Below are 64,938 nucleotides of genomic sequence, written 5' to 3' on the forward strand. Positions count from 1 at the left end.
TACATTTGATATATGTGCCAGGTACTATTGAAAAATAGCTGAAATAGGCTTGAAATGATCCACTTTCTCAGTTATTTGAATGATTGCAAAATGGAAATTGAAATCAATCGTACTGAAGCAAAAACCATTTTATGTTGAGAATATTGACAATAACAAATTTCAATTTTATTCAGCAGTAACCATCTTACTTCCATGATAGTATCGTTTCATTGGTTTATCCTTTCTTTAAAAATCTATTTAGCACAGTCCTTTCATCATCTGAAAGAACTTGGCAGTATCCAACAATGAACTTGCAACAGGGTTTTCGGCAAATTCATCCATGTTTCGTTGATTATTGTTGCAACTATCATAAATGATTCTCGAATTTAGCCAAAAGAGATTTACTAGTGCTATACTGAAATGAATAAAAAATACTTAACTAAAAGTGCTTTACCAAATTATTTGTTACTGAAATAACGATCTTAGTTCGAGATAAGACTGAACGATTACAAATTTGACAAAAAAACTCTAAGTTAACATCATATTATTTGTTGTATTGTCAAGAAATGTTGCTGGTGATTGTACTGTTAAGAAATATTTTTATGAACAAAGGAATTGGGTGTTCAATTAATGAAAGCGTAAAATTTTTGTACTCATTTTTAGTAATTTAACTTTAAATGCATTGCAAATTATTAACTTATGATTGCTATTTTATTGTGTCTCTTTTGAAGCTGTCATTCAGTAATTTGAGAAATTTTTGTGCTTGTTGATTACATTTACTTGATTTGTGTTGTGGTCAAAAATTTTCCTATTTTATTAGTTGGCTGAAATTTACTTGATTTTCATTTAATTCAGATGACCAACGACAATTAAATTCTTGAAATCTTTGTTCAGAACTCCAATTTAAATCAGCAAAAATAGCATACTTTAATAGAAGTTAGCTGAAACAGGTGTTTTTTCGAACTTTTATAAGGGAAGAATTTAGGTTACTACATAATTTTATAAGATACCACATGGGGCATTTTATGGCCTTTTTGACGTGGACAATAAAGTCTAACGAATCATTACTTTGTAGTTTTTAGCTTCAAATTATTTGTAATTATAAGTGAAGGTGGCAGAATTTCATTATAATTCTCAGTTTTTTGAGTAATACAAGACTGAAACTGGTTGCACTGTGACAAAAATGATTTAATGTCGAGAGTGAGCAAGTACTAATTTCAGTTTTATTCAACAACAAACATTATCGAATTTTATGGAATCAATTTTCGCTCATAAACGGATAAAATTATACGACTTGAACGCCGATAATTCTACCAGCATTTTGTCCCGTAGTCGTCCGATTAAGTCTAAGTACAAGTGGTCTGCCAGTGCTGGAACAGAAGAACTGATAAGCGATGCAAAGAAAACAACACTAGCAATATATTTATGAGAAGATCGAAGGTAAACTTACTTCCAAGGTAGCACTGCATCAGTTATGTGACCATCTCGCATTAATTGTGTGAGGATATTCATGGCAAGAGGGGAAGTGGTATGCTGAGATGTGCTTAGAAAGATAAAAGTGGTATAGTTGAAAGTAATATCAGTGAAGAAAAGATTGTCAAAATCGTTGTCATCAATATCGTCAGGCTCACCGTATGAGTAATAATCCTCAATTTTGTCGTTATCAACCTCAAAAAATTCCTTGAGAATCCGCACTTTTGATTTTTTAGTTTCTTTCAGTGTCATATCATATTTGTATAACTTCTCAAAAATTACCGGAGCGGATCGCTGCGACGCTACTAATAATATGCTTGTGCCGAAAATGCAAAAAAATAATGTAAAAAGTGCAAATCGTGGGTTTCTCATAATTGTAGAGCGTTTCCAGAATTAGTGCCTTAATGAAGGAAAGCTATGTGAATTTAATACAAACACATATTACAGTGAGTTAAATTTTAATTTGATGAGCCTTGAGGTTGCGACTTTTCAGTCTAACGGAAAAGGACGGGCAATTTCGATTTTCAGAAACTTCAATATCATTTTTTCAAGCATTGTAACTTACCAATCGTTTTTTGAAAGTAAAAATGAAGACCGGATGAATTTGAGGGACAAAATGCAAATATACAATGAATTTCATGTCAATTTCGTTTTTCTTTTAAACTGAATAATCTTTGCTCATTGCATGAATTTAACAACAAGTTTATTATAAATTTTGATCAATTTACCTCATATTTTTTGCAAAATAAAGTGGAAAATGACTTTTGTCCCATGCAAAATCGCATACTTTCGAAGAATTGGAAACACTCTCTTCAAAAGAAACAGATGTTAACACATGATAAACTTTAGTGGTAGTTAAAAATAACAGTAATTAAAAGTAGAAATAATCAGACAGTGTATTTTTCATTTTCCATCTTCCGGAAATATAATTTGTATATGATAACGAAAGTCAGTATTAATAGTAGAGTTTTTTTTTTTTCCATTTCAAAATGTGAAATAAAATGAAAAAATAATTCAGTATGAGTATTCGTTAATGAAGTTCCGCATATCTGTTTTGCATGCTATCATAAAAGTAAAATTTCTGTCTTTAACATGGAACGTAATCTTTATTAAATTATAGCTTAAAATCATATTACAAACAAATAAGAAAAATTAATTATCTACGATATTATTTCTTTCATTTTTGACAGAACTTTTGTTGGTAGTGTAAATATTAATACATTATCATCTTTTTCGATATTTGTTTGCTTGCTGTAATTGGAGACAAACGTTTATAACAAATTATATTGAACATAGCATAACAGTAATCACTGTGATATTTGTTAAATTCTTTTTAAACAATCAAAAAGTCGTAAATTACTTACAATCTAATCAATATTTATAAGTTATTTAAAGTAAACAAAATTGAAATAAGTATTTGTGTGCGTGTGTGTGTGTGTGAAAATTATCCCTTAAATTTTAATTAGCTTATTGCTATACTCTTATTTATTGGTAATTTCAGCCACCAAAAAACACTCCCAAATAAAGTATCCCAATTGATTTCAATCCGCTGATCTTTCTTCTTTTTTCATTATCATTCCATACACAGGGAAAAGTCTCATTTCGTTGTATTAAAATTCTCTTCTTTAGTTAGGGATTGTTTAGTATTTTACAGAGACAGCGCAAACGATTCTTTAGACACTAATATACTTTTTAAAGAAGTTTCTCGAATATAGAGCATAGCTCTGTATGCCTTTATCAATCAATCTTCTTTAGTTCATTGATGTTAGCTTTGATGAAATTTATGGTGAAAATGAAAAAGGATGATAGTCTATCGATTGAAAAATTGAATTATAATATATCAAAATAAAATTATATTAAATTGTTAAAGACTAAAGATTGTCTCAATTGAATGTCTCTTAGAGAAACATAAAATTGTTTCAAAGTTGCATTTTATGTAAGCAATGATTTATCTAACATATATCTTCCAGTTATAGCTGAGCTTATCTGCATTGTCTGAAATGTTACTTTTGTGAATAAAGAATATATATTCATTGTTTCATATTCTGAAAATTGTTTCTTTATTCTAAACCAAATCTACATGCAATGTTAAAATATATGTCAAAATATTTCTAATATAGCAGTCATTTTTATGAGCAAATGAATGTTAAAGTAGCAGTAAACAATAAATATTTTATACTATGTAAATAAACATAACGATTGCTCACACTATAATTTGCATTATACAAAGAAAAAAAGACCCGTGTCATATAAAAGATATATGAAGAGTAAAGATAATCTGATAAACAACTCTATATTAGAATATTGACATATATATTTGACACTTGTTATAAGCCAATGTCCACTTATGTAAACATTTAAACCTTTTATCTGGTCAATTTTTTAAGGAATCGTCTCCAAAAGATAATTTTGGGTGAGCTTTCAATCGTCCAAAGTTGCATAAACTCTCGTTGAGTGTAAATAATTCCTTTTTTCTCAAGAAAGTTGAACGGAGACAAAGTCATTGATTTTTGATTGCGCTAGTAGTCATTGTGCAATTTTTGCAAATTTGAAAAACTTAGAAATACATTCCAGTTATTTCAACATTTTCTATTAGCATTTTGTGTTTACACAGTAATATGTGGTGAACAAAGTGTCACATAAATTTTCTAAATTTTCTTTTAAACTATTTAGTGCAAAATAATGAAGTGGAAATGATAAATCATTGATTGTGATTTATTATCACTTCTTCTATCATTCTCTTTCATATCTTTCTTCTTCCCTTCCTTATTGCTCTTTTGGCATTTTTCTGAACGAGCAAATGCTTCGAAGGGTATATTTTATGAAATATGATTTCAATAACTACTCTAACTATAGAAAAATTTGTCAGTATGATGATGGAAATTATGACAAATCCATTTTCTTTTTAACTTTTGAAATATAATACTACTGTATCATATTGTAATTTTTCTTTTAAATTCATATTTCAAAATTTTATGGATTTTATTGTCAGAATTGAAACAACAAACTCATGATGTTCATTTATTTAGTTGTTTAAAAATGAACTGAAAAAATATCATCAACATTAAATTTTGGAGAAAATTCAATCGAAATCCGAGCTTTTTTGATTATTTCCTGGTGGTATAATTGCTAATCGATTTTAGTCAAATTAGCAAGATGATACAATGAATTCCTGCTTTAACATTAATGAGTATATAATAATTATTTTTGCAGTTTTTTTTTTCTTTTTGAAAAAAACATTAGCAAATAAAATATACTTATATCTGATGATTTAGCCATATTTTTTAAACAAATTCTTGCATCTTGGCATCTTGACTTTTTTCTGCTTCAATTTTACAATTGAGAATATTAGTTTATAGTTGTTCTCAACAAATTTTTTTCTTACAAAATTTGAAACAATATTACCTGTTAGAGAAATTCAATATCAAATAATTAAATTTTGTTTCAGTTGGAAAATTTTTTATAACCGGTAAGTTTTACAAGCACATTTGGTAATTATGTATTTAAGTTTTTTTTTTTCTTTCATTCCATTCGTATGCAAAGATTAAAAAAATTTTGCTGTGCATAATTTTGGAAATGGCTAACTTAAATTTCATTTAATTCAAGCTTCTATGAAAAGCTTTTTTTTTGAGTGTCCAATAAACATTACGAAAACATTGATTTCGAAGAATTTACAAATGTTTATTGAAATAACCTTCATATTTAATAAAAAAACAATTATTATTACTGCTATTAGATTGTACTATCTGTTGTGCAAAAAATATTTGTACTTTTTTTTTTTTTTTATTTCGTTACCTTAGAAAGAAAAAGAAATGTGAAATTAATTGATTCGATATGATTGTGTTCATCTTTATTTAATTCATTTATAACATAATTAAACAAGAAAAGAGAAACACATTGAAATTCGAGAAGAAAAACAAAAAAAAAAGTGGGAGGAAGGAAAATAAAATGAATCAAAAATTCTTTTTTTCAACAATAAAAAATTTTTTCGATTTCATTATATTTTAATGCTTTGATTTGCCTGACATTGTTGCTCTTTCTATTCTTTCATTTTATTCTCTTTTTTATTTTATTCTTTTTCTTTTCTTTTCTTTTTTTTTTTTTTTTTTTTTTTTTTTTTTTTTGCTTTTGATGATTCAAATTTGTTTAAAAATTTTCGTCTGTTTACAGTTTTTTTTTTTTTATAATTTCTTATAAGAACTGATGATTTTATTATGAATAAAATTAAAAGTGAACAGAAAATATTTTCATTTATCGCATTATTTTATTTTTTAGATAAATTGAATCGAAACACTATAATTTGTTACTTTTAATTTGTTACTGTTGTTTTAGTTTAATATCGGAAAACGTTAATAGGATGCTAGTGCTTTTAAAATTAATTCAAATTCAAAATTTCCTCCAATTTCATCAAAGTTATATATTAGGAATCAAAATCACTAACTCATGGATGTGCGGAATATTTTCCTTTGAAAATAAAAGAAGAATATTATTTAAATGGTCATAATTAAAATAGTATAGGAAATGAAATATACTACTAATGAAAAAAAACGATACTAATACTTTTTTTTTTCTCTCTTATTTCATTAGAATTTGATTTATTATTTTGACTGTATTTCTGATATAATTTGATTCGAAAGTAGTATTAATAATGCTAATGAAATTTATTTTCAGTTCGCTATTTGACTTTAATTTAAATTCAAAACCTTAATTTACACTCTGTTCTAAGACCAGTATAGTCTATGTTTACATATATTTTCTATATTACATATATTATAGTAAAGTATATATTTACTATTTTAGTGAGAGCAAAAAAATAAATAAATAGCTCATTTTTTACTAAAATATTATTTTTACTAAATTTCAACAAATTTTTTTTTCGAAATCAATAAATTTTGTTTTCAGTGATATTATATTCATTTACATTTGATTGTTGAAATGTTGAAATTATAGGTATAATCTTATTTCACTTTTTAATTTTTTTTCCATTAAAACATACTCGTATAATTTTAATAGTATCATCATTATTTATTATGCTCGAATCATATATCATTGGTTAAAATATTTGTTATTCATCTAAAGATATTTATAGTTTGCAAAATAAATCGTTAATATAAAAATTTTGAAATTCTAATTAAAATTTTATAAATCTTTTTATTAATACTAACATATATTTGACTAATTGAAATTATAAAAGAAAATAGGTATAATAGTAGGATATGAATAATTTCATTTATTCAACTTATTAAAAATAGATTATTATTTCTATATCAACTTTTTTTTTTTCTATATCGACTCTGTCAAATAAATTATGTCAACAAAACTAATATTATATTAGAAAAATTTCTTTTCTTAATTTTTAAGCTTTTTAAATTAAATTTTTTTTTTTTTTTTTTTTACTTATTTGTTTTAATAATTCTTGTGTAATCTATCACAAACATGTTTGAGACTATGAATCAAACATTGATTTAAACATTTAGCGATTGCTCCATGTTAACAGTTTTGTCATGTTTCTTTTTGATTTTATAGAAAATTTTGTTAGTTTGATTTTTGTGTTCGAATTGTTACCGTTAAATTCAATGATTTAGCAATTCAGAAAAATAGGTAAGTAATGGAAGAGATGGAAAATAAATCAATGGATGACCTATTAGGCGCTACAAAAGAATTATTATCGTTATGGATGACAACATATTCAAATGCGGCATTAAACAATTTGTCACCTCATGAAAGTATATTTTTTAAAGTCATTTTATTAGAAATATCAGAAAAATTGAGAGAGAGAGAGAAAAAAAAAGTAATATGAATAATGTATGCTATAAGATAATTTGTGTCCCAGAATTATTTCTAGTATTCGAACATTTTTGGTAATTTTCCCAAATTATCCTAAATTAGTCAATACTCTTTTTAACTTAGATTAGGCTACTATAATAAATATTTAATTTAATATAATAAGTGATAATTTTGAATAGATATGCGATGAAATCACAGTATAAATGAATTCAGTTTATTTGCCCGTGCTAATTTATTTATCAAACTTAGAACAAAAAGAAATTTATTGAAAATAATTAATAAAACATCAAATTATTGGATTTCAGTTCGAAATATTACAGCTTCACGACGTATCGAATCGATAGGATTGAAAAATTTTGAGGTGCTTATCTTTTTTAAAATTATTTGCATTGTTATCTGTTAATCAGCTCTCATTTTTAAAAAGTTTTTTGAAGTTAGCATTTCAGATAATATTTTAGTTGTATTTTATACAAAGTATTAACATCATTCATTCAAGTGATAAATTCAATAAATCAAAAATTTCATTTAGTACGAAATTTTCATTTCATTTCAAATTTTCATTTCAAATATTCTCCTAAATATATGATTACATTATCATCTCTAAACAATTGTTTCTATTTGCAAATGCTATATTGTTCACAAATTAATTTTTAAGATTATTTTTCAATAAAATTTTTTAAAATTTAGGCATTTTTCTCAAACACACGCATTGAAGATGATCAACAAAGCAAGTCAATGAATGCTTTACAATGCAAATTTACACCATCTACATTTGATGGTAAGCTTAGTAAAATATTTTAATTTTAAAATAATTTCATCTGTCAAATTTAAGATATCTTGATAAAAAAGAAGTGAAAGAAGGAAGCATTACTAAAGATCACTGAATGAATAAAATTTTAGCATTACATTAATTTTATCAATAAAAATTATATCAAATTATTGAAATTAAAACTAAAAAATTTTTAGAAATTTTGATTTAAAAAAAAAAAAATATTTGTTAAGAAATGTTTTATTTTACTGACCTTTTTTTTTTATAAGCTATTAGATATACCTACAAACTAATTTTTAATAACATAGATTTATATTTGAAAATTTAGATAATAAAATTATGTTAAGACATATTTTTCTTTCAGTTTTCTAACATAAATAGCATACTTGCAACTAAAACACTCATAATTTTATTAAAATATAACTCTTTGTAGTTTATTTGTATTTTTTAAAATCTGACAACTCTATGTCATTAATCAATTCCATCTGAATTAATCTTATCTGAGCAATCTTTTCAATCTATTGATGTGTTATTTCTGTTGTATGGCATCTGTTAGATCTAAGTATTTTGTTTTTTCTTTTTTGCACTTAATTAGTCAGATTTGAATAGATGAATTTTAAAGTATTGTCTTAATTAGTCAGATTTGAATAGATGAATTTTAAAGTATTGTCTTAATTAGTCAGATTTGAATAGATAGATTTCAAAGTATTGTCATTGTTACTTTTATTTGAATACAACTTTTGCAGCATAGTTTTTTTTTTTTTGAATTTCTAATCAGTTTTTTGACTAATCATTATATTCGCCCTTAATTTCATGTTACAAAATCTAATCACAATTTTTATGCAAATATTCGTATCACAAAAGGAAGTGTTATTTCATTCCAGTTGCATAATGCAACTACATAATGCGATTTTCTGAACTTTCACTACTTCTGTATTAATTTACGCCGTACAGTTTTTGCCTTGCTCTATTAAAATTGATATTTTTACTAATTATATTAGTATTATTACTAATTTATATTAAGTTAATATATACTATATAATAATAGTATTATATGTTATTATAACATTATTACATATAAAAGTTATTATGACACATCAAAATTAGTATTATTAATAATTTAGTATTATATTATATCATATCAGCTATATTATGTTATATCATAGGTTAATATTAAAGTTATTATTATTAATTAGCATTAAGTTATTATATATTATGTACTACAGCATTATAATTATTATTTATCATTATTATTATTACTATTATTGTTATTTATCATTATTATTGTCATGATTATTAATATTAATTATTGTTATTATTATTTATCGTTGTCATTATTGTTATTATTATTGCTAATCATTACTACTAATTATTGCTATTATTTTAATCATTATTTATTATTATTTTATTGTTACTATTTTAATTATTAATTATTATTATTGCTGTTATCCATTATTATTATCTCTGCTATCATTTATTTATTGTTTTTGTTGTTATCTGTTATTATTATTAATTATTATTACTAATTGTTGTTATTAATTACTATTAATCATTATTAGCTATTGTTATTACTATTAATTATTATTATTACTTTTATTTGTTATTATTAATTATTAATATTCAAAGATTTTTCATTTGCATTTGGGAAGTAAGCTGGTGCATTTGGGAAGAGTGTTTAGAAATGATCTAGTATTACTAATTTTTGGCAATTAACTTATTTAGGTGGATTTCATAAAAAGATATATTTAAATGCTGTTTGAAAAAATTTTTTGATATTAATTAAATATTATTAATTAAATCAATTCAAGTGATGTTGTGAATTTTTTTTATTATCTTGCAAGGTTTTTCGAAGAGTCAGGAACAAACAGGAATATGAATTGCTTACTTTGACTGTAGAATAATAAGCAGTTCAATTGATGTAACAATAGTGTTACGTTAGCCGTGAAAGCAAAATAGTTGGCGTCGGTTGCGCTTAGTTTACGAAACTGCAATAGAATTATTGATTATTTATTTAATATAATAACGATTTTAAAATGAACAATATCAATAGACACAGAATAGCAAGGAAAAATGTGTATTTCGCATTGTTATAAGTTATTTTTTAATGGAAAAAAGGGCTTACGACTTGTTAATATTAGGTTTATATATGTGTGATGAAGAAGGATTGCAATAGATGTTAATTTACGTACACAACAGATGTTTACTGTATGAGGATTGTGACAAGGTCAGTGATTAGCATGTCATTTTGCAGTTAGATCAAGATAACAGGAATGCATGAGGAATGAATCGGAGGGATCTAAAATTGGTTAAATGATACCAATGCTTTATTTGAAGTTTCGCAGCATTCCCAAAGAGTAAGAAAAGAAAAATTTAATGTAAAACTTTGACTGAAAGGTTTACAGGTAGATAGCAGAAAAATATTAAGTTTAATAACTAGGGCTTATTCTTATTTTTGATTGGGTATGCGACGATTCGTTTTTTAGTTTTTATGGTAATGTTTGTGGTTTTAGAGATTTTTTTTAGTTTTATTTTTGCTTATAATTTTTAGGTTTTTCTTTTTGTTTTGTTATTAATTTTTTTTTAATAGTTTTTATGTATGGGGTTTTTTTTTTTATATGCAGAATATTTCTTGTTTGTTTTATTTTATTTCATTTTTTTTTTATTTTCATTTGTTTTAAGGTTAGGTGGTTTGATTGTTTTTAGAGGTAATATTTTTTAGTTTTGATTTTTTGGATGTTACTTTTTTTAGTTTTGTTTTACAATAGTGCTGTTGCTCGTAGACATGCAGCGAGTAATGATATTGGTGATTTTTGTATTTTTTGTTTTTCAATAGTTTGTTTTGTTTTCTAATATTTTATCAATTTTTTTTTTTTTGGTTCTTTGTTAGTTATTTTTGTATTTATTAAGGGTGGTCAGTATCCTTTTGGAAGTTGATTACCTAAGGCTGAATCGGCTCTTATTCTTGTTAGTTGTTTGGTGCATAATAGGTACTTTAATAACTGCTAGTGTTATGCTAATGGATTGTGATGTTTATGTTTCTCTGAATTTTCATGTTTTGACTTTTGTTTTTTTCATGTAGGATTTTTTTACTATGATTTTTTCTAGTTTTTGTATAAAAGGAATTAGGTAGATTGTTGCGTTAAGGACTGTGTCTCAAATTGGATTTTGTGTTTTTGGTTATTAGTAGTGGTTTGCAGCTAGAATCGTACTTTTTATTAATTTCGTTTCTATCCATGGTTTTAATATCACGCGTATAATATTCTTTTCATGGTTCTATAAGAAAAAGAAAAAAAAAAAAAAAAAACCAAGAAAGTTTTTCCATTCGTTTTACTTAGATCATATTCAGCTTGTTAAATTCTTGATTGTTAGAGAAAAATTCCCTTATGTTCATCAAGGTTCGTTAAAAATTTTTTCCATCATATTTATAAAGTGTTTCTTTTGTTACATTAACAGATATGGTGACATTATCCACGTACAGATTTTTTCTTATCTCCCACGCTAATTCATTACCATCATTTGCTAGATTATAGTTTAGCGTCGCTAACAAGAAAGTGATGATATCATTGATATGACTCCAAAGAGAACTCTCTTAAAGTGATAAAATTTTTTATTTTCTTCGTCTATCTATATCATTTAGCCAAAGAAATCATGTACAATTTCTTTCTTCAGCTTGTAATTTTAGTTGCAAGAATGCTTTTTCAATATCAGCAGTTATCACTACTCTCATCATCCGAAAACGTATTAGTCTGGTAAGATTATTGGACCTCTGTACAAATTTTAAATCCTTTCTGATGCGCTGAAGCATCATAAATAATTCTTAATTTAGTTGTAGTCTTGCTAGAAGTCAGCACTTCATGATGTAGCAAATAGTGAATAACAGCTACTTCATTCGTTGGATGTACTTCTTCAATTATAATCGATTGTAGTTGATCTATAATTGTTTCGTGGTATAAATGGAGAATTGATTTATGTTGTAGTCATTGATTAGATTCTTCAAATGTCCAATATATAATTGTTACTTAATTTTTGTTTGGAATCTCTCCAAGACTAGCTAGCATACTTGAAACCTCCCACTTGCTTAATAATGGTTCGTTTGAAATGCTTTAATGCTTGGTTGTTATTGTCTTCTTTGAAAGATTCTTAAATGCCAAGCACTTCTAATTTTCAGAAATTTTCTAATTCTGAATTAGTGTTTACATTAAGGTATACTATATTTGAAGAATAAATGACATTCTTCTTACAAAGTTTGCTAATCTCACCACTCCTAACAATCATAGGGCCAACTTTTGACTGAATCAGTAATGTGTCTTGAATGTAACTACCTTGAATTCTCGTAGATTAATAAATTTGAAGAAATAGTCAGTTCTAATCAGTACATCAGGTTTATTTCCAATAATTTATTAATTCTTGGAATTCAACCTCTTTTGGTGTTAATATAATTTTACTTCCCTGAAGATTAGCTAAAATTTCCTTTGTCGGTTCGATGCTTGTTATAATGTTGCTAAACATGGTTTCTAGCTCGTAACACTTGTTGTGAATTGTCTTACAAGGTTTGTCGAGGGTCAAGAACAAACTGGAATTTGAAAGGCTTACCTTGATTATAGAATAATAAGCAGTTCAACTGATGTAACAATAGTGTTACGTTGGTCGTGAAAGCAAAATAATTGACGTCGATTACGTTTAGATTACGTTTAGCAATCATCATTTGTTTCATATGTCTCATCAATTGCTTATTTGATCAGTTATGTCTTACATTTCCATTTAATTATTTCTTATCACTTTACTTTACTTTAAATTAATATTTTCTTTAAATATATTATTTTTTTAAAATAACTTTTTCTTCCTTTCCGTTCTGTCTAATTACATTTCTAAAATGGATAATATTTCCAAACATTTAGCAAACACATTTTTTTGCAAACGATAATAAATAAATGATATTTAGGAATATGGTACGATGAATTTTTACATTTTTTTGCATCTGACTCTAATTATTTTAACTAATTTCGTATATTAAAAAGTGGAATTTTGTACATACATAAAAACTGCGGCTTTCCAAATGAATTTAGAGTAATGTCAAATACTGTTATCACTTTTTGTTTCATCCATTTATTTATTTTTTTTTTTTTTCGATTTGATCAAATCAAACATCATTTCCCTCTACATTTCTATTTGTCTTATTTTCTTATCAGATATCTCAACTGAAAAAGAAAATTGAAAAAAAAAAAAAAAAACCACTTTGTTGATTTTTTCGATAAAGCAAAAAAAAAATCATATGGAAAGAATACTGCGTTACATTTCAGAATCTAACAACAAAAAGGTAGCAACAGAGGTATTTAGTAGTATTATATATATTCATTTTTATTCACACCTTATTTTGGCAATTTTTTTTTTTGAGAATGCATGCTTTAACTTAATATATATTCATTTTTTTTTTTTTTTTAATCTATTATTTTTATCCAAACAAAAATGTTTTATTGCTTGCATATACTTACAAATGTATTTGCATGTAAGTCTTTTATAAATTAATATGTTATATCGTTTTATAATTTTATACAAAAATTTTACGTGTTCTTGCAGCGTATTTAATGTTATAAGATTTCAGATTTATTAAATTTATAACATTTCACTCACTTCAGTAAATATATCGAATGTTACGACATCAAAATTCCATTCAATGACCTCTTCGTTGCATAGCCATCGTTCACCCTCATTATGTAGTACTACCACACCAAATGTTTCATTGGATATGCATGATCAGGAAATGATTACTTTTCGTAAGTGTTGTATCGTTTTCATGTTATTACAGTGTTTTTTTTTTTTTTTTTCAATGATTTCAGTAATTTCACTTTTTAAGCATTTTTAGAATTCTCAACTTAATTTAATTTTTGAAAGACAATTTAATTAATTTTTTGTCAAGATTATGCAAATTTTCAAATTTCATATTGCTGAAAATTCTGTATTTCGATTTGCCGTAATACTTTAATTTCATCATGGTCATTTTGAGATAAAAAAATTAATATAACTAGTGTCACTTGCTAAGCTGTTTTATTTTTTATCCACTGATAATGATAACAATGATACCATGCCATATAGTTTTTGTTTAAGTAGTTTTTTGAGCTCATGTTAACCTGAATGAAACGGATCGTTGGAAGATTTCTTCTGTTTTTTGCATCCATAGTGACAAGCAAAGGATTGAAGGTTAAAACTAACTTCGGACGTCAAATTATACTTCAGCGTAAATTATGATTTAATTTTGCAGCTCAGTCTGGTGAACTGAATTCGGACATAGGTATTCAGGTTGGACCGGAGTCGAAATTATCCGCCATCAGTTCATCATCGAATACAGGTTAATTTTCAAATTTTATTATTTTTATTGTGAGATATTGTTATCTTAATGTGTATGTGTTTGCTTGTATATATATGTTTTGTGAAACAGTGATTCTAAGGATTGCTTCTTATTACATTAGTTTGAAGATTTGGAATAATATAGAAATTGTAAATTTGAAAAGTAATTAAGCAGATACGTGATGTACAAATGCCTACAATATTTACATGCTATTTTATATTTACAAATGCAATTGCGGACGTAGAAAAAAAGTAGAACGGATGATTTCCAGGAAACGTTCCAAAATTTTTTGAGCCAACAGAAACATTACCACCCTCCAATACACCGATGAGTCCATTGCTGTATTCTTTACAAAAACAGTAAGTATTTAAATTTTACATAATATTTTTGATGTTGTTTCAAGTGCTTTTGATTTTTTTTTTGCTATCATCGTAATATATCTCTGTCTGGATATTGATTTTCTTTTTTTTCGTTCATCTATTCACAATTTCAGTCACCTAATATTAATGTTTTTTTTTTTCATATGTTTAGATTTTCAATTTTTGTCTAAACATTTAATTTAACTTCGTATTTCTAACTCTCAATTATCCAGCGAGAGTAAGTAAAAATTATGAATCATTTAACTATTAAATGATGATATGCCGCTTGGTAAATTGTTTCGTTAATCGATAAAATGTTTTCCAAGTAAAAAAGTAGCTTCGATGTCAAAAATAAATTTTTAGAATGGTCACACAAAAAATAGTTTTGCACATTGTAACTATCACAAAATGATTGTAATTTTATAAGATCTACTCAGAAAAAAAAAAAAAGAAAGAAAACTGCAAGTTTTTAAGCTATTTTCAAGCTTTTAAGACCGAAATTAATAAGGCATGATCAAAATTAATTAATTGAAAAAATACATTTTCTTTTTAGTGAGAAATTGTACGGTTTGGACTTAAAATCCTGCTGATATTCTGTTTTCTTTACAATTTTTTACATTAACCGTAATTTTTACAACTTTCTAGTTTTCAGTCTAAATTATACTTTTTTTAGTTTACTGAAACTTTAATTTACTCATTACTTTATTTTGCTGTAAAACGGCTATCCTAATTTGTGAAATTTAAATTACCGGTCATATTTATTTTCTCATACAATCTGGCGATAACATGTTTTTGAACTATTGAAATACTGGCTATATTTTTGCCGATTTCATGCAGATAATGTATGAAAATCTCCAATACTTTATGCTCATAAAAAAAAAGAATTTTTTTTGTGGCAGATTTTTTCGAAACTAATAATTGTTATTGCAGTTTTCGAAGAAATTAATTTTTTGTAAACAATGGAGTTCTTTTTCATACACTTAGCGCTGCGAACATCCTCAAAATTTGTAGGTTATTCAGTGCAAAATTTTTTTATGGTAAAAGGAATTATTTTTATGTTATTTTAGAAAGGCTATTTTTGTGAAAAAAATTTTTTTTTTTTTTTTTTGTGGTTTTGAATTTAAAAAGAAATAAAATTTAAGATATACTTTTGCAATTATGCCCATTACAAAATAAAAAGCTTTTCATGGAAACATTCAGAAATTTATCGGATGGGATGATTTATTGCCATTATTTCAATCGATAGCAATCATAGTATTTTTTTATTCAGTTATTCTGATCAAAAGCAAAAAAGGCAAGAGAGAATAGTGTTCTGTTGTCTCGATAAGCTTTCCTTTGCATTTTAGATCTTTATGTTTGAAACATTTTTATCATTCAAGCTGTTTTTTTTTTTTTGCTTTTTCTTTGCTAGGAAATGCTTTATGCTAAGATTATGTTCCTTTTCATTGTTGAAATATCGCTGGTTTTTTAAAATTACATCAGCAGGCTATATAACTTCAAATATATGTTTTAATTTTATTAAAGTTAAAGTCAAAAAAAGCTCTGGATTTGAGGATTGTAAATGAATTTAGTTCCATTCTATCAACGTGTCATCAAGTGTTTCCCTATCATCTTCTCAACTTTATAATTTTTATTTTTATTTTTTTTTTTTTTTTTGATTGAGACTTTTTATCAATGAAAGAATATTTTCATTTTATGGATCGGATCACCAGTAATTATGGTTTTCACCAACACAAATCAGTTAGATAGCAATGGAATTTTAAATTGCGTTGGAATGTGAAATAATTAATAAAAATTATTAGCTTTCATTTTTTACTTAATACTTTTTCTTGCAATAAAGATTAGAAGTGAAAAAAGTAGTTTGTTATATATTGATATTTTATTGACGAAAATAAGCTAAAAATTATTAACAAAAGCCAATTATATAGTCTTAGAAATATTTCAAAGTCTTAGAAATATTTCAAATAAAAAAAAGTAAGTTAAGCTTTGTTTTGAAAGTGTAATTTTCAATTTACCTGTGCATCATCACAATACATTGCAATATTTGCTCAGTAGGCGTATACAGTTCCATCAAGTTTTCATGACTCTATGTACTTTTATATTTAATATTTATCCAAATTTATAGCTCACAGCACATTTTATACACTTAGGCATTTTTTTAGATTAATTTATTCATGAAATCCTTGTATAAAATCTCCCGTTAAATTTGGTTTTTCATGCTTTTTAATTATATGAAGATCTGTTTCTTTTTTTTTTTTCTTTTTAATTTCTTGGAAAATATTACTTTTATCAAACGATAAGTTGTATGTTGTTTTTTTCTAGTAATAATCTTTATCTCTCATTATAGTCATGCAAAAAGGTCACATATCTTCGAATAGATAAAACATTTAACTTAGCATTGTGTAATAATGTTTCATTTTTTATAAAGCTATTGTTGCTAATACAGATAGGCCTTTTAAAATTTTGTAGCTTTTTCCTAATGTTTTGTTATTATGTCTTCATTACTGTCACTTATCTTTTTTTAATTTACAAGCTTTCATCTTTTCCTTCAGAAATCACTCTAAGCAAATATGTCAAATGAACAAATAGGAATGTCATTGTTTTCATCATTATTACCATTAACAACAGAAGCAAGAGCAACAGGAAAAAACTCAGAATTCCAACGAAGATCTACTTCAATTGACTTAGAATCAGGAAAAATTGATGAGTGCATCAAGATTGCATCACCATGTAATCATGATAAAAAAAGTCGCCGGTTCATTGCTTCAACATCCAACATTCCGGAAAATTCCCAATTATCAATAGTGAAAACTGATTTATCACATAATTTATTAGCAGCCGGAAATGTATCATTGGAAAATTTTGTTGGTTTACAATCATATCGTGCCATTTCAACCAATAATTCATGCATCAATATGCGAAAAAATGAGCAGTTGGATGATTTTGATATGAATATTCGGATGACTCACAAGGATAATTATTTGGCTAATAATTCGATAAACTTTTCATCATATCAACCATCAACAACAATGGATGCAAAAATTTCAAATAACTTTCCAATTCATATGTTACCTTCAACAAATCCATCATCACATAATAATTATTTGGAATATCATAGCGTACCATCGACAACAATAATAACTGCAGCAGCAACAACAGTAACAGCAACAACAACAAGTAACAATGTTATAGAAGAAACAAAAGCGGTAATGTTGGATGAAAGGTGTGTTTATTATCATCTTTTGAATTATATTTTTAAGTGACTATATTCTTTCCAGATATCGTGGTGAATTATCAATTCTGGAAAAGTATCGTTATGATCTCAGTCGAGCTCAACTTAAAGCAAGTTCACGGACATCAGCTTTACTAGCAGGTTTTGCTATGGTAAGTAAAATACAAATTAAACTTTAATATGATTTTAAATTGGAATAAGACTTCACTGTTTTCCTGTTATCAATAGTTTAATTTAAATATCTCACTGTAGTACGATAATACCTGTAGGACATATTCCCGCATAGCGCAAAATGGTAATATATCTCACAATGCCAAAAGAATTGGCATCATTGTTACGATTCATTATTTAATTGCTTCACAATTTTTTGTATTGTTATAATTAAACTGGTTGTTTTTGCCTAATTTCTTAGATCCAAAACTCAAAGTAGAACCTAAGTAAGGTAGTACGTCATCTTTTCTTTCTGTTGTTTGCAAAATTATCAGGTTTTTGAGATTGAAGTTTTGGAACTCACTATTTATGTCATTTTCAAATCTAAGATTTCTAAATGATTTTTTTTTATGCGGTATCTTCTGCGTTTTTTTCAACTTTTCGGAATGTTTTTTTCCAGATTTTTTGACAATGTATCCATCGATGTTGTTGTTATTGAATTTTAGGTCACAATTTTTTTTGCTATCTTTCATTGATTTTCTTCAAGCGAAGCTACTAATGAAATAAACCAGATAGGAAATATAATGAAAAGGACTAATAAAAAATTAGAAATATTTGGATCCTAAACAATTTGACAATTGATATTCTGCATCTTTCTTAGATATTATCTTGGCATTTCTAATTGATTTTCATTACTGGATAAATGGATAATTAATTTAGTAAACAAATTTATGTGTAATGCTATGTATTCGATCTCCTTTTAAATTGTTCCGTAAATCGCCAGTTTGTTTTTTTTTTTTCTACTTTTCATCAATGATTATTAAATATTTCCAATGCAGTCATTAATTAATCAGCACCAGTGCTTCATATTCATCCTTTATTTCTCGTGTTTTAATCGAATTTTCTTGAGATTAATACAAGTTTATAATTTTTTTTTTTTTGCTTGTATTAATGTGGTTATCCAACAATCTGCTTCGTTTTTAATTAATCTGTTTACCATTTGCTACAGCTAATAGCTCGAAAACATCATAGTATATGATTTTGTAATAATAGTTTTCTCGAACATCACAAAATAAATATTACATTAAGTTATAATATTTTGTTATGTATTACCACCATGATTTATTATCAATAAATATTAGGTATAACAGAAGACTAAGCAGTTAATTAAAGATTGAATATAACGTAAGCATTAGTTCCAGTTCGATGAGATATTTCTTTTATAGTAGAATTCAGTAGCTTTATCACAGGTAGTATTGAACTGTTATTACATTCAGCAACAGTATTCAAGAAATAAATAGCAAATTAAGTTATGAGATGAGAGTAGTATATTTCATTATATTTAGGTTGCCTTGGTGGAATTGCAATACGAGCGAACTACGCCACCTTTTTTACTGATAACACTTGGTGTAGTGACAACACTTCTTGTATCCGTTCATCTTCTTGCACTGATGATGTCAACATGTATATTACCTTACATTGAAGCGAATGGTTGTACGCAAGATTCACCTCACATTCGATTAAAGTAAGTTTGTTTTATAATAATTGATTAAAGAAATGTCATTATGGTTTGAGAAATACGGTGATGAATTTGAGAATTAGCAGTAAAAGAAAAATTAGCTTTTATGATAGCAATATTTTTAACATTAATCAGCATTGGTGATATTTTCTTCTTTTCACCTATAAATTATTTTTCATCTTTTTTCTACATTAAAACAAAATGTTTGCATTACTTACATTTCAAATCATCCTACTTCAAATGTTTACAGTAATTTCATATATTTATCGGTGGCTAATTTCAATTTTAATTCCACTTTTGGTCCATCATTTTTGCTTGAATTATTTATATTTTTTGATTTTAGCAAGCCTCGTTTTCATATTTTTTTTCCTTACTTATATCATTTGAAGTGGCATTTCATGTCTTTATAATAGATTTTTTCATCAATGTGATACCAATGATTAGTAATGATATTACAAGTTAGTTTAAGTTAGAATAGTGCGTATTGTTTAGTAACTGATGACAAGTATCATTTCTGTTGCTTTATCTTGTTATATGAAATTTAACTGTATATGTAAGTAACATATATAAGTACTCTAGTATTTATGCTATCTCGAGTACTTTTATTTCATTTCACATTTTTATTTTCAGATTCTATATCGATCTATCATGGTTATTTAGTACATGTATTGGTTTGGTGTTGTTTCTTATTGAAATTGGTATAATATTTTTTGTAAAATTTTATGCAGTCAACTATATTACTGCTGCTTATATAACCACTGCTATGCTCAGTAAGCAAACAATATTTTTTTATTTTTAAAAATTTTTTCATTTTTCAGAATAAAATATGATCAACATTTTAATGCATTACGTAATGATGCATGCTGCAGTATAAGCTATTTTGCTTCTCATTATTACCTAGCATATTTTGGAAGTTATAGGTAAATAGAATGTTCGGTAAAGAAAAAAATTTGAGAATTGAGATGGAATATTTAACAAAGAATTATAATGTAAACTACAATTCCATTTTGAATTTTGCACACTTAAATTAACTTTAAACTTTTCCATTGAAATATTTTTTAATTTATTTAAATTTCAATTTTTAATATTATTTTTTCCAGTTATTTATTTTAATATCTTTGTTTGTTTCAGTACCTGTTGTAGTGGTGTTTACAATATTCTCATGTCTTATTCATAAAAATCGATTTATTCATTCAATAAATCGTGTTGGATCAAAAGCGATTGATTTGCAAAAATTTTTGAACGAAAATAATGCAGCAATAGGAAGCAGCATTCCGAATACTGCTACTGCTACATCTATTGAACGACATCTGGTAGGTGCTGGTTTACATGGTATTCGAGTTATCCATCATTGACACAGACATTATGAAGAAATTTTTAAAAATTTAATGTTTTTTTTTTTTTTTGTTAGTTTTCATTACTCTTTTCAAGTGCACTTTAATATATGCTTTGGCTTTAATGCTATTTTTTCATAATAGCTCTCATATTTGCTGTTTTTCCTTTAACAGATAACGGTTGTTTTTCTTTTTTTCTGGTATATTATTGAACTGGAATTGTTTATAAGTAAACAAAATCAACTAGAGGAATATGATGAGAACGATTTTTTTTTTTAATGCTTTCTTATTCGCTGTTTTTTTCTTTTTTTGTGCTTTCTTATTTGCTCTTTTATGCTAAATATTTTTGAATAATTTTTGCTATTTCATTTTTATTTCTTCATATCAGTGGTAGATCAAATTATTTTGTTACAGCTTTAGATCAAAACATTCGTTACACGAAAATTTTTTTTGTCTTTATAAATATATGAAAACATCGTCTAACTGTTATTCCACTCTATTTAATTGAATTCACTATTGCTATTCTGCGATTTCATATAACATTTACACTTTCTGCTTGGAAATTGCTACCTGATTACTTCGAAGCTTACGATCGAAGGTTATTAGCTTCAGAACGAAAGACTTTAAATAGTAAATAATGTAATGTGCTATCTCTTGACCTCATCATCCTCTAGACACATTTTTTAATTTTCGATAAAATAAAGCCTTCATCCTTCAATTTCTTTTTTTTTTCTTTTTTCATTCATCTTTATATGTTTTCCTATCATTTCTCTACATTCTATTCCGTAGTATAAGTTAAGCTAATTATTTGGTCAATCTTTAGCTATAATTTGCCTCAGGTGAAGTTTTTCTACTTTTCAGTAAAGTTTTTCTCCTTTTTCAAGAATGTTATGCATCATAAGATTAATTTCTTCCACATATCTTTGCAATGATTTTCGGTGCATTTCTTCTTTTTTTTTTTCTACCTGTACTGTTTTTGTTTTTTGTTTAAAGAATCCAAAGTACTTGACACTGCTACAGTAAAGTTGTTAACTGTTCAGCGTTTGCTTTTCCATACTTTAGTAGGTAATATTGGACAATAAGTATAACGAAAATGCAGAATTTAAGACACACCTTGGACTCAAATTTTCTTTTTTAAATTAGCTATGTATTTTTGCATATCTTTCAGATGTTTTTGAGGACATTTATTATTCTCTTTCAACATTTAATAGGCATTTCCGGTGGATTAATTTTCGGTTTTGGATAAACAGTATAATTAATGATGTGTTTTTAAGATGAAATTAAGGGGACTGTAACTTTATAAATGTTGAAATTGATTACCTTAGTGACATTATTTCCTTATCACTTTCTCATAATAGCCTTCTTTCAATAATTTAGAAAAATATAGGCATCAGCAGAGCCTTAAAAAGGAAAATTTTATAAATGATTAGTTGCTTTAGGAATTAGAAGAATCTTTTTCTCATTGTATTTTTTATTAACCCAACTAATCATTCATTCTTAAAGAACTCTTTATTATAACGTTGTTAGTCTTATAATTTTTCAAATTTCTTTTTGATAGTTAGTTCATTTCTTTGTTAATTCCTTGAATTTTATTACTTAATATTTGCTCAAAATAACTTTTTTAACCTTTAAATCTTTTTAACTCTCACTGCTGACTTAAGTAAACTCAATTTGCTGTATGAAAGCACTGTTGAATTCACTTATATCTTTAGAAGTATAATTAGTAAATAGATGAAATAATTTTGCTATCTAAGCTCTAAATTTTTTTACGACGCTTCAATTTAATTCATTTTTTCAGGACCAAAAATTTACACAAACCCAGAAATATTGGCTTGATATAACAGCTTACATTGCTATGATTCGTAAATTGAATTATATCTTGATAAATAATATATATGGCGTATGCTGCTTTATCAAATTCCAAATTTTTTAGCTGCTTCGATCTCCATAATTTTTTTCATCATAAAATCATCATTTTGGTTTTTCTTATTGCTTTCATACCTCCTTTTTTCACATTTTCGCACTTAATTCATAACATTTTGTTTTCAGATAACAGAAAGAGCATTTAACCAAAATATTTATTTCTGCCATTTGCTTAATAAACTTATTCAGCGATTATTTCTTTCAGAATTAATCATTTTTTTTTTTTCTTAAGTGAAATATTCTATTCTTCTTTTTTGCCTTCGTGTGCATCTTCATACTCTTCCATAAATTAATGTTTTTCTTGAATTTGATGTTTGAATTCATTATCAGACTCTTTTAATCATTATGTTCTATTTATTATAATTTTTGCACTTTACATGACGATTAGATTATCTTCTTTCGGAATACAACGGAATGGTAATTTCACCCTTCATTTTTCTCCTACTTCGGTTTTGTAAAAATCTAGGCAGCAATTTTAAATGATTCTGGTACAGTTATTATCAAATTTATTGTCAATTACAGTTATTGCCACTTAATATACATCACTTCAACATTTCCTTGTAAGAGATCTCCATGTCTAATGTCATCGATGTGCATCTATAGGATAATCACTCTTCAGTGAATTTTAAATTATTGTTGGGATTAAGATTACATGGTATATACTGATAGTTATAGATCAGAAAATGCTGTTTTAGTAAATTTTCTTCTATACCATAATTAATTATCTTTTGATCAGTGCAGATATGATTTCAATTTCAATTACCTACTTTAAAAATGGTTGAGCAATTGTCGAAATTTATTTTGAATTGAAAGAAGTTGCTTTTAGGAATTATTTGCTCGCTTGTTATTCTTTGCTTAAAATAACTTTTGCTTAATGCTTTCTAGCAGACTATTCTTTGTATTTCTTGTTTAGCATGTTTAACAGAAATACATGAATAAAAAGAAAGAACAAATAATTTTCTTGAATTCTGTAATTATCAAGATTTTACTACTCTAATCTGACTGGGAAGTAGTTTTACAGCCTAATATTTCATGATAATTCCGTTATACCGATGACATTGCTTTTGATTACGCATTGCTTTTATCAAAATTTCCTATATTATCTTAGAAGTTTAAAAATATCAAAAAAGATTCACTGCTTATTTAGCTTATGCTTTTTTAACAGCTGAGAAGTGAATATATGGATTAATGATTTTTGAATCAAATTTCGACGCTTCCAGGTGGGAAACAACTTACGGCTTTCTGTCACATCATTTGAACCTTTCCAAATAAATTGTTTGGCATGTGCTGCTTATGGGATATTCTCTTCATTGAATATTGAATTGAAAAGTATTTCTAGTGTTCAAGTATTGATAAGTAGAATTGGTATCTCTTATAATTGCCAATTTGAATAAATTCATGTTAATTTCGAGCTGATATCTTTTTTTCTTCTTTTTTAGTAGAAAATTAATTTAAAAGCAAATTTCAGCCGAGCAGAGATGAATATACGACATGAAAGGGAAAAAACCTGAAGGTTGAGGTATAATTTTTTTTTTTTTTTTACTCTTTGCCAAAAAAGAACTTCCTTATATTAAATTTTAATATAATAGAAGATAAGATAATTGACGGAGTTAAAAAATGGTTATTATGAAGAGACAATTTCATAATGAAAAAATTTTTTCTCGGAATAAAAAAATTAGAACAAATTTGAAATCTTTTAGAATTTTACAACTGATAGTTCCATTCTCACTTCTTTTATTCCACTTACTTTTCTTCTCGTGTATCTTCTTAAATTCATTATTTTGCATTAATTATTTGCACAATAACCGCAATCATTTTTATGAAATAAGTGGCGGATATATCTTCACATAAATCAGATAGACACATTCTTGTTTAACTGATGAAAAGAATTTTCTGCTAAATTTTAATAACTAAATGATAATACTTGATCACATTCAATATGGATTGAAATTGGAAATTTATTCAATAATATTTTTTTTTAAATAATTTTTAACTATAGTAATAATACATTAAGAGTGGCAGAAGCATTTTTTGTCGTAGACAACCTGGAAAGCATTTCTGACCGATTTCCAGTATAATAAATGGAGAAGAAAAAAAATTATTCACAGTTTGAATTTAAATTTCTTCCAAGAAGTAATATTTTCTAATGTATGAAACTTACAACTTGCTGTGTACGAGATGGAAGCAGAGGATATCCAGAAATTTTCTGCCAAATAACCTGAATACAAGAATGAAGCATTTCTTAAAGTTACCAGTAACATTTATATTTTAATTAGCCAGCATTTTACAAGAGTGAAGTATTCTAAATCTTTTCACTTAAGAATTTATGCTCATAATTGCTTTCTCATAACGCTCATATTTGGATATGGATTAATATTTATGTATCATGATTTGTTTCGTATAAATAAATATTAGCTACTTCATTATATTTCTTAATTGATAATACCTCTTCCATAAACAGTGAAATCTCTGGTTGTTATAGTTGTTTCTTCCAAATATGGGAAACACTTAAATAATCTTATTTACTGAATTCTTTACACAATTATTTTTCAATTTAATCAAGGATTTTTTTTTTCTTAAATTCTTTATCTTTTTTACATGATAAATACTTTAATCAAATAGATTGTTAATATTACTATGCATTATTTTTAATAATTTATTGTAAGTTTGATATTATATATTTTTTGAACTCACATGTCGTTTGCATATGACATGCCATATATGATTTTTCAATTCTGTACATGAAATTGATTGTACTGATATGCTCACTGTTCCTAGAAATTGATTAATTTAATTATTATAAGATTTTATTCACACTTTTATAATTTTTTGCATAATTCTTTATTCATACGCTTCATTATTTATGTTTTTTATATATTATATATCAAAGTGTTTTTACATATTTTGATATCATAATCAAATTTTCGAATCATGGTACATGCAGTACTGTTTGCAATAACTGTACGCAGCATTTTATCAGATATCTTTTTTCTTTTATACTGATCATTAATAACTAAATGAACACTTCCTTATTACTAAATTATTATTATTATGATAAACTTATATTTTTATATACCGTTTGGCAGTTTTCTGTCAACAAATTTCATAGCTTTCAGTCTTCGCGTGATTTCTTTATTTCCATGAAAAATTACCAATTTAAGATGAACTAATTTTGCTTTATACAATTTAATCGATTTATTACGAATTAAAATTTCAATTTAACTTTGCTAATTTTTGTGTAAAATAAGTTTCTCAATAACTTTTGACAAATTACAGTTGTTAAAGTTGAGATAAATTTTTGAAAATTAATCAATTACATTTTAGAAGTAAGAAAATTGATAAGTTTAATGAAGGATAAAAGTAGGCATGGAAACGAACAATGCAATTACTATAATAGATGCAAACAGAGTGTTAATTCAAAAATAATTGATCACATCACCTACCACTTAATTCAAGCCAATGAGCAACTATAGCATAACGTTTGCATGGTGCATTGTTATCACGATGAATTTGATAATCTTTCAAATATTTATCATATATCAATTTTGGATTTATTTTTCCAAAACGTTCTACGCCATCCAATAATACTTTTAAACCTACGGTATTGTTAACTTTCATTTCAGCAATAAACTCAAACGAAGCTTCTGCAAATTTATTCTTTTTTTATCACCGTGTAAAAAAAAAAGAAAATAGAAATAAAAAAAGATAGCAAGTTTAAAATTTATTATATTTAATTCGATTTAAATATTATTTTAAGCAAACTATTAGTGCAGAGCAAGTATAGAACATAATTTAAGCAAAAAGAAAGAATGAAAAATAGAACATAATTTAAGCAAAAAGGAAGAATGAAAAATAGAACATAATTTAAGCAAAAAGAAAGAATGAAAAAAAGTTAGTATTCATGTGAGAAAAAAACGAAAATGTTTTACGAAATTCCAAGCATAACTGATAAGTTTGGAGATTGAAGATTATCAATTTGCAATAGATCGTTGAAAAAATTTCTCATAATGTGATTTGCTTATCAATTTTTTAAAGTCTTTATGAAAAGTAGATTGGTTAAGAATGCATTGTAAACAATCAGAATTTTGCTGGCAGTACTAAAATTTACAACTGATTTCTTTTTAAACATTTTCAATCCTAACTTTTAATCTCCATTTTTTAATTTTATGAAAGTGAGGAAAAGGACAAGATTTTAATATATTATTTAAAAAAAAAAAAAAAAAAATTGGCCATAGTGCTTTTTTCTAATAATTGATTTTTGAAAATATTTTTTAAAAAATATGAAATTTATTTAAGAAAAAGGAGTTATTGGTGTATTTTGAATAAAAAAAAAATCTTAAATTCAACATAAAATTTTATAAAAGCTTTCTTAGTAGCACAAAAATACTTGTAATAAGCTTTTTAATAAATTTCCATTCATCATTTGATTCAATGAAAAGACTATGCCGTTCATATTTTCTGCATAAATCACTATCAAATGTTTCTCGAGTACTTTCATTTACCTAAAAAAACGAAGAGAAATGCTTCATTAATTTTAATAATAAATGTATAGCACTATAGAATATTCTAATGGATTCAATTAATGCTTTATTTTATATTTAATTTAATTTGATTTAGCACTTCATGTTAAATCAATTATAGCAAAAATAAATTTTATGTTTGAATTACAATGTTTACATATAATACATACCATTACAAATGGCACCCATTTGTAACAATGATTTTCATTTTCTATTTGATCATTTGAGTAATCCGAAATCAAAAATACGAAGATTTCAATATTCGATATTAATGGTAGTAATTTTGAAGAATTAAATGGAACACAATTTTATTTCAAATTTTTAGCAAGATTTTAGAAAGAAAAATTGAAAATTATCAAGTAAGCATTCAGTTTTATGCTTTTCCATCCGAAAAAAAGCAAAACGATTGATAGAATTAAAATTTTTCTACTTCATCTTTAGCTATTTCTCCTTCAGTTGTTTGCATTGCCCAAATAATGTCAAATTTTTTGAAAAGAAACATAGCATAATTGAGAAAAATTACTATTTGTAACATTTTGAAATGAAAAAACTGTTGAAAATGACAAATTGATAAGTTTTTATTCAATTAATATTATGCAAAATTTTCAAAAATTTATACATATATATATATTTCTTTTTTGGAAAGCAGTAGTTTATTATTATTCGATTTCATAGAAAAATAGAATGCATAATTAAGAGACAAATAATTAAGTGAAAATAACAATTTATTTCATATTAGTTTCTAACACTTTAATCATATGTTTTTATTTTGTTGAACAATTAAAATAAAAAAAGTTGAAGTTTATTAGATATAAAGTCGTTTTTCTTTTTCCTCCTTTTTTTTGCATTCTTTATAATTAACTTTAAATTATAATTTAAAAATAAGTAGTAAACTCTTAATTAATTAATCATTTTAATTTTAACTGGCTTATTTTAAGAATACATAAATATGATGGAATGATATTTATGATAATAAATATCATTTCTTTAAAAAAAAAAGAAATGCAATTAAAACGAGAAAAGTTTGATTAAACATAACGAAGAAGTAATGTAACAACTTATGCATGGTTGAAGATTATGCTGTATGGATACAATTGTAACTGTTATCACAGAATGATAACATGAAATGGTATTTGTTATCATGGAATGATAACATATCATTTCATTTAAAACATTTTAATTATAGACAGCATGAGTAATAATAATAATAATATAAGCATAAATAATTATAAGAAGTATTAGTATTGCAACAACAGCGTTTTTTTTTAAAATATTTCCTTATCAGTGGACTAATTTCAGTGCTACAAATTTTACAATTTGTTACAATTTTACTATAAATTTAAAAAGAAACCTTATTAGATTGATATAGAATAAATATTAACTAATAAAAATGATTATCATTGTTTGAATCAATACATTCGAATTCTAATATACTGATCATTCGTGAGAAATGGACAATAAACGGGAAAGTTCGTTGAATAAATTGTCGTGAATTAATTATAATAAAATGATTAGGTACCAAAACATTTCGTACATATTTGTTTACAGCATAGAACTGACGAAAGAAAATTAAGAATTGCTGAAATTTAAATAAAATATTACAACATTATACCATAATAATATTAAAAATAAATATTCATATAAAATATAATTAGAAATGAATATTCTGTCAGCCTGAAATAACATACTTACATTATTAATCTAATGATAATGGCAATACCTAGCGCTACTATTGCACAGGGGAAAAACGATTAATAATATTTTTGAAAATGTTATATAATATTAGTATAATATAATTCATCTACTAATTTAATCATTAATTGGATTATCGAATTACTTAATCACATATATTGAAAATGAAAATATGTACTACAGAAATTAATCTTATTTGTAGGACAAATACCAAAATATTGTTTACAATCTCGTTTATTACTCTCAAAAATTAATTGCTAAAATAATTACAAGAAAGAAATAAAAATTCGAAATTACTAGGAAAATTGAAGGTGTAACATTTAACAGTTATAATATAATAAAATTATTGTATTCTATTTTTTTTTTTTTTGTATGACTAATATCAAAAAAAATCATTTTTTTTCTCACATTACTAGAAATAAATTCTAATAATCCGTCAATTATGCATGAATTTATTAGATGAATTAAAAATTTTAATTCCCTTTATATTTCGAAATATATATTAAATGATAATTTTAAAAATGAATTAAAATAAAAGAGTCAAACCTTCAATAATAGCAATAATAAATTGTATACTGTTGATGCCAATACCTACTTTAAGTTGAAATAAGCACTGTCTAAAATCGTAACGATTCATTTGTGTTAAAATATATCGTGCTCGAGAAGCATCATATTCACCGATCAAACAAAATGCTTCATTACGATCAATTTTTGGATGTTGATAAGTACCGATCAAAGACCAATTCCTACAATAATTTCAAAATCGAATATTCTAGGTGAAAAAATATATATATATATATATATATATATATATAAATATTTATTTATTTATGAAGTTCATACTTTTAATTCTAAAATCATTTTAGAACAATTTGAAATTTATTTAAATCTTATTTTATATTTAGTTTTTCAATCAAATAATCTTCTACAAAATATGTATAATTTTAATATTACTTATTCATTTACATTTTCATTCTTACATAACAAATATCTAAACTAATTTCTGATCTATAATAACTTGGAAATTTCTAGAATAATATATTTGACGATTAATTTATTAATTATTGACAATCTATACAATAATAATAATTCCATCGTTAGAATTTAAAATATATTTAATAAAAATATATATACGCTAAGGTTTAATTAATTAATTAATTATTATTAAAATGCATTATATATCTGTAACAGATTTCAATTCAATTTTTTTTTTTTTTGAAATGGCAGCTAATATTTGATTACCTAGCCGAGATGGTAGCGCTAATAGCACATAGCATTACGGATATTAATGAAAGCACCAAATAAGCAACAAAGAGGTTTACGGTACCACGTTTTGCAGCTACAATACCAACCAAAGCATTTACAATAAATACGATTGATGTCCAAATGGCGGAAAAGTACGGACAATATGGTGATGAATCGTATAAGCACCAAATACCGCCAGCTAGCATAAAAGCTAAAAAATTTTTTTTTCTTTTGTAGAATTTATTCAACAAATAAATTAGTTATCATATAACTGAAATTTTATTTGTTAAGTAATTTAAACACACATAAATCTTCATCAATACTATATAATTTCGCCTCTTCTTTTTCTTTTTATTTTATGCATTCCAAAAAATTTTTAGCATATCATGTATCCTAATTTCAGTTGGTGACACAAAAATGTCAACAAGATTAACAGAATCTAAAATCATTAAAATCCATCCATTATTTAATTGTTTGCACAGTAGTTTTAGTTTATATCAAATTAAAATTTCAAACATCAAAAACTGTGATAGACTTTGATTTATTAATCTAACTACTACCATTTCGATATCATACAAAGATTTACAGATTAAATTTCACGGAAGAAAAAGTTAGTATTTGAATAAAATGACAAAAGAGAAAAGTGAATACTTCTTATAATTTGCATAATATTTAAAATAATTTGTAAGCTTGAAGTCAGTATGCGAACTATTTTGTACTTTATTGGAGAATTTGTTTCACTTTTTTTTAATTGTTATTTTAAAACATACTAATTAAAGAAAATTATTTTTAAAATGACTCTACCCGCAATTATCCCACCAAATAATGCAACTTTGAACATCATATCAGTATCACATCGACGTAATTGTCGTGATTTCCCGCTTTGTTTTTGGGAAATTCCCGTCAAAAATGGTTCCGCATTCGAATGTGATAGCAATGGCGGACTGTACGGCGGTGGATCACGTAAAACAGTTACGGAATAAGGCGAATCATCACAGTTCTAATAAAGTTTTAGTAAAAGGTTCTAATACAGTTCCAATAAAAATTAATGCAAAAAAGCAAAATTCTATTATACCAAAAATTTTTATTAAATTTTTTATGCATATTTTACAATTTTTAAACGGTTAAAATTTGAAGAAAAAAACGTATGAAGTTTTTATGACGCAAAACGTGAACAAATACGTACGCAAACATCTAAAGTTTCAATATACAAAACTTATTAAAAGAAAAAAATAAGCTGAACAAAGAAATTAATTAATGAATTATTTGCTCGTATGATTGACAAAATTTTTACTGCTTCAGCAGTAACTTTTTGCTCTTTTGATTAACTGTTTTTCTATTTAATCGATAACTTAATTTCTTATTAATTAATAATTAATTAATCAACTAATCGAAATGATTAAATCAAAGTTTACTATTAAGTCTTTAAATTACTATTAAATCTTCCTAAACTTTTCAAAAGTGAAAAATTTTCTGAAATATCCTAAATATTAATTGATATGATTAAATTTAGGACTCATTAATCTGAGAAATATAAATTGTTACTTCAATTAATGGTGCTGTTGGTATCGGACATCGAATAATACTGGAATTCGTTTGTTCATTGCTATTTAGCATATTTTCGCATTCGTATGATTTAACAATTTTTTTGTCCATTAACAATTTCTCATTAAGCTTTTAACATTTTGCAAAATGGCAGAAATCCGATCTTCAATTCACGCCTAAAAATTTGAAATTTAATTTCTATTACAAAAAAAAAAAAAAAAAAGAAAGGCAAATCTTTGAGTGAATTAGCGATTACGAATTTAAGCTATCAATCATTTAAAAAAGAAATTGGAATCCAATTTGATTTACTATACTATTTTTAATATCATTTCATTTCATAATTTTTATACTGTGTTGTCATCTAATTCGAACTCATAGCAAATTTATCAGACAGCAATTCTAAACCATTTTAATGTGAATTCATATTTATAACTAAAATTTATATGAATGTAATTTTGGAATTAATAAATTACTTCAAACACTGTAAATAATTAATATTTCATGTTAGTTAAAATTGGATTAATATTATAATTTCCAGCATTTAAAATTGAAATTAAACTGTAAAAATTATTCCTTAAAAATAAAAAATTTTTTCTAATAATAACCAATGAAATTTTTTTTTAAAAATTTTTAAAATTTTTTTTTAAAATTGATTTTATTAGCAAAAATTTAACAGTAAGACAAATAAATATAAATATTATGAAAAGATAAATACTGACAAAGCCATTTTGCTCAAATAAAATCGTATGAGACATATCTATCTGTAGCACTTTAATGTCAAAAAGATTTATTGCGAAAAGCACACATACAAACAGACACATACACACACACACGCACACGTACAACACAGACACGGACACGGACATACACACATACGGGTACACATGCTTACACATACAACGCTCACATACATACACATATATACACGCATAGATATGCACATACACGTACGTACGCATGTAATACATAAACATGCACACGCATGACATACACACATACAAACACACGTAGATACACGCACATACATAGATAACACACATACACTATTGAGCATTGAAACTTTACTGCAGTGTTAGCAAAATCGATAAAATTGAAGTGTATGACATTGAAAACAAGAGTGAAAAAATTTGTTTGTAAAGTTTAAAAAAAAAATTTAGAACAAAAAAAAAAAACGAAAAGTTTTAGACAAAATAAAATGAAAAGTGCAGTAAAGCAATTGAATTTCTTTCTTTCAACAGAAAAAAATTATTTAATTAAAAAAAAAAAAGTGAAAATAATAAGTGAAATGGTGAATGGTGACATTATCGTTGACAGAGGGAGAGAGAGAGAGAGGAGAGAGAGGGAGAGAGAGAGAGGAAGAGAGAAGTAAGAAGAAGGTAAATAAAGATGGATGAAAGATGATAATGAATTACTAGAAGAGTTGTTTGTTAATTAGGAAAAAAAGTAATTGTAGAAAAGTTTTTTTTTTTTTTTTCGATCAAATAGTTTCCCAAACACATACATAGACAGACAGACAGACACACACACATACACATACACACATACAGGGTAGTACTGTTTCATAACATATGTTGACATTTGTATAATGATGGATTTAGTCGAAAATGTGTTAAGTGTCAAAGAATATATGATTTGAAATTTTCAAAAATATTGCGAATTTGAAAAAAAAAAAATGTGTAAAATAATTGTGCACACACACACACACACACACACATACATACATACATACATGCATACATACATTAGTGTGTGTGTGTGTGTGTGTGTGCCTACACATATAAAAATTAACAAAAGTTAAAACAAAAAAAATACGAAACGAAAAGCAATAATAACGATAATGAATTGCAATAAAATTTACGAAATTTTTATTGTTTTAATAAAATGTGAAATTTTCACGGATTTTTTGGATTTTTAATAAAATATAAAAATTTTCAATCAGTTAATATTTTGATTTTTGAATTATAAAATGTCTTTCAGTTTCTTTCATCGTTTTTTCTCTTTTAAAAAAAAATGGTATGTTGATGAGATTTTAATGTGATTGATACAATTACTTTAATAAAATTATTTGATTTTAATTATCAATTAATTTTGGCATATATGCTAAAACAGAAAAATTAATGATGCTAGTTAATTAATATGAGATGAGAGTAGCATACGATAAGTAAATTTAGATTTATGCTATGAAAGGATTAGGATAAAGAATACTTGCAGGACAATTCCCCTATTACTTGTAACGATGGAATGTAGTAAACATTAAGTTAAGCTTAATTATAATTTAAGCTAAAAAAAAAATTTAAGTAAAACATCCAAAAATTTTAATAAACTGAATCAATCTTTAGGAAAAATAATTTTACTATTTCAATTATTTGGGATTTATTAGTGTTGCACTATTGCAGTTTAATAATAAAAAATAATAATAATAGAAAAATGAATGATAGAAATTTTAATAATAAGAACAATAAATTTAATAAAAGAAAAGAAAATTAGCATCATTTAGTGAAAGGAATTCTACTTGTCAATTTATTTCACTTATATTTCTTTAGTAAAAAAAATGCAAATAAAGTTCGATTTATCGATTCTGCCAATACAGAATCAATTTATGATTATAAAACTATAAATAAATGGTATTTAAATTAATTTCTAGTAGAAATTTTTTTTTTATTTAAAAAAAAAAAAAAAAAGAAATTATAGTTTTATGTTTGTTTTGGTGATTTCATTTATTAATTTTTCATATTTTATCATCATTACTCCTTTCCATTTATTATCTTACTTAGTTAACAACTCTTACATTTTTTATAATTCTCCCAAAGAAAAAAAAAAATTAATAAATAAATAAAATAAACATTTGCATTAATTTTTAATAAATATTCATATACAAAAGGAAAAAAGAAAAAACTTTATTACATTTAGAAAGATCAATGATTTTTATTTATCAATATTTGAATGTACATTATTACTGTTAGCTTAATTCTTGAAGTAATCAATTTATATCATTTATTTATGTTCTTTTTTTTTTCTGAAAAAAGTTTAAAAATTTTAAATTTCATTTATATTTTGTATATGCTAATGCTATTATTATTATTTTATACATTGTAATTTTTTTTCTTTTTTTTCCAGAACGTATTCTTTACATTTAAAATGTTTGGTCAAGATTTATTTCTGCTTATAAAATTTATAAGTATCCAAAAAAAAAAAAAATTAAAATAAAATAAATAAAAATATAAATCATTTCTGGACATATTTCCTGGTTATCACTTCTTCTTTTCTTACAGGAAAACGATTGATACAAATATAAATAAATAACTGATGTAGGTCACTAATAATTAATACATTTCATTAGTACTCGTTTCTTTTTTTATTTTTTTCCATTTATCTATTTATCACTTTTCTATTATATAAAGACATTCTGTCTATGTTTTTCAATTTCTTTTCTTTTTTTTTTTTTCAATTGTTCCTTCCAAAACATTTTTTTACACAAAATTTTTTTCCTAAATGATTTTTCTCGTTTTTTTTTGCACTCTTTATAATTTCATTTCTAAAAAATTGAATTGAAAGAAAAAATATATTTTCAGTATAAGAAAAAGAATTGTTTTAGCATCGAAAATGTTATATTTTAATATTTTTTAATTTTTCAAAATTTGTAAAATTATTATTAAACAAAAAATAAAAAAAAAAATCACTGATTAATCGATTATTCATTGACTTCTTACTTCATCAATCAATTTCTTTGATCATTCTATTAGAATAAAAATATTTGATAGAAATGTGAAAAAAGTGAATGAAAGAAAAATAAATATTATCAAAATTGAATTTTTAAAAGTACACGATTAAAGCAAACAGAAACACGGTGCCAAAAAAGAAATTAAAGATAATTTAAATTGTATAATTTGTGTTTTTTTTTTTTTTTTTTTTTTTTTTTTCATATTAGGTAGATAATAATTAATAATTATCAAGGAATATTTTTATTCGCCAATTTCTAAATATTATTTTTAGCTTCATTATAAATAAGTAAATAATTTAATATTAGCATTTGTTAGAAATGAAAGTGTTAAAATTTTCATTTGTAACAATTTGTTATTTGCTGATTAATCGAAAAATTTACAATATATAAGATAAAACTTATCAGTCACATCATAATTTATCATTTTATCAAAAGATACAATAGTTTAAAACAAAAACAAAAAAATTCCAACTTCTATTTAATTAATTAAAAAGAAAGTTTTGTCAAAATAAGAAATAAATGATAGGTTGATCAATCACTGATTGACTTTTTAACTCAAGTTAATTAATTTTTTGTTATTCAATTAGAACAAATAGTACTTGAATATTAACTGTATTGCTTTTTCTTAGCTATTTAAAGTTTTGTATTTGAATATGTTTATGCTTAATAATATTAATAAATTCGATCCTATTATTTAATTTTTGTTTTTTAACTTATTTAAGCATTTCTAATTAATTATTTCCTTAAAATTTCGTTAAAATTTAAAAGTAAATTAAAACATAGCTTCGAAGTTATCCTTAGTTTGCGCAGTATGTCAAAGCATCGATCATTGATTTATATTTATTTGTTTAAAATGACGTAATAAAATCGATCTTTTTTTTTTATTATTTCACTTCTTTTTGTATTTTGCATTTTCATTTTTCATTTCTATCTTTCCTTTAATTTTATTTTAATTACTGAATGAATATGTAATTAAGAAAAAATATAAATAAAATTTATTTATTATTTTTTTACAGTAATAAAAAATTCGACGTTTATCTCAATAATTTTTTTTTTTTTTTTAATTTATGAAATTAAATTTCAAGAATAATTATCGATTAAATATATTGGAATGCTTATCTTTATCTATACTAAAATAGATAACTCATGTTTGTTCGATATTTTTTTTTTTTCTTTCTGGTTTACAATAAATAATGATTGTTAAGTAAAGATTGCTTGCATATCATTTTATCGATGTTAGTGTAACGCGTGGGTAACTTTCATACCCGCAAAATATGTAGAGTTTAACTGAGAGATAAAAAATTGTGAAAAGAAAATTTAATGAGAAAATAAATATCTTAATGAAAAATGAATTCAATAAAAATAAAATAATATTATTTCAATAAAGTTTAATTATTTCATTGTTTTTGAGTTTTAATGTTGCACACATATATATTTTCCTAAAATCATAATTTAATTATTTAGCAAAAATAAATAATTTTTAAAAAATAGAAATAAAAATTGTTGCCATATAATCGACTAATCAATCAATACGAATAAATCGAACAATCAGAATTTAATGAAAATTTTGCATAATTTTTTAATTTATTTCTTTCACAATTTGCTTTTTGAAAGATTCTAACTAGAAAAAAAAAAAAAAAGAAATGATAAACGTTTAGAATGGATTAATCATTTCCTCTATTTGTATTTCTTCAATAAAAATTTAAACTTCAAATATATAGTTTCCAAATGATTTTAATTTTACACTGTTATGGGGGGAGGGAAAAAAAAAACAAATCATTAAATAAATAAAATGGATGATATAAATTTGAAATTGTTAGCTTAACTATTTCAATAAATAATTTAATAGAATTTTTAAAAAAAAAATCTAAATGAATTAGATAAAAATAAAATCAGTAGAAAAGAATTTGTATGATTTTTAAAATCAAAATATCTTTGATTTTAAAAAGTTAATTCTATCTATTCCAATTAGAAACAAGAAAAAAAAAGAATGAAATAAAAATTTTTTTCCTTATACAATTATAAATAATTTGGGAGAAAAAAAAAAAAAAAGGCAGTAATAATTAGAAATAATTTTTTATCATTCTTTCTTAAATTGTATTAGCAATTAATCGAAATTTTGTTATTTTTACAACTATTCGTTTTTAATTTCTCTTTAATTTCTAATTTCTTTTCCTTCATTATTAATTTCATTTTTGTTTTCTATGCAATTAAATTTCATTCCAATTTTTATTATCAAAGGAAATATTTAGGTTTCAATTTAAAAAAAAAATTTAAAAAAATGAAATGAAATGTTTATTTGAGTTTGATATGATAGAAAAAAAACAAATCGAATGGATTTTTTTTCTCGTTTTTATACTTTATTTTTTATCACTTCAATTTTCTTCTTTTATTGAAATATTATTTTAACATATTTTAATACTATGAAACCAATCAATTGTCGATTGAGTTATTTAATAGAATGTAATCAATAATTGCAACTGAAGTAATGAAACTTCTCTCAACATAGGTAATGAGAAAAAAGCTTATGCAATTTAACTTTTACTAAAGGATTATAAAGTAAAAGTTGTTAGTAAAAGTTATTTTTATTGATTGAATTTCTTAAAATTTTTATAACAACCAAGTAATGTTTAATTTTACATCGAGAAGTTTTAATTTTTTATCACTTTTTTATCACTCTTTTCTGTCTTTCTCTTAGTAATTAACTGATTTGAAAAAAAAAAAAAAAAAAAACTTTGATTCGTTATTTAGGATAAAAATTTAATTTTAAATCACATTCTTTCCCTTTTCGTTCCTCCATTCCTATTCTACAAACAATTGCTAAGGTATAAGTTGTTGAAAATCTATCAAAATTAAATTTCGGTTTTGAAATTAAAATTCGAGAAAAATATTTTACTTGTCGCAAAATTCAATAAGGCGACACTAATTGATGCATCAAGCAATGAATTGTATTCCTGTGACATCCTATAATTTCATTTCAGTTGAAATAAAAGTATTGATTAAACAAAACAAACAATGGAAATATAAAAATGAAAATGGAATAAATTGATTAATGAAATTAGATCTGTCACAAATTATTCCTTTCTCAATTATAAAACTATATTTAAGTATTTTTTGAATAATTCATTATTTAGTTATGATTTTGTTATTATTTCAGTATGATTTTGAGGATTACTGGTAATGATGATAAAATCGAAAGCTAACATAGAGTAGTGCAGAAGAAAATTTAAAAAAAAAAGTTGAAATTTTAAAAGAATAAGAATTTGTATTTTATTTATCACAAAATCCGGTAATAAGAAGAAAAAAAATTCTAAAAATAATAAGCATTTCTGTTTCACTGATTGGATAAGAAGGCATTGATTGATATAAAAAGCAATGAAATTACCTTTGATAAAACGTAATTAATCAATTAATTAAAGCATTCAACTTTTACAGGTATTTTCTTACATTGCATCGTTTATTATTTAATTTAAGTGATGATTAATGCTATTAAGCAATTAATCAATGATTGAAATTTGTAATTTTGTAGTGCTTTAACTGATAAAATGAGAAATACAAAAACGGTTGTTTAATTAATTAGAAAATATTTTCACTCAAATTCATCAAATATATCCTTGTGCACTCATTCCATCGTCAACGAAAAATTATTTATACATTTATCTAAAAGTTTTAACACAGGAGGGAACAAAATTAATGTCGAGTTTTCTGTTTAAAAAAAAAAAAAAAAAAAAAAAAGAAATTTAAGCTTAAAAATCAATAGATGAAATTAATTAATACAACCAAAAAATATTACAATTAATTGAAGTTAATTAATGCATTTAAAAAATGATAGAAGTAATACCCATAAAATACTAAAATTTAATTAAATGATTAGAAAAATACAATATATATATATATATATATTATTACTTTCATGAATAGCTTCACTTATCGATAAGCAATATATTTTAATTATGCGACTTTTGTAGAATTTCTTCAAAAAATTTTTATTCATCGAATTGACTTAGTATTAATTTCAAATATATTATTAATTTGAATATATTTTTTTTTTTCTCCAAGTTTTTTCCAACAGATTTATATATTTCTGTAAAAATCTTCCAATACTATGACAATAAAATCAATTTTTATTTTATAGATAAAATTGATTTGCACTTTATACTACAATTTTTCATAGTACAATGTATTTCATATTTTTATAGTATATGTTTGTTAGGCCTTATTCTCGAACAGGGACATGTCATTACATCAAATTTCTAATGTGCAACAGGTTTTAACTTTAGAACCTTCGAGACAAACATAGCAATCATCGCTACAAAATGCTTTTCTCGTCAAAACTTATTCCTATCCCACCTTATTATTAAATGTGAAATCAATTATGCATTTCTCATTCAGTGATAGAAATACGTGAAACAAGCATAATCTTTGAAAAATTTGATGAAATTACAATTTCAAATTAATAATTATCTGAATTCGGTTTTCATTTAATAATAATTTTTTGTTAATTTCTCAATTCTCCGAGCAATTTTCTATCATTGCTAGCACGAAGTTAAGTCAAAAAATAAATGAACCATCCAGAAAAAAAGAAGTAAATACAGAATTTTGCATTAAAAGCAAATAATTTAGAAATCTCTGAATTGCCTGAAATTCTGCATTGAAAAGAGAATTTCAGAGTCTGACCCAAATTTTTGCTTTAAAGAGATATAGTCCTGAATTCTACATTAACAGTTTTTAAAATTTTAGAAATAGACCAGAAAAGAGCCAATTCAAGTATCTATTGATGGTCCAGAAATTTATATTAGGAAAAGATTGTCCGGAATTCTTTATCAAAATAGTCATAATAGCATTTATAACTATGATTACCGGAAATGAAAGAAAAACAGGAAGAGAGTATCGGAAAAAAAAAATTTTTCATATTAATTCGCTTTAAAAGAAATACAACAAATGTTAAAATTAAACTATAATTGCTTTCTATCATACAAATCGCTAAGTGTTTGCAAATTTGCCAATGGCGGAAACTTTTTTTTTTAAATATTATTGATAAAAAAAATAAATGGATGAGAGATTGCGCTAATGTTCGGTTACATCAATTTGTTTGACATGCATTTCCCGTAGGAAATCATTTCGATGAGATATAATAGTGAGAATGAATTCTTCACATATAATTTTCTTCTCATATATGATTTAAATTACATCTAATCGTTTATTGTAATAAATTTTCACTTTCTTTACTGAAACAAAAATTCAGAAAATAAAAGTGTAAAGATCAAATATACAATTTACATTTGTATTAGCTTTCAGCTTGTATCTTCCCATTCTTCTTTTATCAATATATTAACCAATTAATTTGATAGTTTCATATTTTTTTTAAAATAATTTTTAAATCTCATGATGACCTCTTCCAATTCAATCTAAAATAAAATCGATGATAGTATTTAAATATGCGATTCCAGATGCATCACCGATATTTTATACAATCATCAGAAAGTATACATTTTATTTTAAATGTCACATAACTGCATTTAAAGTTCATAGCCTAGAAATAGACAAAGTATTATTTATTATTGGTATGATAAGTTTCTTTCAATCAGTTGTTTTATTATTTTTTATCAATAAATTGCTTTCAATCGTAAATTACTTTTAGTAATTACTTTCATAAATTACTTTCGATAAGTTACTTTCAAGCAATTCGCAATGAGTCAAAATGTTTTTGCTTTACGAAGTTACTTCACGAAGATTTACGATGCACATTCATAAATAATTACATAACATTTTCATCATCAAACATTAGAATTAAACAATTACATTAAATAGTTAAAAGAAAAATGTGCGCTAAAATGTCATTTAAAAGCAAAAAGTTTTGTTAAACATTAAGCAAAAAATGATTTGACACATTTAAACCATAGAAAATTATATTTTAACTTTTTCGCTAACAATAATCAATGAATATCAAACAAAAAAATTAAGTTAAATTAGCATTAGTTTGAAAAAAAAAAAAAAAAATCAATATGAACAAATCTCGCAGAGGACAATAAATTATCACATAATATACACATTTATTCTTTTCTAATAACACATTTATCTAATTTGACATTCAAATTAAAAAAAAAAATAACAATGATTTTTTTTTTTTTTTTGGAAGAAACTTTGTAAAAATTTATATGCAGCTTTTTTAATTTCATTTTTTAATGCTTTCTGTATTAGGATAGGAATTTAACAATAATTTAAATAACTGTTATATAATTTGAGATCATATAAATTAAAGATCGTTTTTTTTTTTATTTTCAAGTAAATATGTTTCTTTATTTGAATTTAATTCAAGTGATTTTAATCCATTTTATTTCTGTTTGTTAATCATCGGCACACAACTTTGTTTGTTTATTTTTTCAGCTTAGTGATAACAGTACAATAATGATTCATCCGGAAATAGCAACAGCTCATTCCGGATATTTCCGTCGACAATATTTAAAGGAAATGAAAGCACAAAAGAAACCTGTGACATTGTTCATCGATCACCTCATCAATTATTTTCTTCTATCAGTGGTATCCTACCATGTTCATTGGCTGAAATTCCTGAACTTCTAGCCTTGTGCTGTAAACTTCAGGTCCGTTTTATCAAAAAAAAAAAAAAAAAATGTTATTGGAGTAAGAATTTATAAATATGAAAAATACTGAATGCTCATTTTAATAGGTACCATCAATGAGAGCAATAATTGAAAAATTTATCATTCAAAAAGCAGCTGATCATAACTGTTTATTGGATTGTTGGAATATAAGTTGTCATCGACAATTTGACTTATCACTTCGAGCAAAAGATTTTGTGCTCAGTTATGTGATGCGTTCTTTGGAAGAAGTATGCCAAATCCAAAAGTTATACTTATATTTTGAAAGAATTATTGATTATTTCACATGAAATGTTATTTATTTGTCCCATCTCTCTGCCTCCTTTTTCATTTGAGGCAGTTTTGGATCTACGATTTGCGCAACTGGATCAAGCAGCTGTGGAAGAGTTACTGAAACGTGACAATTTACCGGTCCGTTCGGAATGTGACGTTCTACGTATCGCTTTGATGTATTATTTTCGTCGTGAAGGACATGTGAATATGCAAAGTTTGCTGAATGTTATTCGATACAATTGTGGTAATGAAACACTCATGCGGGTATGTAATAAAATAATAAGGAATATTTTAAATTATTAATACTTACTGATAAAATTATTTACATCACTAATTTAGTAAACAATCGGAAAAAAGTTTTCGAAATACTGTCATCTTATACAGAAATAATTTAAATTTTTTGAAAAACTTTGGAGCTTTTCATAAATTATAAAAAAATCAAATTTCAGATGCATCAAGATATTCAATGTATAGATGATGAGGAGTTGCGCTTTTGTTTCGAGCAAAATTGCGCTTATGGATTGTGGCAAAGTGAACGTCGTCTATATAATCAGAATATATGGCCTATAACAGATGCGCCATCGCCACGCAGAAATCCAAATGTTGACTGCAACTGGATTAATGCGCAATTTTACACTTTGGTACGGGTTTGTTTCTTGATCAATTGTTTTAATTGATTGGATTTTTAGGATTTCGTTCTTAAACTTTTGAGCTTTACTGATTTTTAGCTCCAGCCTGCTACTGCATCTTCTCGATAGATTGGGCATTTAATTCATGCGGCGTCTCTCATTTTAATTCATGTCGCATCATTCATCAATTAAATATTTATGTATTTCAGTATTAAATAAAATTCATGGCATTATTACAGTGTTACTTTATGCAGATCATAAAGCAATCAGTGTTAAATGAATTGTGAATTACAGAAAGAAGGAGAAATGATAATCTAAAGATGAAATGATAATCGTTTAAGTTAATAGGTTAAAGGCCAATACGTGGTACTGTAGTCACAATACTTCGGCAGGATTATCAATTTTGATAACCCAAGAATTCCGAAAGAACTGGCGACAGCTTAAGATTTCAGCAATTAATTTTTTGAAAGAGATTTATTCGTAGAAAATTGAAAGAAGTTTATTTGAAAAGTTTCCAGGCATTAACAAATTAATGCAAGAAGGATAAACAGAGAAGCAAGAAAGTTCTTCGGGATAACTATCTCAATTCAAGTTTATCGAAAAGCAGCACACAATAACGGCTTGAAATGAGGAGAAAGACAACAAAACAAAATTTAAAATTCCTAAAAAACAAAGAATATCTTAGATATGTTTAAATGAGGACACTGCATGCTACGATGAAAACGCAACGATATTTGTGCAAAATTTACAATAAAAAAAAAGTGAAATTTTAGTATCGAAACTTATTGCATTCGCTTCATTAACATACAGCGCCAACCTAAATTTTATCTATTTTAAGACAACATTTCCTATTTTTTTTTTTTTTTTTTTTTTGTAAAATTGTTCATATATTCTTCAAATTTCATTTCAGTTAACACTTCCATTTTAAAATGAAACAGTACGTCAGAAAAATGACACAACTAATATAAAGCATTGTTACAAATAATGTATTGCAACACCATCAAAAAACTTCCTAAATAGTAGAAATTTTTAACTCTTAAAATTTTGCAACTAACGGTGCATAACGTTGGCAGGAAATGATGCCATAAAATTGTTTCACAATTTCACAAAAAAAAAAAAAAATGGGAAAAACAACAGAATGTTGCATCTTGGAAAGAAATTTGATAATGAGAAGCAAAACCAAATCAGAAAGACAATTGTGACAGTGCATAGAGATCACAAAACTTTTCCGAACAGGATAAAATGATCGTTGTTAGAGAACTTCATTCAATTTCCAATGTTGCTTGAAGGCCATCAAAAAATCTGGCCTTTTGATCAGAACGAATCAACACCACTTAATACATCAATTTAAAAGAAAGAACAAAATCTCTAACTTTTATCTGCATGTCATTTAGGAAACAAAGTGTCTTGGTATGGAGTAGATATAGGAGAATTAGTACGTCTCAATGAAGCTTAACAATAAAATAACGATATAAAACTTTTGCTTACTTGCAGAATCGAAAAAATCTCGTCGAGCTCCATCACGTATAAAATTTTCTACAACTTTTTGCATTGCACGTCCAATAAAACTGAAAATATTCTCAAATTTCAGTTGTTTTCAGCATTTTATACGCTTATTGTAATTAGTATTAACTTCTGCTCACAAAAAAATGATAAACATCAAACTAAGAAAATTTTTAACAGACAGAAGCTAAAAATTAGTGCCAAAATCAGAAATCAGCTTTGAATGAATGTTTCAGACCTTCCAAGTATTCCTTTTTATCTTCCAATAACAATACTACCATAATTCCGCAATAAAAAAAGTTGAAAAGCAGATGCAAACTGTCTGCTTACCTTTTCTGATTGCTGTCTTCATAATCGGTATTTGCTGGCATAGAACCAGTTATCAGAAACCAACCAGTATTTTCACCACTCATAGGTACAGCAACAAATAATGGTCGATTAGCACGATTTTTTGAATGACTCTGAAAATTTTGAAGAAAGATCAGACAAAAACCTAGTCCAATTCAGAAAAAATCGATTTAAATTTGGAAAATAATTTAAAAACGAGGAAATTGCAATTGATCAACAGCGTCTAAACCGCTTCTGATATTTCGCCAACTAAACTAACGAAAAATTTCACTCTTTTGCAGTAAAGTTTCATGATAAATGATCCTATAGTTGTTAGAATAGTGAAAAATTCCTTATATATCATCGAATATAAAACGAACAGGATATAAAAACTTAATGAGTTAAAAATAATGATTTTACTCAAACAACAGTTTATGCACCAGATACTATACAAACTATAAAAAATACTGCTGAAAATCTTACTGAAACAGTGAATGCTCGAAGAACATAATGAACAAATATATAAAGAAAATGTCTGCAATGTAAAATACGAGCTTCATCTTCCTGAAAAGCAATAGGAAAGCGCTGATTTCAGCAAAAAAATAGGAAATTTTCAAAACCAGTGATTATTAAACAAGGAATTTGACTAGCCAAATCAAACTTTATTCATCAGAAATTCGAATCCTTTTTTCCAAATTAGATGATACCTGAGGAAGGCAGAGAAGATAGAAAGATCCAACAGAAACAATAAGGCTTTGACTGATTGACATAAAAACGAGATTTACAAGACTGGTCAAACAACTTTTGTATGATTCAATTGCTTTTGACAGTGGTGTCTTATCCCCTCCTGAAAAAGCTAATGGATTCAGCAATTTCACTGAGGATTTAAAAAATAAGGAATCGCGCTATCACCTATAATTTGAAACTTTGAAGCTTAATTACAAACGAAATTCAGTTAGAAATAATAATTTGCCTTCTCTATCTCCTATAAAATCAATTCAAAATGAATATATATATATATATATAAGACAAAAAAAAAGAAAGACCGTCTATGAATTTCTGCAAGATTTCTTGTGCACCAATAAAACGATCGTAGGGCGATTCAACTTCGACAATTCCATAACTTATACGTCCCGCAATGGCCCGCGCAAAATCACATGAATTGTACCTAGAACTTCCTTATTTTCTTTCTCAAGTTTTTATACTAAAATAACAAGTCACCATAACAATCTAGACCATAAAGATTAAGAAAATCAGAAGTGAATTTTCATAGTTTAAATAAACGCGGACCTTTCAACTTATGCTGCCATCATGTACCTAGTGATAGCAAACTCATTTTAACACTATCACAAACTTCAAAATCCCGAGATATTTCCGTCTCAAGACATTTCACACTGATTCTAATGGATGTGAAACACAATACTAGCAAAAGTTTAACCTCCGATCTCTTTTAATGATGTTTGAGTGATTTTGATTAATAAAGCGTACAATATCAAGTGAACAATTTATAAGAATATGAAACGAAATGAATGAAATGAACGCAATGAAATGAAAAAATTTATAGCATTAGAACTAACTAGCTTAAATTCTTACTTTTCACTATATTCTTACCTGCTGCTATATCCGATGTGAGCTGCAAAAGATGCAAATTCATCATCCATGTGCTTATATATGTGACGAAATATGGCATCTTTCCTTTCCGATGTTAGCGCACTGTACACTTGATGACTTTCTTCCAGTGTTATCCTAAAAATGAATTTTATATTTGCTGATGTATCGGGTATACTATATAATCGACATGTACTTTCTGGAAAAAAAAAAAAACCAATTTAATGTTACTGTAATAGAAAAACTGGAGCATTCCCAAACACTGCATTCTGCAATCGTAGTGATCAATCAAACTGAATCCGATGATACTGATGGCTCAAGTTCATAAGTTACTATTAATTTTAATGTATGTTCTTTGTATACATTGATTCCTCAGAAGTTGCTTTTCCTCAGATGAACAAAATTTCGTGATATCTGAAGTCTTTACAAATGCAAATATGCAAAAGGATGCAATTTACTTACTCAAGCTCAGCCAGCAATGCCTTCATTATAAGAGCACCACTTTGTTGCCACATTTGCGTTAAACAAAAGAAAAAATCGTTATGCACCATGCTTGTATATAATGACCAATGTGCATATAACGGCAACATGATCCTGAAATTGTAATTCTTCAGATTATCTACTCAGACATAATTTTCCAAAGATAAGATTAACACTTTTCAAAATTCCATGAAATAAAGTAAATACATTCTCAAAAAAAAAAAATCAAATCAACGTCTTATTGAATTTCTTAATTAAAATTCTTCACTAAATATTACGCTTATAACTGCAAGCAAAACAAAATATCTTCCAAAGCCCAGAAACTCATGACATTTGTCCCATAATATGAAATAATCTTTGGAACTATCAAGCTTATCCTCCAAATGGTACTCATTAGCGCTTGATTGAAAAATAAGTTGCAGAAAAGTTTGTGAACCAAAGATAAAACTAATTTAATTTTCCATCTGGATAAAATTCCATCATGAATACTCTTAAAGAAAGTGAAATTATTATTTTTGCTTAATAGCTCATAGTGTTATTAGACAAAAGAGAATTAGCATACTCATCATCGAACTTCAGCCGAAGGATGTCATCACCTCGTACAATATCCGATCCATCTGGACAAAATTTCATCCTGAATGCTCTTAAACGGTCGAAGCATACGGTCGTATAGCAATCATGACTTATTAAATACTCTACAAGCTGACTACTTATTCCAACTACTGCTGCCCACATCATTTCGACTGTAGTTCGACCAACGGAATGTGCTACTTCCAACATCAGCACAGCACTCTAAAAGTAGATGATGGATTTTAGAACCAATTTAGATGGTTATGAATTAATTAACAACTATTGCACTTTTCACCAAATTTCAAATTATCAAATAGGTTCATAAATTTCAAACCTTACAACTACAGCTTTAATCAACGCATACATAAACACTAAATTAAAAAAAAAAAGAAATGATAAATGATGGTGGTAAAGCAGTGGTAAATATAAAAACTTCAACTTCCCATTTACTAAAAACAATAACTACAAAAAATTAAGCGTTAAAATATGAAAAGTCGTAAGAAGGAACTAACCGACGGACTATACCACGAATTCTCGTGGTATTTCCATAAAACATCCTCGCGATGTCTTTTAAGTTCCATCCGTCGTCGCCGCTTCGCTTCTCGTCTCCCAACAGAATCGGCAACATCACTGACCCTCCTTCTGCGCCTATTAGTAGAGTCTTCTAATTCTTCGGCATCATCAGTTTGCTCCGCATCATCATCAACATCACTTTTTTCCATTTCATCTTCCCCATCACTTGAACTTCTTGCAATTTCTAACTGCTCACTTACCGATGCTATAAAATCAAAAAATTGAGAGTCATTAAATATATATGTACATATAAACATGGTACATATACAGCAAATATTGAATTTTAACATGGAAAACTTTTAGTGGCCAGAACATCAGAAAAATGAAACTTAAATAAACTAACATAGAAAAATCAAAAATTCGGAAAGAAATTTATTACTTCGACTTTCACTAACTTCATCGTCGTCCAACTGCTCTGTCCTTTCGAAAATATCCCTCTCATTACTTCCATCCATCCCAGCTTCATCTTCATCTCCACTTTCTTCAGAAGATGAACTATCTGAGACTTCGACATCACAGATGTTTGGAATGTCTAGCTGCTCCCATTCATCCCTACTCACAATTAGACGGATATTATCCTCATAATAAACCTATAAACAATCTTGTAAGAAAATGAACTGTCTATAAATTATGTGTCATACAGATATTAAAAGCATAACTCATTTAGTTAAAAAAGGGAATTATATCAGAGCTTAAGATGATGTTAGTGGAAGAAATGTTTTTCTAGCATCTTAAGTTATAATATAATTACCCTTATGTTTTCACGAAATCCCATTAAATAAAAGTAAGTTTTTGAACAATAAAGTATCGAGAAAGTTATTATAAGCTAGATTTCATAGTATCTTTTATATATCAATTAAAAAGTGGCTTTTTTCCTACCAATCGATAAAGTTTCAATTTTTCAGCACTTCTCATCACGATTTCTAAACAACTTACATTTGATAAATCCAATGGTCGTCTGGAATCAATCACGTATAATGTCATACCAGATCGAAGATACGGAATCAATGGTTCTGTAGCACCACAGTTCAAGAGCACAACAGAATGTGCCTGTTCTCCATGTTCTATAAGTGCTGTCCGAAGACCTTCCCATCCATCTACTGGCACCAGCGTATAAGCGACATCATCTGCCGCAAATAAATCCTAGGATTTTTTTTTTTTAATTTTAAAAATATCATTCAGTAGATTTTGCATGTGAACTGAAATCAAGATGACTTGATTAAATCAATTTAATTAAATTACTCAATCTAACAGTAGTGCGCCATAATAGTTCCATAGTTAATGATCATGTCTGAGATACAAAGTGATACTTTTGCTTTAGCGATATTTGTATCAATAAAAGCAGTAGGATTGTCAAAGCTTATTAAGTTAAGACCTTTAGGCTTTCTAAGAGAATTCCACAATATAATTTAAAATATTCATTTTTCTTTCCACCTAAAGGCAAATTATAACCATATTAATTTAATTTCGACAACATGCATGAGAAATGAAATCAAGTTTAGAGCAATACCTTTGAAGTAGTATTCGACTTTTTGCATTAATAAATAAGAATCGATCAATTATTAATTACTTACCAACAATATTTGTGTAGCGCAGACAGCATCAGCATCGACATTTGCTATAATGAGCACATGCTGAAAGAAAAAAAAAAGTATTATTTAAGTAACACAACAATATTTAATTAGTCATTTCTTGATATTATTAAGACTTACATAAAACTCACAAATTTCATGTTATAAATTTTTATTGATATTTTTATATGAACTACAAAATCTCTAAAATTACACCTTAACCTTTCCATAATAAACTTTTGCAATACTGTATTCTTGTAGAAAGTACATTTATTTATATTTATTCTAGACTTCCTGAAATCTACTTTAGTTTTTAGTCCCGTCTCTCTCTCTTTCCTTCTCTCCATCTCCTACTGCTTCTTTTCATACTAAGTTTATTTGCTACTGCTCGGAAAGAATAAGAAAAGAAGAAAAAAAAAAAGGAACTAACATCTCGCTTAATTATACCATAAAAAAACTGCCTAAAATTTTCATACACAATCATATTTAAAACAATATCACTTTACGTAGCTGCGATTAAAATTTATCTGAAAGTACAAAAGAATACTGTATACAATAATTTAATCAATTGAAGTCTTAATTGCGCTGAATTAAATGATATATTCTGATTGGTTATTTGATATAAACTGACATGAATGAATTTAACAATCATACAAAGATAGAATAAAAGATACATAAAAGAGAATAGAAGGATATTTTAGAAATAATTGAGAAATACCACACTACTGAAAATTTCGAAAATTTTTAAAATCTTTTCAATTCAAAATTAAAATCAAAGATCAATCCTCCATTATATCATTTTACTCAAGCAATAACATGCTTTCCAGCATTTTTTCCTTTCTTTACCCACAAACAACTTATATTTTTTAAAGCACTCTAGATTTATTTAATTTTTTTAAGAAAAAAAATTTTTTATAATTCCAAAATAATACTGAGATAAAGAGATGATGAGACTAAAGATAAATTTTTACACATGAAATATTAAGAACCAACGCTAATCAATCCGATATTTCAAAAATTTTTCACAAATAATTGCTAATAGTAATAGTATACGATGATAATATTGAAATCTGAGAAACAGCAACGCTACGAATGAAAAGGTAAAAATCCCATATCTTCTCTAAAGCACCAAATTTTAATTTAAATCTATTAGATGTACGGGACTGAAAATCAAAATAGCGCAACGTGAGGAGAACCGTGTGGTTTTGATTCAAGTCGCGATTCGATTGAATTTCTTTGATTTTACGCTCACGTGACATTCGGCGTTTGACATTTGACCTTTGCTAGTTGCGCTAACTATGATTCTTTTGTTGATACTAAGACTCCTTTTTTTTTTTATCACAAATCAAAATTTTGCAAATAATAAGCTGACGAGAGATGTATGGAATTATTGTTAACCTAAAGAATACTTATTTGTCACTTTGGCTTCCCTTCTCGTTATTTTGGTTGGTAGGTTGACCACTGTTTCTATTTTTAAATGAGCTTTTTTAAAGTTTTTTTTTTTTCACTTCACATCACTCTTATGTGTTACATCGTGTTAATCTATAGCCTACTTATTTCTTATTTTAATTTAGCATTGTTATTTTGTTCTGTTTGACATTGTTATTGTGTTCTGACAAAATTCATTTTTAATGCTGTATTTAATTTCCTGCCTTGATTAATTGATAGTTACTTTTTAAATATGTGTTGTTTATAGTAGGATGCTTACGAAGACATATTTTTTCTTGCCGGAAATATTGTAATATAGGTTTTAAATGTAATTTATAGATAAACTTTGGAGTTAGACGTAAAGAGATGCAGTGTGATGATGTTACGTGGAATATTCTCAACAAGGGAATGTGCTCCTTTAAAACAAGGTAAATATCGTTGCTCGAATTATTTCTCTTTTTTTGTATTATTTGGAACTTATACTTGCGGTATTTTTTGGCAGGAATTAAAATTTTATCCTTCAGAAAAAAGTCGCGATTTTTTTTCTCCTTTGGCAAAAGGACTCAAAAATTACTTTCTTTAGGCGCTATTTCAATTCTTTCCTCTTTCAATTCTTTCCATTTTTTTCCATTTTGATGTGTTCACTGAAATTTGAAATGTTTTTATAACATTTTCCAGGATAAAAACGCAGAAGTTTTGTCGCAATGAGTACAATTTAACGGGTCTGTGTAATCGAGCATCATGTCCGTTAGCTAACAGTCAGTATGCTACGGTTCGGGAGGAGAAAGGTACTTTTTGTTTTATAAAAATTTATGTGTTGAATAAGGATTGATTGAGATACGATACATTTCAAAGTTGAACATGTCTGAGTGGAAAAATCTGTTGGCTTCAGCAACTCGTTATTTGAACAGAATATATGAATATTGAAAGTAGTCAGTATGGAGAATAGATAGGTTTTTTTTTTTTTTTTTTTGGTTTCAAGTTGTATAAAAAGAAAGGAAGGGAGTAACGGAAGACCACATTCAGTTTAAAAATGTAGTAACTATAATGGGAAGGATGGAAGAGTAGATATTTTTTATTATTCCAGTTAGGATATGTAACTGTTTCAGGTATATGTTATCTATATATGAAGGTAATTGAAAGAAGTCACTATCCACGAAGACTTTGGGAACGGATCAAATTATCTCGGAATATGACTCAAGCTGTTAGACAGATTGGTGATGCATTACTCCATTGGTCTCAATATGTTAGACATAAATGCAAGGCACGTCTAATTCGCATACATCAATATTTGATCAGGATGAGGAAGATGAAGCTTCGAGAAAGGTTTCTATTTTTTAATCTTTATTTTCATATTAGAAAGATTCCTACATATTTTCTTACGTAGCAAACTTGACATATATTATTTACCATTCATCTACATTTTTTCAGATTAAACTAACAAGCAAATTTATTAAAAAAAAGACTTTGATACATGTAGTTAGTCTAAAACTGTGTATAGTTAGTCTTACATATGCATTACACAGCATGCATCAGTATGCATTGCTATCAAAATAGTAAAGTACTTTAAATACTTTAAGCCAGTCTTAAAATTAATTTTTTTGTTGATCTGAACCTCAAAATACTCCAAATATTTGTTAACTTTCTAAAACTTTTTCACTGAAATTTTAATTAAATTTTTGTCTTGTAGACAACAAAAAATTATCCCAATACAGCGAAAGATTGAAAGACGCGAAGTAAGACGAGAAGAAAAGGCACTGATTGCTGCTAAATTGGACACAGCTATAGAAAAGGAATTACTGAACCGTCTGCGTGAAGGAACTTATGGCGAAATCTATAATTTCAGGTTATCAAACATCGTCTTTGTGTATACTTATTTTTTGTGTTCTTTATTTTTTGCTTGATAAGTATATGTGGTGGACTAATTGCTCTAATTTATATTTCTCAGCATTTTAAAGTATTCATTAATTTTACTCACTAAGTATAGCAGATTTTAGCAAGTAATTTTAGGCAAGATGCATTCAATCGTGTACTTGATGAAGAGGAGGAAATAGATGCAGAATTCGATCGCGAAGTTGAAATTGAAGAGGTCAATCAGGTTAGGATTTTCTACATTTCTGTAATTTTTCTCGTATTACTTTACAATAATACCTCTGATTTGTTTTCCTTTTTTTACTAATGATATTCAGGGTACTGGAGTTCGCGAATATATTGCTGATTTCGAAGAATCATCTGACGAAGATGGTGATGAAGATATAGAAGATGCAGGAGGAAATAACCATTGGGATGAGAATGAAACTAGTGGTGAAGATGATGAGATGAATGAAAGTGAGGAGGATGAGGAAAGCCCTGTGGAGGACGAAGATGAATCGAGCGGGGAAAATGAAAAACAACCGGTGAATACAGTATGTTTCGTACTACAAATTACTTTACAATTACTTTACAGCAATGGCTTTGTTTATCCTTACAAAGGATATTCATTGTTAATTGATTCATACAATTACATTACCTTCAAATACAATATATGGAGAGACATTCGTTACGTACGGACAGTGCTACTTCCGTACTTTAAGATTGGTGGGAGGTATGATACGTACTTTCATTGCGAAATTTTGCAGCAGAAAAAGAAACGAGTGAGGTGGAAGGAGTTAAAGGACAAGAAGGCAAAACGTGAGCCTGTTAAGAGGCGTCTACGCCAGGTACTCGAAATCGAATACGAAAACGAAGGACCAGTTAGGAGTAAACAAAAGCTATAAAATTTATAAAATTTCGTTGTTACAGCGTAACGATGTGTTCCGTGAAATAAATTGTTTTATTATGATCATTTCCCTCTTAATTTTGTTGTCTGAAATTGGATTGCGTAATCATTGCCTTTCGTCTTTTTACGAGCAGCAACGGAACAAGATGCCATTACAATATATCAACTACTTCATTACGAAGTGTTAGATGATTGGAATGCTTTTGAATAATCATCGGGAAGTAATCTTCAAAAAACCAACAGTCTAGATGTTGTTAAGATTTGTGGCAATTAGGAATTTCAAATATTCATTTTATGGCGACGCTGAACCATTATTCATTAGAATCAGTCATCTGAGAATTTAAAACTATGACAAGTGCGAAATTATAGTTTTTCATTTAAACAAATCGGCTAGGAGAAAAGAATCGTTTATTTTCTGTATAAGGAGAAGAGTGAAGAAAAATAATTGCATATGACACAAAAATATTAAGCCCGCATTTTTCTTTTTCAAATATACTGTAGTACAAGCATAGTAGGCAAATTATTTAGATTCGGAACATACGCGATCTCTGGTAATGAATTTAAGTCCGCCCTCTTCATCTACTTGATAATTTTAAGTAATTCCTTAGCATAGAGATTTTTAAGAGTGTTTCAAGCACAAAGTTCCACTCAGTATTAAAAAATGTTCCAATATGAAACAAGAATGTGGCATAAAGTCTAGAATTGATGAGAGATTTCGGATTTTACTTAAATCTAGTTGAAGAAAAGAATCCCATATAAGAAATAAGCACAACTGGAACAAAAAATAAGGCACTGTTCCTTTAATTATTAAACTATAACATTAGATAGACATGGAAAAACATTTGCCGATATTAATATTTGATGATGAAGTTGCGCAATAATTTCATAATTATTACAAATGACGATTTAAGTGGTCAATATTCGTTCTTTTTAAGTAATTGATCCAAAAGCTGTAGCGGTCGATGAAGTTGTAGCTCAACCCAACATGGTGTTTCCTTAATTGAAGTACGATTGTAACCAACGCCCCAACCTTTCACAAATGATATTGCTATTATGCAACATACCTAAACGAAACGACAAAAATTACTCTTTCTGAGAAAAAGACATCACATTTGTCGATGATAACCTCCAAAAAAAAAGAAATTGTTTTTCATGTTTTTCACCGTTTTTACAATTTTTCTATCCATTACTATCGGAATACCGGAAACGTATACCCATCTGAACATAGTAAGTCTCTCAGAAATCAATTACTTCATTGGAGAAGTGGTATTTATTAAAGATAATATTTTATATTTTGTATAAAATAATACATTATACAAAATATAAAATGCTTACTCGTCTCAAATCATCAACGCCTGTTCCAACATGTTCAATTAGTGACGATGCTATATTAGCTGGAGGAAGATAGCCAGCAACTGCTGCAGCTTGTGCTACAACAGCCAATCGAGCAGATTTACTCTGATGCTCCATTTCCGCAAAAGCCCAACGTAAATCAAAGATCTGTAATATTATCAAAGATTCAAAAAAAAAGAAAAAGCAATACTTTATACAATATTAGTCTGAATACAAAATTAGTCGATTGTCTTTTATAATTTATCATCATTAATCACTTATGATTATTATATAATACTGAAAGGAATATTATTGTAATACTTATCATAGTATTTATTATTCAATATTATTACATCTATTTGTAATGAATCACAACAGCTTACTTTTTTGCTCGGTGAACCGGAACAAAATTTGTGGACAGTGGTACCATAATCAATATCGTTTTCAAAATCCAAGTAATAACTTCGAACGAAAACAGATTTATGTGACAAGCATTCCAGATATACGCTACCATCACGCTGTGTTGAAATACGTACTCCCTTTCCAATGTGTAGCCTAAACAAATATTTTTTGTGAATTATTATTATAATTAATTACTTAAGATTATTATGTATCAATACTCAAAGGATGATTATTATTGCAATACTTGCCATAACATTTATCATTCCACATTATTATATTCATTTATACTGAATTATCTCGTTTTTTTCGCTCGGCGAATCGGAACAAAATTGAAAACAATGATACATAAGTTTTGTTGAAAAGCAAAGTTCTTTTCAAAAGTTTACAAATCATGATTCAGTAGTGTGTAAAAATTCGTTACTGCTTATTTTTACACTACATTACTGATTTTTTTAGAAAAAAAAAAATCTTTTCCTTGCTTTTTCGGATGCTTCACTTCTGTGCACGTTTGATAAGGCTCCTAAACAAAACCGACCATGTTTAGCTCCTGCTGGATTGACACCACCATCAATTACTACCTATGAAAGGATTTATTTGAAATTGTTGCAAAAGAAATTTAATAAATTCACATATCTATTTAATACTTCTTAAAACTATTGCAGAAATTTCACATAAGTTACAAAACCCTTAACAAAATGTAACATAAAGTTCAAATATAAAGTGGTTAATACTAAAGCTAAAAAGCATACAATTTTACTTCTCGCTAAAAACTAATAATTTTGATTACTCTGCCCAATTTTGATTTGAGATTTTTCCTAAATTCTGAAGTTTTCAAGCACAAAATACCTCTGTTCGATCTTTCCGAACTCGAAATGTTTCACCAATTTGCGTGTCTAATTCATAATATGATATGGAACACCAATGATCAGGTACTACAATATAAAAGAGTGCAAGAAATAAACAAAATTTTAATTTTTCAAATGTATTCTTTCGATAATACTAATTTTAAATGAAAAATTGAAAGTCTATGAAATTTCAGTATGTTGATTTATGGAAAGTAGTAGGATAAGCAAATGAATGAAAGTGGTACTTGGTGTGGTAGGTAAGCGTACTGAATCCAAATTATCTGAAATGACAAAACATTAGCTAAAGTTCACAGTTTTCAGAAGTTGAAATTAAATGAACAATAGATAGAATTAAGAAAGTAAATCCTATACTTACATCTACAACGGCCGGTTGGGTAATTACATGAATCGTTGATTTGTTGATAGTTAGCTGGAAAATGAATGAGAAATTATAAAATCTTTAAGTCGCTTCATCATTTTTTTTTTTTTTTTTTTTAAGGAAAATCAACGTGGTCATGATCACTTTTCGTTCCTTAATTTGTACTTTTCTGTGAACGATGTTATAAAAATTTTGAAAATTAGTTAGCAATTATTTGTGAGGGCTATTGTTTAGTAATTTTGAATTGCAAATATACACTCAAATTCCTGGAACATTCTTTTGAAAGCATTTTGTTAAATGATAAAAAAACTGGATGAGTAATGCACAAAATTCGAAATCATTTCAATCTTCTTTTTTTTTTTTTTTTTTGCACATATTAATTCTCATACTTTGCTATATACATATGTATATAAATTGTGCTAAATCAAAATTTGCATTGTAAATGTTCGAAAATGCCATTACCATGAGAATGGTGTTGATAGAAATGTGCAGCGGATGAATTTGTTGCTGATAAAACACAATTCTGATTCAGCCAAGCATGCTGTTCGTCAGCATTGGCGCCATCACTAGTGCCACCTTGCAACATACTTAATGATCCGGGTGATGTAACATCACAATATGAACTCTGAAATTCAACTATTACTTTTGAAACTTTTTGATATTCCTATCAATTAACTGAAGTGATTACCATTCTATTATTATACTATCTAGTAGTATAATTTCGTGATAAATTTAATGAATTAAATGTAAAACAAGTAAATTATAACAACATTCAGTAACATTATTTAACACAAATGGATCAAAACAATGAATAAAGTTGAAAACTATAAAATGCCTTCTCTTTTCTTCATAAAATAACCTACTTCAATGGGTAACGGTTGTGCAGCAATTTGTGCTTGGGCCATTTGTCCTGGTACAACATTACTAGAGAGCGGGTTTACCACTGCAACTTGTGATGATGATGACGGTGTAGTTAAAGCATCCAAACGAAGAGTTGACATATCTATAACATGAAACAGTAGATTTTGATGTAATTAACCAAATCATAATACTAAAAAACATAAATGCAATAGATAGAATGTACCAATGTTTCCAATGCTTGATGACACAACCCGTTCATAATGATATGGGTTAATGCATATTACGTCCTGAAACTGGTAAAAACTAACAATTTCCGAAAATCAGAGAATGAATCAAAAAATTTATTGCACTAGGTATTATTAAAGTTAGCACTGAGCTAAAATGTGCAGCATTTTTCAAAAACTAATAAAACAAAACCATTGAACAAGTTAAAAATGATTTCAGAAAGCAAAATTATTTCGATTTCAGTTTTGCTTCGCATAGTCATAACTCCTTTCTTGAGTATTCGACAAAAAAATTTGCAACAAAGTGTATGGAAAATTTTAAATGATACCTCCAGAATTATCTTACTTAATAAAATGACAGTCAATCAGTTAATCTGCTTTATTTCAAAGGAATAAAAGTGTAAAATTAATTAAAAAGACCTGGTTATCAGGTGCTACTACACAAATCGGTAATTTTTGCAGCTCATTCTTGTTAACATTTGGCCAACGCCAAATTCGAGCATAAACTACATGTGGCACACCTTTTCGGCCTGCAACTTGCAGTCGTCCGTCCAAAGATCTCTGTAATTCATTCGTGAATAAGGACAGAAAAGAATAAACGCCTTTATTTTTACGAAAAAAGAAACTTAAATAAAGTATAATTTGTTTAATATTTCTTAATAAAAGCTAAATTTCTATTTTTTTTCTTACGGAAATTACATTTAATCGCAAATATTTACACAAAGAACTGCAATCAAAATAAGGCGATAATAGACAACTTATGACAATTACGATAAGTTTTATTACCTCGCTGCTGATTAAACTATTTTTGATATAAGATTAATAATGATAGAAAAGAATGAACCTGGATGGTAACACAGGATGTTGGCTGTTTCCCAGCTGACGTTACAGCAGTAATTAAATTTTCCAATTCATTTCGCTTATCTTTTAATTTCTTTACCAAACTTTCGATTGCTTTTCGGACAAATTCAGCATCTTCACCACCCTAAAAATTTATTACTTTTTTCATAATTTGATTCTTTTCATAATGCTATAAAGACTTTTTACAGTGTTCAATTCCTTTCACAATCTCATTGTTCATAATTTCAAATAATACTTTAATAAATAAGTATCTAAAGTTGCCTAAATCCCTTATAAGTATATTGAAATTTTTAAAAAAAGCGATCTTTAAAAAAATAAAAATTCCATAAAATTAGAGTTTGGAATGAAAGATAGAAATATTAGTAGTTCTAGGAAACAGTATTTGAAATTGAAAGTACAACATATGTGAAAAGAAAAGACTTGATAATATTTATACTTACGATAAATTATTTATGGATAAATGATAAACCTGCTGATAACATTGTAGGACGTGGGCAATTTGGGCACATGGATCAGTAGCAGATGTAGTAGCATGATGTGATGAAGATGGTATCGAATTTCCCGAATAATCATTATGCTGCTGCGATACATCTCGCACCAATGTTTTATCTATCATCTGTAATGCTATTTTTCTTATCTATGATAAAATCCATATTATCAGTGTTAATATGGAAATAATATTGAAATCATAAAACATGTCGGCAAATTTTCTCGTTAGATTTCGATATGAAGGTCAAATTTGATGATGCCTCATAGACGTTAAAAATTTTTCCTTTAAAAAAAATTTAGGTAAAAGAAGTGAGGAGATAAAATCTGACAACACGTTTTTTTGAAAGTCAAAAAAAAAAAAGAAGTAAAGATGGAAAATTTCCACAGCACAGAATATCTTACTCACCGGTGAATGCATATTTTGCATAGTTTGAACCGGTTGATACTCATAAAAATTGGGTGAAAATGGCACAACACCAGGTATTATTTGTCTCATTCCGGCCGCAGCCGCTACACTGTCTGAATAATGCTGCATCGTCGAAATGCCATGTTGCTAAATTTTTGAAAGGAATTAATATGCATATCGCGTAAAAAAATTCAAAAAATATCTTTCTGAATTAAATTTCTGTAATTTCAAATACAAATTTTTTGCTATCACATACAATTTTGACGAAGTACTATTCTCTTTCTTCTTAATTCGAAAAAAAAAAAAAAAAAAGAATATCTAGACGCCAAATTTTTCCAAATGGAAAATTAAATTTCCGAATTTACCGGATGTACTTGTTGCCGCATAAATATTTGTTGTTGTTGTTGCTGCTGCTGATGCTGCTGTTGTATGATAGCTGGAACATTTGCAATATTTCCTAAAAATCATCTTCATATTTATCTCCTTATCTAACTAATAATTTAATTCTAATCGAAAGACTTTTTAACAAAACTTAGTATGGAAGAACATGAATGATCGGTATTAAGTAATAAGAAGAAAGAGTAATAGGGAGAAATAGTACTTGCTGAGGTACAAGATGTACTTTTTTATTTTAGAACTTATTAAAAGTAGTCCTGCATAATTGGAAACGGAAAAAGAATTATAAAAATTAGAAGAATGATTATTGATAATTATTAAGGCTAATTTTAATTTTATACCTTCCAATATGCTAAAAGTGGAATAAAATGACAAGACAAGATCAATTTTAACACTAAGCGTTTTTGCTTATATTAAAGTGATAAAGTTGACATTTCTTATTGAAAATGATAGTGAAAAAGAAAGACCTGGCATTTGTGTGCGTAATATTTGTTGCAGTGGTACTTGCTGTTGTTGATGATGAATTAATCCACCATCGGTATTATCCAAAAAACCATTAAAAAATTGTACCGGAACACAACCCGTGTTGGTAGTTGTCGTAGCACTAGCCATAGGCACGGTACTTGGTTGTTGATGTATTAAACCACCCGCATTCATCATTATCTTTCGAGTTATCCTTGAAAATGCTGTTGAAAAACTACTAGTTAATGATGGGAGAATATTATTTACTTCCGCAATCTATTTCAAAAATCATTTAAAAGATATCTGGGAAAAAATTTATCATTTAAGGACGATTGAATGTTGGAAAGTATAAAGTTATCATTGCTTGTAATCTGATCTAAACTCTGAAAGAGAAATGGGCAACCACATAAAAATTACATCAACAAAGCTAGTCATTGCATTTTTTTTTTTTTTTTTTAAGAAAAAAGACAAATGAAAAATAATTTCAGCATTAAGATAGATCTCTAAAAAGTGATATATAGATTAAGCTAAAAAATATAAATTTAGTAAATATAATCCATATTTGTACTACTTAATTTGATTTAATTCAAAAATACTAACAGTTATCAAATTTGACATTTTATTTCAACTTCCTTTTTTCCAATATTTTTTATAATTTTAAAGCATATAAAAAATAAAAAAAACTTCAATGAAGAAAAGAAAAAAAAATTAATAAGCTCATTTGGAATCAGATTGAGATTTAAATTTAATCTTAATTAAGTAAAACAAAGAATAGATGTTTATTGCTAAAGTAATAAGTACAATACTTTCCACAAACAATAAATTCATTTACTCTGTTCAACTATTTGTTGTCATACCGACATATTTGTAGATCGATGTACATACAAGAAATATAATATCATTCATACTGTCAACTGACCTCTTGTAGATATAAATAATTTCAGGTAGTACTATTTCGATTTTTGGAACAATATGAGAACAAAAAAAAAAGAGAGAAATAGATGAAATTGTTGTAATTTTGAAAGAAAATGAAAAAGAGATGTAACGAAGACAGAAAGCTGAAAATAGAGCAGGAAAGAAATGGATGGTAATAATTCAACTAATTAAATCGTCTAATTAATTGACATATCTAGTTGTAAAATTAGATGAATAACTTAGCTATCGATTTATAATAATTAGTTTTGACTAAATAAATGAAAAAAGACAAAGTATAATAAAAGTGAAGTAAGCTTTATTTATGATGATGATAATAATGATAATAGTGAATGAATGTTAAATGACCGATGATGATGATACAGATGATTGATGATGACAGTAAATGATAGCAATGGTTGTAGTCAGTGATAGTTATGATGATGATGATGATGATGCTAGTTAATAGTGATAATGATAGGTGATAATGATAATAATAATAATGATGATGATGATGATGCTAGTTAATAGTGGTAATGATAGGTGATAATAATGATAATAATGGAGAAGAAAGTAAGTGGAAAAGGAGGCGGAAAAAGGATGAAGATGATGTAATGATGGTCGTTTGGGTAGGATGAGATGATGATTGATTTGTAAAATTTCCTTGTTTTACAATAGAGGAAAAGAAATGAGATGAGAAGAGATAAAAGAGAAGAGGGTGAGAGGTAGAGATGTAAAGTAAAAAGGATAAGGTAACAAGCATATTAATGGTAATGTATGAACATTCATTATTGTATACGAAGGAAGTAGGAGAAGGAATGATTGTGCATCCTGCATCTTGCATCTTGCATCTTGCATCTTGCATCTTGCACCTTGCATCTTGCATTTGCACTTATGTAATAATAATAATTTGCAAAATGGTATTAATTCAAACGAATGTTAATTTAAAATATTAATTTATTATATCCATGTTTGTATTAAAATTTCAATAATTACTTTAAAATTAATCATTTTGTTTGTAAAATTTATATGATAATTATATTAAATAAATTATTTCATACATAGTAGAACACAAAGAAATGCAATAAATTATGGTAATTAATTTTAATTTAAATTAATTGTTTAATGAGTGTCACTATATAGTTATACAGCAAATGACTATAACAAATAATTTGTTTTTCTTTAAATTCAATTAATTTAATATCATATATTGCTATAAAAATAATAATGATTATTTGCATCAGTAAAATTAATTTAATTTAATTACTATACAAATATTACAATAATAATTGTTATTAATATTGTGCATGTCTAATAATTGACTGTATTGCCTAATTAAATAAACAAAAAAATGAAAAATAAATTGAAGTAATGAAACGGATTTGATTTAGTTATTATTACACCGAAAACATATTTGAAAATTCAAGAAGACAGAAGATAATATTAATTTTTTCTCTTTTCACCTCCCGGACATACACCACCACATACACATACACATGCATACACAGACGGACTTATTCACTGATCGATTCTTTTAAGTGATGCTACTACTACTACTACTGTTATTTCATTTTCATTCATTTAATTTGTTTAAATCATTTTGCTTTTCTTTTCTTTCTTTTTTTCACTTTTTTTCAATCCAGCATATATATGTATGTGTGTGTGTGTGTGTGTGTGTGTGTGTGTGTGTGTGTGTGTGTGTGTGTGTGTGTGTGTATGTATGTGTATGTATGTATCTGTGTATGTGTGTATGTGTATATGTTAAAAGATTTACTTACTTCAAACAAATCAAATTTCCACTCATTCACTTTCACAATGATGCAAAATTGCTTATTTACTAAAAGTAGCATTTGTCTGCTTGTTATGATATTATTTACATCGATGCTACTACTACTGCAACTATCGTTGTTGTTGTTTACAAATTGAAGAACGAATGTATTTGTGTTTCATGACATATTGATATTTACCTGTGTAAAACATATATAATATAATTGAGATGAATTATTATTGTCTCAAAACTTTCAGCTTTTTCTTCTTTTTTTTTGTTCAAAGGAATTTAATATATAAGTGGAAGGTTTATATATGTTATTTTTGGAAGCAATCAAATTTAAAAAATAAATAAATAGAATCTCTCAGAATTTCAACTAAGCTAATTTGATAATAGCAGAATAAAGAAAAAAAAAAAACAAGTAAGATTAAAATCAGAAAATCAATGAAGAAAAAAAATTTTTTTTCGTTTTTTTATTAAATATTTTTTTTTATATTTTTTATTAAATTTTTATGAATAAATGTGAGGAAAAGATAAACAAGAAAGAGAAAATATATGGTGAGGAAAAAGCATAAAAAAAAAGTTTGATACTTATAAGTTTGAAATTTACAGTGAAAACTAAAAAGTATAACTGATTCTATTCTCCAGAAATATTCCAGTATTCTCTAACTATTATTAATTCATTTGCATTCTCATTCCATTCATTTCTCTTTAATTCATTTCTGTTTAACTTCAAAAATTAGTTATTGCTCAAAATTGGTGTTAAGAAAGAATACTCTCAGTTAAAATTAAAAAAAAAAAAAAAAAAAAAAAAAAAAAAAACTCGAACAAAAAGCAAAAAATGTAACTCATTTCATTTTCAAAAATTTTCCAACAATTCGTATTGATATTACTGATCATTTATTCTATCATTTCATTTCTCATCTTTAAATTTTAAAAATTAGTTATTACACAAAATCATTACAATAGTAAAATATGAAACAACGAAAGTAATATCAGTTTAATAAAGTCGAGAAAAAAACAAAAAAAGAGCAAAGCAATTTTCTTTTCATAATTTCAATGCTTGAATGAAAGTTAATTGCTGATTTATTTTTTCATTCATCCATTTTTATTTATCGTTAAGTAAAAAAAAATTTTTTTGTTCATTTAAAAAAAAATTTTTCTTGAGCAACAATTTTCTGTCATCATCATAACAAATTTTATATGATTTATTTGAGAATGACAATCGATCAACCATTCTTTACATTTTCTTTTTTTCTGCTATGTATAAATAATATTTTGGTTTTCTTCTTTTCATTCTTTCGATCAAAATTACAGTAACATTGATAATTTATTTGCATATATGCATTTAGTAATTTATTGATTATTAGCATTTAATAAGTTAGCATAAGTAATATCAAATTAAAAAAAAAAGAAAAAATAAAATAGAAATATCAAGATTTAATTTATGGTTGGTACTTTTATTTTCTAAATCTAACAAAATTTTGATTTTTTCCAGAAAAGTCCAAATAACATTGCTAATTTTACAGTAAAATATTAATACAAATATTCATCAAAAAGAGCTAAAATTAATTGTAATTTCGATAAAGCAAAATTTGTAACCATTTAACAATATAAAACATAAAATAAATGTTTGGTTAAATGGATGATTCATTGTATCAATTATT

The 64,938-nt window shown here is 26.3% G+C and overlaps 9 protein-coding genes and 1 further gene across 12 annotated transcripts; 4 read left to right on the forward strand and 6 right to left on the reverse strand.

The window, feature by feature from the left end:
• Positions 1 to 1,264: 1,264 nt before the first annotated feature.
• On the reverse strand, positions 1,265 to 1,470 carry Bm196 (Uncharacterized protein; the record flags this gene model as incomplete). The annotated part of the gene is made up of 2 exons (XM_043076337.1): positions 1,265 to 1,349; positions 1,430 to 1,470. 2 exons carry the CDS (start codon positions 1,468 to 1,470, stop codon positions 1,265 to 1,267), a joined length of 126 nt encoding a protein of 41 aa, XP_042932271.1.
• Positions 1,471 to 1,642: 172 nt separating this feature from the next.
• Positions 1,643 to 2,092, reverse strand: Bm197 (Uncharacterized protein; the record flags this gene model as incomplete). Its single annotated transcript, XM_043076338.1, has 3 exons — positions 1,643 to 1,647; positions 1,735 to 1,852; positions 2,018 to 2,092. The coding sequence occupies 3 exons, from the start codon at positions 2,090 to 2,092 to the stop codon at positions 1,643 to 1,645; spliced, it is 198 nt and encodes a 65-aa protein (XP_042932272.1).
• A 4,968-nt stretch (positions 2,093 to 7,060) lies between these two features.
• Bma-orai-1 lies at positions 7,061 to 24,366 on the forward strand (the record flags this gene model as incomplete). Of its 2 annotated transcripts, none has more annotated exons than XM_043076339.1 (11): positions 7,061 to 7,178; positions 7,545 to 7,600; positions 7,927 to 8,017; positions 13,645 to 13,782; positions 14,268 to 14,354; positions 14,626 to 14,713; positions 17,992 to 18,097; positions 19,442 to 19,620; positions 20,245 to 20,384; positions 20,746 to 20,927; positions 24,340 to 24,366. In XM_043076339.1, 11 exons carry the CDS (start codon positions 7,061 to 7,063, stop codon positions 24,364 to 24,366), a joined length of 1,212 nt encoding a protein of 403 aa, XP_042932273.1. The 2 variants fall into 2 exon arrangements, with proteins under 2 accessions (XP_042932273.1, XP_042932274.1); XM_043076340.1 differs by lacking the exon at positions 24,340 to 24,366 and adding an exon at positions 22,747 to 22,881.
• Positions 24,367 to 24,635: 269 nt separating this feature from the next.
• Bm1145 (Uncharacterized protein) lies at positions 24,636 to 27,564 on the reverse strand (the record flags this gene model as incomplete). 2 transcript variants are annotated; one of them, XM_043076341.1, is made up of 8 exons in its annotated part: positions 24,636 to 24,637; positions 25,033 to 25,089; positions 25,318 to 25,378; positions 25,566 to 25,645; positions 25,948 to 26,001; positions 26,315 to 26,515; positions 27,259 to 27,373; positions 27,562 to 27,564. In XM_043076341.1, coding segments are annotated over 8 exons (573 nt in total). The 2 variants fall into 2 exon arrangements, with proteins under 2 accessions (XP_042932275.1, XP_042932276.1); XM_043076342.1 differs by lacking the exon at positions 24,636 to 24,637 and adding an exon at positions 24,861 to 24,916.
• A 1,338-nt stretch (positions 27,565 to 28,902) lies between these two features.
• Bm6986 (Uncharacterized protein) lies at positions 28,903 to 31,984 on the reverse strand (the record flags this gene model as incomplete). Its single annotated transcript, XM_043076343.1, has 5 exons — positions 28,903 to 28,970; positions 29,630 to 29,829; positions 30,326 to 30,539; positions 31,133 to 31,328; positions 31,874 to 31,984. The coding sequence occupies 5 exons, from the start codon at positions 31,982 to 31,984 to the stop codon at positions 28,903 to 28,905; spliced, it is 789 nt and encodes a 262-aa protein (XP_042932277.1).
• A 1,567-nt stretch (positions 31,985 to 33,551) lies between these two features.
• Positions 33,552 to 33,645, forward strand: Bm16796. The gene has a single exon (XR_006228103.1). The product of XR_006228103.1 is annotated as a pre-microRNA Bm16796 (primary transcript).
• Positions 33,646 to 41,032: 7,387 nt separating this feature from the next.
• Bm8758 (Uncharacterized protein) lies at positions 41,033 to 43,245 on the forward strand (the record flags this gene model as incomplete). The annotated part of the gene is made up of 6 exons (XM_043076344.1): positions 41,033 to 41,078; positions 42,063 to 42,196; positions 42,283 to 42,444; positions 42,551 to 42,751; positions 42,937 to 43,134; positions 43,216 to 43,245. The coding sequence occupies 6 exons, from the start codon at positions 41,033 to 41,035 to the stop codon at positions 43,243 to 43,245; spliced, it is 771 nt and encodes a 256-aa protein (XP_042932278.1).
• A 1,133-nt stretch (positions 43,246 to 44,378) lies between these two features.
• Bma-evl-18 (uncharacterized protein) lies at positions 44,379 to 50,232 on the reverse strand (the record flags this gene model as incomplete). Its single annotated transcript, XM_001895005.2, has 14 exons — positions 44,379 to 44,449; positions 44,605 to 44,684; positions 44,950 to 45,080; positions 45,430 to 45,510; positions 45,654 to 45,793; positions 45,993 to 46,114; positions 46,558 to 46,692; positions 47,017 to 47,148; positions 47,597 to 47,826; positions 48,117 to 48,382; positions 48,557 to 48,767; positions 49,114 to 49,320; positions 49,752 to 49,811; positions 50,179 to 50,232. The coding sequence occupies 14 exons, from the start codon at positions 50,230 to 50,232 to the stop codon at positions 44,379 to 44,381; spliced, it is 1,920 nt and encodes a 639-aa protein (XP_001895040.2).
• A 1,310-nt stretch (positions 50,233 to 51,542) lies between these two features.
• Positions 51,543 to 53,932, forward strand: Bm14013 (Mak16 protein; the record flags this gene model as incomplete). Its single annotated transcript, XM_001895006.2, has 7 exons — positions 51,543 to 51,604; positions 51,855 to 51,964; positions 52,286 to 52,502; positions 52,867 to 53,022; positions 53,187 to 53,274; positions 53,366 to 53,581; positions 53,795 to 53,932. The coding sequence occupies 7 exons, from the start codon at positions 51,543 to 51,545 to the stop codon at positions 53,930 to 53,932; spliced, it is 987 nt and encodes a 328-aa protein (XP_001895041.1).
• A 916-nt stretch (positions 53,933 to 54,848) lies between these two features.
• Positions 54,849 to 60,789, reverse strand: Bma-sma-4 (MH2 domain containing protein; the record flags this gene model as incomplete). The annotated part of the gene is made up of 16 exons (XM_043076345.1): positions 54,849 to 54,998; positions 55,270 to 55,434; positions 55,650 to 55,805; positions 56,175 to 56,246; positions 56,515 to 56,600; positions 56,759 to 56,794; positions 56,890 to 56,943; positions 57,355 to 57,517; positions 57,756 to 57,895; positions 57,977 to 58,040; positions 58,398 to 58,538; positions 58,822 to 58,962; positions 59,308 to 59,454; positions 59,734 to 59,880; positions 60,099 to 60,190; positions 60,597 to 60,789. 16 exons carry the CDS (start codon positions 60,787 to 60,789, stop codon positions 54,849 to 54,851), a joined length of 1,947 nt encoding a protein of 648 aa, XP_042932279.1.
• Between the last annotated feature and the right edge of the window lie 4,149 nt (positions 60,790 to 64,938).

This window comes from Brugia malayi (assembly GCF_000002995.4).
Source record: "Brugia malayi strain FR3 genome assembly, contig: Bm_v4_Chr1_scaffold_001, whole genome shotgun sequence".
NCBI classification, from domain to species: Eukaryota; Metazoa; Nematoda; class Chromadorea; order Rhabditida; family Onchocercidae; genus Brugia; species Brugia malayi.